Source organism: Carassius gibelio, chromosome B18 (genome assembly GCF_023724105.1).
Source record: "Carassius gibelio isolate Cgi1373 ecotype wild population from Czech Republic chromosome B18, carGib1.2-hapl.c, whole genome shotgun sequence".
In the NCBI taxonomy this organism is placed as follows: domain Eukaryota; kingdom Metazoa; phylum Chordata; class Actinopteri; order Cypriniformes; family Cyprinidae; genus Carassius; species Carassius gibelio.
In genome coordinates, this window is record NC_068413.1 from 11,176,240 (window position 1) to 11,242,363 (window position 66,124).

General features: G+C 39.1%; 1 long non-coding RNA gene across 1 annotated transcript; it reads right to left on the reverse strand.

Moving 5' to 3' along the window:
• Positions 1-13,403: 13,403 nt before the first annotated feature.
• LOC127977772 (uncharacterized) lies at positions 13,404-46,497 on the reverse strand. Its single transcript, XR_008158356.1, has 3 exons — positions 46,184-46,497; positions 14,435-14,570; positions 13,404-14,318 (listed from the first exon to the last, which is right to left on the reverse strand). It is a non-coding gene; the product is annotated as an uncharacterized LOC127977772 (long non-coding RNA).
• Between the last annotated feature and the right edge of the window lie 19,627 nt (positions 46,498-66,124).

Sequence of the window (66,124 nt, forward strand, 5' to 3'; positions counted from 1 at the left end):
CGCTGAGCATAAAGAAACTTCAGGAGCAAGACTAGCAATCCATTTAGTTTTCCCAGTTTAACTAATAGCTCATTTGCTTTTTTGGTGGATAACATGGAGCACCTGATAGCCAAAGCATCTTTTTGCAGAAAACTGGAGGGCGAATGGTATCACAATTATTGTCTTTCATATTAGACTATTAATAGCTAATGCTTATTTAGTGACCTTGAGGGGAGAACAGAAAACACAGCTGTGCCTTTAGTTTGACTAAAAATGTTATCTGAACTAACAAACTTTGGACCCATGGCTTTCTTAAGAGAAACAGGGTAAGGGAGCCAAAAGAACCCCGCACAATTAAATTTTCCCACAAAAATCTGACAGACGGTTTTGTTTTAAAATTGCTGCAAGCTGTGATTCCCATGTGAAAAGTCTCAAGTGAGCTTCCTCCCCCGTCAGTCACTTTTAAGGTTGGAGGGTTTGGTATGTTAAAGTCACGACCTCCTGCTTCAGGGCAAGTGTCTATCTCACTGATATAAGCTACACTGCAAGCAAGGAAATTCAGTAATTAAAGAATAAATAAACACTTCATTCAATTCTTGACAACCTGCAGACCTGTAAATCTAAGAACGTCCATATTTTGCTCAGGCAGCACCACTATTGCTGTGTTAATACTGAAAGTTTCACAGAAATGGAAGAGTCGAGCAGCTATAGGGCTGAAGCAGTGCCCTCACTTTAAAGCAGAAGTGCATGTGGAATGACCTAATGGTCTCTCACCCATGTCCTGACTCCTGAGAGTTGCCCCGGACCCTGAGGTGTCAAATCTATTTGCCCTCTGATACATGCATGTTAACACTCAAATCTAAAAAAAAAAACAATGTGCAGAAAAGTACATGTAAATGTATTAAGGCAATAAATCAGCATGATGGTTCAGCTCAGTTTGCATTTCCACTGCAGCTTAGTCTCGCTTTAGAGTGGCCGGGATTATTCACATCAGTGTTTATTTCGTTAACGAAGATGACAAATATTCGTTAACGAACATTTTTCTTTCTGTGACTAAGACGAGATGTTGATGAGCTAAAACTAATATCTGTTGATATTACGCTGATAGAAGTGCTCTCTCTCGTGCTGTCACACCTGGACTCATTTAGTGTGTTTTCGCCCGTGACCCAGTTTCTGTCTTCCGTGTTTAGTTTGATTAGTTCCCAGGTGTGTCTATTATCTTCCTCATGTGTTCCATGTCCCTGTTAATTTAGTTATTCCATCCACCTGTGTTTCCCCATTATCCTTTGTACTTAAGCCTTGTCCTTTCAGTTCTGTGTTGTCGGGTCTTCACTTGCTACTTACGTGTGTCTACCTCTGTGCTCCATGTGGGATATCCCCTGTGTTGGATATATTAAAAGCCTTATCCCGTTTATCCTCAACTCCGTATTCCTTCAGGCAGCGTAAAACCGTGACAGAAGACCCGACCTAAAAAATGAAAGTATAAAACTGCGTGTTTTTCCCTCCGTTTGCTTTCGTTTTTTCAGTCTTTTCTTTTTTTAGTTTCTATGGATCCCCTCTATCGTCCCGAATTCCTCATCCTCCTGTTGAAGCAGGAAGGACGTTCTCTCGAGGACCATACCAGACAGTTTCTTCTATTAGCTAATGCCACCAGCTACCCGGACGACGCGCTCTGCACCTTCTACAACACCAGCCTGAACTCTAAGTGCAGAGCGTTGTCGTCCGAAGATGGTCCTCGGGAGGATTTCGCCGCATTCGTGGAGTGGACTCTGGCGAGAAATGGCTCACCTTTCACCGTCTGCCCGATAGAGGATCTCGCCAGTCCCACTCCCGACCCAGAGACCAGCCAGCCACCATCCCGCCACACGGAGCCAGAGCCCACCGCAGCCGCAGAGCCCGAGCCATTCACCGACAGGGAGCCGGAACTCGAGAGCGCGACTGACCAGGTGTGTGAGCCGGCAACACCGTGCATCGTGGGAGTACTCGTGGAGATCGAGGGCGTGGAGGAAAGCCCTGCCCACACTCCTGCGACTGAGGGTGAGCTATATGCAGTCTCTGAAAGTCATATGGAGCAAGTTCTGGATCTGATGGACTGGTCTATGGAGGTAATCCCCAATTTTCCTGTTTCTCCGCTGGTTCCGTCCAGCCCTGACTCCCCTGTATACCCTCTCAGTCTCCCACTCCTACCTCCTCCAGTCATTTCCTCTGCTCCATTTCCGCTGGTTCCATCCAGCCATGAATTTTCTGTTTCTCCGCTGGTTCCGCCCAGCCCTGAGTTTTCTGTTTCTCCGCTGGTTCCGCCCAGCCCTGAGTTTTCTGTTTCTCCGCTGGTTCCGCCCAGCCCTGAGTTTTCTGTTTCTCCGCTGGTTCCGCCCAGCCCTGAATCTTCTGTGTCACCGCTGGTCCCGCCCAGCCCTGAATCTTCTGTCTCTCCGCTGGTTCCGCCCAGCCCTGAATCTTCTGTGTCTCCGCTGGTTCCGCCCAGCTCTGAATTTTCTGTGTCTCCGCTGGTTCCGCCCAGCCATGATTTTTCTGTTTCACCACTGGTTCCGTCCAGCCCTGAATCATCTGTGTCTCCGCTGGTTCCACCCAGCCCTGAATCTTCTGTGTCTCCTGTATTTTCTCCCAGCCTCCCTCTCCCGCCTCCTCCCAAACCTGCTGGTCCCTCTACTCCTCTTTCGCTGGTTCCGTCCAGTCCTGATCCTCCTGTCCTTCCTCCCATCCTTCTCCTCTCTCCTCCTCCTAGACCAGCCAGTTCCTCGCCATCCCTGCTGGTGCCAGTCAGTCCCGCAGCTCACCCTCAGTCCGCGCCATCGGGGCGCGGTGGTTCGCCGCTGGACTGCCAGTCTCCAGCTCCGCCTTGGCGTGTTAAGGCCCTGTCTCCGCCTCCAGCCTCCGAGCCCTGGACTCCTCCTCGGTCCTTCGACCCAGCGGCTCCGCCTTGGCTCTTAGCTCCCTCGTCTCCACCGTGGCCTGTCATCCCACCTGCTCCACCGGGCTCCCTCATCCCTCCGGCTCCACCTTGGTCAGTCGTCGACCATCCGGCGCCTCGGGACTCCTCTCCTCTGGTTCCACCTCGTAACTCCATCCCTCCGGCTCTGTCAGGCTCCTCCTTCCCTCCAGTTCCACCTCCATCCTCGGTCACTCCGGCTCCACAGCGGTCTGCCAGGACCCCGCCTCCGCCTTGGTCGCCTGAGCCTTCAGCTCCACCTAGGCCCTCCGGATCCTCGACGTCACCCTGGCTCTGCGGCTGTGCTGCTCCATCTTGGGCTCCTCACCCATCGGTGCAGTCTCCGCCTGTCGGCCCCCTGGTGTCGTCGACCCCTCCTTCACCATGGCTCCTCCCGCCATCGACTCCACCTTGGATCTCCGTCCTGGCTGGTCTCTGGTGGACCATCTGGCTCCTCCTGCTCCTGTCTCCTCCCTGGCTCCTCCCTCCGTCGTCTCCTCCCTGGCTCCTCCTTCTGTGGTCCCTGTCTGCTGGCCCCCTCCTGGAAGTCCGTCCTCCACCGGAACCTCCTCCCAAGTTCCCACCCACGCCTCCCTCTGTTGTTTCTACGGTGCGAGGACGCACCTACCGGGAGGGGGGAGTACTGTCACACCTGGACTCATTTAGTGTGTTTTCGCCCGTGACCCAGTTTCTGTCTTCCGTGTTTAGTTTGATTAGTTCCCAGGTGTGTCTATTATCTTCCTCATGTGTTCCATGTCCCTGTTAATTTAGTTATTCCATCCACCTGTGTTTCCCCATTATCCTTTGTACTTAAGCCTTGTCCTTTCAGTTCTGTGTTGTCGGTTCTTCACTTGCTACTTACGTGTGTCTACCTCTGTGCTCCATGTGGGATATCCCCTGTGTTGGATATATTAAAAGCCTTATCCCGTTTATCCTCGACTCCGTATTCCTTCAGGCAGCGTAAAACCTTGACACGTGCATGCTCCACTTCTTTAGTTCTCATATACAGTGCGTGATCAGTTCTCACACAGCAGTCCAAATCATTGAATGATTACATTACACAGAGTATCACACGTAAATACAGTTGGTTATGGATTAAGTGAACACAAACAGGTGGGTGAAAACAATGTGTGTCAGTATTACATGCAAGCCTTCCATATTAAAGGGACAGCATTCCTAATTAAGTACCAATCCATGTCATTAATGTTAACCAACAAAAGATGTAAGTAAACCTACTGAAAAATGTTTTCATTTGAATCTCTTTCGTATTGGTCTTATTCTGCTAAAATGGAAACTGTCATAATTTACACGTTTTCCAAATTCAATCCTTGATTTAAATTTCTCATAAGCTTTTATGATTTGGTCTAAAGATAGAAGAATTAATAACTATTTTTGTTTGAAGACTACATATAAAATTACATAGGCAAATTAGTGATCAGCAGAGTTTACACATCACATTTTGGTAACAATATGGTTCACTTGGTACCTCAACCAAGGTGGTCCTAAAAAAAAGTACCAGGTATTGTACCCAGTGGAAAACCCCCCATAAGTGAACTGTACCGTGCCGTACAATGCAGTGGAAAAGCGCCAATAGTGAGAAGTGCGGTAGTAATTGTGTAGTAAATGAAACCGTGGATCTGCACCATTCAATCATCGTAAAAGCAACATATTCATCATTTTAAATGCTTCCACAGCTTTGTAGTATTACTACAGATTTTCTTACCCAGCCCTAGTTAAATGAAACCTAATTTTAAATTCGTAACATAACATTTTCAGATGTACTTGAAACCAAAAAAAATTATATATATCTTGCGATACATCTTAAACATACTTAAGAACACTTTCTAAATAAAATAATACACAAAGTTTCTAACTTTAGATCTTACAGCTAGCAAGGTGCTTTGAGACAGACCGACAAGAACTCTCTTAGGTTTCTGTGAATACGTATGTAGTAGCTTTCATAATGCAGATCTATTTCATCCACGACGGAATGCAACACAAGGTCAATATTAGCTCTGGGTGACCTTAATGCCAACAGAGGTCAAAGCTTCTAACAGCTTGCACACAGGCAGATGGCATCTCTGAAAGATTTAGTAACACAAGTCTAGTGAGGTTCCCTTTGGGGAGCACCTTAGCCCATTTATAGCCTGTTCTTTTAGCACATTCTTCTCAGCTGTGTACTGAATACAGCTCACACTGCAGCAGTAAAACTTATTAAGCCATTGACAGCATCAGTGTAAATCCATAAAAATGTGTGTCGTAAATCATAATTGTCCACCGGGAGCTTGTCATTGTGTCATTTTTAATTTGTGAGCGGTGTCGAATCTACATTAGTCTTAGTGAATTTGTGTTTGTTTGGCTGAGAGAAATATGAAAGATGAAATGGTGCGTTTTTACAAGCTCACGGTGACCCCTAAACTGTCTTTTTAGATTTTACACCATTTAGTCACTTGGAAACAAACACCCTGTAATGTTACATCCATCACACCATCCTACAGTAGACTTCTGCTTCTGTTTTAAAACCCTGAGGTTATATTTGAAGTTTCTAGATGAGTAGAGGTGTTACTCTAAAACCAACTTTCAATTTGCATCCATTCTTGATGAGATAAGCCCGGCAACAGTCTCAGAGGTGTGAACGGAGGCGCTGTGAAAGTAAATCAACATTTAGCTCTCATCGCATCGATTGCTGGCTGTGAATCTGCTTTGTTTATGACATTGAAGCCCATTGATTGCAAACAACCGACTCTACGCATGCAGACCAAAACCCTCCAGTACAGCGTAGGCAAGAACTGTTGAGCCAGAGGGGAGCACTTATTGATGGGCCGGCAAATGCTAAAGTCATTTTAATTGATCAGCCTCGGAGCACAGCAGCCCATCCTTCGATGGGAGATGTGTTGGTCCGGGGGGGTGGAACTTGAGAGCCATTAGGGTCTAAGCGAGTGTGAACAGATTACTGTGGCTGGTTAAGCTTTAAAAGAACACTGATCGCTGTGATTAGCTCTTCACTGGGAACACTGTGAGATCACTGACACTTGCCAAACTCGTGGAAGGGTGAAACGCCATACTGCTGGTTCCTCGGAGCACAACAGATCAATGTGCCACTGTCTGTTTCCTGTAACGCTGCATGTTGTTCTGACAATGGGTCACAAGACAAATTTTGTTAATAGCCATTTACTGTGGTATACTGACTCTATAGCAAGAAGCTTTATAATACCATCTAGTGTCACTATATTATTGATGGAGCAATCACTGGCAACATTTACAATAAATTTATTTATTTTAACAAATTGTAACTTTGTAAGACACACTTTCCTAAAAAATATAAACATGTAGCAGGCAATCCTAATTTCTGACTTAGAAAGATTCTGTATTTTTTTTTTTTCCTATCATTTACCGAATTAAAAAACTAAAAAGGAGCAGATCGAATATTGTCAGTTTGGACTGAAGTCAATATCCTTATGGTGATGGCCTTGGGTAATACACGTAACCATAGCGACAAATAATTGTCAAAATATAAAGTCTTTAAGGTGTTAATTTTTATTCATAACCATTTCAGAAATCTCATACTGCTTTAAAGTCAGCATGAAAATTGTTCTTAATGCATGTTATTAATTTTATCGTAAACGATTCATCCAAATGTTTCATTTTATATAATTATTTTTGACCTCATCATTTTAACCAAAATGACATAACTCGATCTTCTGGTGAAATGACAGCCTTCTCAAATTATTTCATCAGCATAAACTGGTCCTTTCTACTTCTACCAATAATTTACCCACAATGAAAATTCTGCCATCATTTATTCATTCTCATGTCTTTCGGAACCTCTATGACTTTTTCTTCACATTCGTCAAAGTAAGATTTTTACGCCATAATGACTTTCGCATTTTAGTATGCTATAGCATGGCTTAAGACCACTTATGGAAGACTTATTTGGTGTAGAATTTGATTATATTGAAGATGTCTGATAATCATCAAGTTAAGCAAGTGATGGGGAGTAAATAAAAACAAGATTTTAATTGAAAGGTGAATTACTGCTATATCACATGCAACAAACGCTCTCAACTGTATTCTGTAAGTCAGTCAGAAAAGTCTATTTTAAGTCCGAATAAGACAAAATATCAGGAAACTTTTCAAGGGAAACAAAAGGAACTATTTGACTAAGTCTGATAATTCTGATGTTATTTATGGAAAACAGAGCCATTAGGGAATCTGTCATGCTCTACCTATCTTTATTTTTATTTCAATGCATTTCATTCTTTATAATACTTCATGAATGACAGAATGCTACAAGATGTCCAAGCTGCTAAGGACTTTTCAAGTTGAGTGAAAAATTCGGAGTGGGAACAAGACAGTGACTGAAATGCCAAGCAGTTACCTTCAGTAACAAAGGCCTCAATCATAATGTGCGTGACTCACTTTCAAGTAGCTGTTGAAAGAGCAAATGGATATGAGGAGAGAGTAAAAAGAATGTTTCCTCTAATTTCCTGTCCTTTACCTCCATAACTGTAGCTTTCTGCTCTCTCACTTTTTATAATAATGAGCTCACCTTGATACCCTGCCATTGGATCACAATAGTTATATGGAAGAAAAAAAGAGCCAGACTAAGTTTGTATGAGACAAAGAGAAAAATATCATGTCTACACTTCTCTGAGCCGATTCTGAGCTGTCTAAGAGTTGTCAGGATACAATTGATTCATGTGCAAATGTTCTCCATTCCCCAGTTCACAGTCAGAGTATATAAAACTCACTTTTCCCTCGACGAGAATGACAGCGTGCAGCCAGCGAAGGCAACAAAGCTGTCAAGTACAGCTGTCTGCACAGTGAAGGATCATATTTATTTACTGACGATAAGTTAACAGACTAAACACTGGGGTATCCAGTCAGTTTGGAGAGAGGATGCTAATGAAGTTATGCGAGATACTCAGCAGGAGTAATCATTTATTGCTTGTGAGCACTTACTCAATTAAAACTGTCACATAACTCCTAAAGGGAAATGGAGAATTTAGTTTTAAATTAGCAAAAAGCTTGCTCCAAACAGTAGAGAAAAAAAAAATTCACATTTATTTGTAAAAACTGATTTGATTTTAATTCTAGAATGAATAAATAGAGTAAAAACTGACTTGATGGGGTAGGATTTGGGGATATATATCATGGGTGACAATGATATTTACATGTACCATTTCTTTGTGTTCAGATTTCATGTATGTGATTATTTATTTATTCATTATTTAATTAATTACTATGCAAATGTCAAAACTACCTATATAAATTATTATTGTGCTCTTTTTTCAAACACAAAGTTTTATATATTATAACAAAAACAAGTTCTATTATATATATTCTACTAAATTCTATTATATTATTATCATTAAGATCATTTCTGTTAGCTATATTAACAAACCATGTATTTACGAAAAAAAGGTTTTGTGATGATTTCAATTAAAATGAATTATTTCAATTATTTTCTATCGCATATTAGCCCTCTTACAAAGTGTAAACAATTGAATTGATGTTTTTAATAATCCACGAGTTGGCATCCCAAACTTTAGATTATTGTTTTCACTACCTCAAAAGAATGTGGTGTAAATTCTGCATAAAAGTCTCAAATATATATATATACAGTGATTCCTTTATAAAAGAAGCACAACACTAAACCATAGACATCAAATCAGGCCATAACCTGTATAAGTCACTTGCCATCAAAAGAAGCAGAAGCAACAGCTTGGATGATCTTCTAACACAGAGTGCACAACCCCTAGAGTGACAACTATCCTCCCAGATAGAAAACTAGTGCCCTGTGGTTAATGTAATAATCTCTCTGGATCAGGCCCTCTTAAATGGTGGGAGTAATAACACTTGTAACTGTATTTGAGCACTGAAGAGCAGGAACAGCATGATGCTTGGCATTTGAGAGGCACAAGAGTTTAATCTTACTCTGAAAGAGAAAAAAAAAAACATCCTCCTATCTTCTTCATATCATACTGAATTAGTGTACTTCCCCACTGGCATCCATTAGAGAAGGTGACCACAGTGTTTGTTCCAGGCTATTAGATCTTATCCATTTAGCGGACCCTACCGGGAGGAGTCCGTTTGGAGATGAGGATACACACAGAGAGGTGGCCGCTCCCCTGCTCTGATCGAGGCAGAGAGGACAAGAGACCACCAGCTGACATGGGTAACAGCTTTCACAGAACAGCTTACACTGTGTATAGACTCAGATATAATGAGAATGGTGAGGGGTCAGATAATCTTAGAGGAAGCAGATTAAATAGTGATTATTTGCTGAAAAGTCTTCTGTTAGAACCAAACCAGAGCACGAGGAAGATTCATGCTGTGCAGATGATAAGAGCCATCATACTGCAGTTCATTTTATGTGCAATTAAGAAATGTTAATTCTTGTTTATTCATTATGTGTACGGCACAGAGTTATCCGTCTAATTAGGTTCTTTGTATCGAGGCAAAGTAAGAATCTTACAACTGGATCCATTGGTGATACAATAAATATGCATTGATAGTTGAATTAAAGCTAATATTTTACAGTTAACCTTACACAATAGTTCAGTGTCTTAAAATAAAATGAGCCATGAATATGACCTCCTTCAGCAAACTCAAATAAAATAAGGAATTAATAAAGAAAATAAAGAATGTGAACATCTTTGTGTCCACGTTCTCCGATGCCAGGGGATTCTGAACTTCCTTGTGATATGATTTAGCTAGATCACTGAAATCCAAGACCTCATATTGTGATCTTTGAAATGAAGGGCTTTTTCCCCCAATTGTATCTGATCCACTCATTCTAGCCCCCAAAGATCAGAGGCTGCGTTTCAGAGATTGTGCACACATCAAAGGCCTTTTGGACAAGATAATCCACCTAACTAGGTAATAATGCTATTTTCTCCTCGCAAAACATGTTTTCAATGAAATTATCACCACTGGATTTCAACCAAAGGGCTTTGGAGCTTCCGTTTCTGATAGCAGTTAGTGTTCAGGAAGAGTGCAAAGCTCTCTTTCAAGTAATTTAAGACAAAAAATATCTCAGTACCTTGTTGAGCCATCCAAATGTATTAGAAGAGGAAGCATAAAGCAATTATCCCCTTTCTTTACTCCATTTCAGATTTAGATGCAAAAATAATGATTACAATTGTTCAACGGGGTAGTGTTTCACAAAGATTACCAGGAAAAAAAAAAGGCAAATGGATGTTTGTGCCAATTTACTCCTATTTCCTGGAACAAAAAAAAAAAAGTATCATTTTGAGTCTTACAGTAAATAAGCACCTCAAGGAGACTCTCCTTCGGCCAGCTGAAACATATAAGTGATGAATAACTATTGTCAGTTAAGAGCTATAGCGGCAAGGCCAAAAAATAGGACAGTTTTGTGTTGTGTGCGGGTGAAGATATGCAATATGACCCCAGCAGGACCTTCTATTCTCTCATTTCACTCCCATATTTGCCATCACTTCCTCCACAATGCTGTGCAAATAATACCCAAAATTAGGTGACACATGTTCATACCCCTTCCTAGCATATTAGAAACTAGTCAAACACTGTGAGTGATGAGATGGCCTTTCATTTCCTTATTCAAATCAGGGAAATTGATTGCCTGGGACACCGACAACATGACTGTTGGAAAGGAAGCCGTTTAGATTCACAGTCCATGTTCTCATATTTATAGAAACGTGTTAATTGAAATGGGGAATGGCATTTTGGCATTTACCATTTCTCACAATATTGTAAATATAAAAGTTTATTTGAAGGAACACTCTACTGTGCAAATGTTTCTCGCGTGCTGAACCTCAGGTTATGTAAGGAGTAGGGGACCGCGTCTAGAAAAGTTCACAGACCGTTCTCTATATTTCATGTCAAGATCTAAACAACACTCCCACGCCAATCAAGCTCTTATTTTTAGACATGATCCTGTCCATCATTTCCTGTTACAGTCATCATTAGCACCTCTCTATTCCAGCATGATGACTGCCAACTGTTCTCTTCCGCAAGCCTCCAAACAGAAGCTCTGACCCACAACTACACATGTCAGCCACAAACACACACACGCACAAAATGTGTGTGGCCCAGACTACATACTGTACATGCCACCTCAGACATGTTTAGTACATGCTAGACAAAAATGGTTTTGCTCAACATAAAAAAAAAGTTCACATAAAGGGTGAAGAAACCAATTTGCATAACATTAAGGGGAAGAAACTGATATCTGCAGAGCTTGTAAGCAAAAAAACATGTCTTTGCCACCCCACTGAGCATGTACTGTAACAAATAAACACTGAACATATCTAATATTTCATATGCATCACATTCATTAAAGGGGGGGTGAAATGCTCGTTTTCACTCAATATCCTGTTAATCTTGAGTATCTATAGAGTAGTACTGCATCCTTCATAACTCCAAAAAGTCTTTAGTTTTATTATATTTATAAGAGAAAGATAGTCTGTACCGTTTTTTTCCTGGAAAAACACGAGTGGCTGGAGGCGTGATGTGTGGGCGGAGCTAAAGAATCACGAGCGCAAGTAAGCTTTTGTGTTGAAACTGTGACATTACCGTGAGGAAAAAAACATCATCCAAAACAAACCATGGCTAACAGTCAGATTCAGCCGTATATTTATGATCCAGAATCAGATCCCGAGCAACAGCAGCAACGACTACAGCAGGACGTCTCTATGTAGTATGTATTGAAACTGTATATATTTGCTTAGCGGTTTTGGAAAATGACTAAATGATAAAGTTCCACTTTATGTCGTCTTTTTTTTCTTTTTTTTTTTTAAGGTGTACATGTGGGAAGTGCAGTTTGATGCAAACATCGCATGTTGTTTACTTGATGTGCTTATGCGCCAATAGCTAAGTTAACAACAGAGATATTTGAAGCAGTTTTACTCACCGCCTGTGGTTCCAACACACGATCGTGACCCTTTTTCGTTGGGACTGCATTATCCTTCAGAAATAAACGATGTGCAAATCCGGCGTCAAACTGGGACTTGTTTGTAAAACAAGCATCTTCGAAATGCAGGGAACAAATAAAAACACTTGCACAACTCCGTTGATGCTCTGTAAAAATAAACTCCATCCACTGGTCCCTTAATGCTGTTTTTTTTTTTTTTTGGTAATCTGTGCAGGGTTGTCTTGCCCTGGCAACCAAAAACACACTTCTTTTGTGACATTTTGGTCTCTCGCTCTGATCAGTGAATGTCTCTGCTCTGCTCTGCTCTGCTCTACGGGCGCGCACACGCTCTTCCGGCAGAAGTGCCCTTAGGACCCATATAAGGAAATTCCGCTCCATCTAACGTCACACAGACCCATACTCGAAAAAAAACTTTCCGAAACTTGTGACAAACTGGAACAACTTCAAACGTACAACTTAATTTTTGAAACTTTGTCCATGTTTAGCATGGGAATCCAACTCTTTAACAGTGTAAAAAACTCAGTATGCATGAAATAGCATTTCACCCCCCCCCCCCCCCCCCCTTAATAGCATACATAGCCAGTCAAGAATCCAAAGAAATGACAGAGCATCCACAAAAAAATAACACAAGATATCCTCCATTTAAATCCAACCAAACTCTCTGATTGGTGGATGATAATAAAACACACAAATGCCTGTTTAGAGTGTCTAGTTAAATTAAACAACAGTGATTTAGCAACACTTGTTAGCGGTAAAGCTACACTATTATAAAATCACCATTATTCTACTTATTTTATCAGCTTTTAGATAGTATCATCTGAACAAGAATATTAGACACTCCAGAGTAAAGCAAAACCTTTCGGCTGTTATGAAACAGCCTCTCATGCAAACAACTCTCAATTAGAGACCTCGACCACATTTCAAAGTACAACTCTGAAAAGTTCATGATAGTGACACTCAGGAAGCCGGCCCGGCTTTCAATCACTGCACTCGAGTGCCTATTTTCCTGCTTCCATATAGATCGGTAAACAAATCATTCTAAAATTATGCCGGGATGGCTCATTTTCTTATTGACTCCTGTGTGCAGCTATTTTAATCATTACCTAATTGTCTAGCTGCTCTATCGACAGTGTGGCGGCCCTGCCCTAGTGATTTGTGCTGACACTGCCAGGGGCCCATTGGATCTGGGTTAACCTTTTGATGTCCATCGACGCTCTGTGCACTGATGATGATTGATCGAGGTGGCCCTTGCCGTTAGATAATACCTAATCAGCGTTCGGAGTAATTTGTGTAAATGAGACCTCATTATTGATGATGGCAACTTCAGAAGCCTTCATGCACACTAATGCCGGGTCACCAATGGATCTGCAAGAAAACTTTGTTCCAGAACGTCAAAAGAATGTAGAGGCGAAACGTTCAAGTCGTCCATGTTCAGACTGCAATGAACCAGGCTGATTAGTCTCTGCTTGAAAGTTACAAAGGTACAAATTCTCTCAAATCATAATGATGCACGCAAATCACGCATACAGAAATCTAATGAGCTCTTTATGGGCAAATACTTTTTTTACAGCAACCACACAAAGAAAGACTCAACTCAACATTATTCATTTTATAAAACCACTTAATCACCACACGCATTTTGCTGGCCATCATCTCCATATTCCTCTCAATATGCCTTAAAATTCACTCCATTATGTGACTCCCTTATCTTTTTGAAGTTATCGGCTGGTGAACTGTGGCATAAATGACTTTCTCTTTCCTAAGACTACTTATTTAAGAAATCATTTTGTCAGCAGCCAGATTGAAATAAGTGTGGTGAAGTATTAAAATGATAATAGGTAGTACATGTTCTATTGCTGTATAGTCATTCGCTAAAACCTGGATTAAAAAAAGCTACTATTTAATATATCCTTTCTCGAAACCAAGTCAATCTCCATGTAACAATGACGAGAGAGAGCTTTTAGAGATAATGAATTAATCTTATTTTTTCTTAAAGGGAAAGTTCCACCAAATATGTAAACTTCGGTCATCATTTACTCACCCTCATGTTGTTTCAAAACTATTACTTTTTTTTTTTCTTTGCGTAATACAGAAGAAATTATGACGAATGCTGGTAACTAAAAAGTTTTAGTGACCCTTGATCTTCATTGTATGAAAAAAAAGAAACACTGAGCAAATGAAGACTTTTTTAAGACTGATCCATGCACTTATTGAGGGCAAGAATGCACTGATGACAATAACCGAAGATAACAAACTTGCCTTAGTGAGATGACAAAGGTGGAAGTCTGCCATATATGATATGATCTCTGTGTGCTGGGCAGCATCTGAGGTTCGACTGTAATCTCATAAAGGATGTTCACATGTGTTCGTATGCTGGAGGGCTCTTGTATCCGCTCCAGTCTGGCTCCTGAAGATGGAGCTCTGCTCCAGCAATTTGGGTGCAGGGCTCGGCCACCACCCCAATGCTCTCAGGACCTGATGATGATTGATCATGTTGTTTTCTTCATTACTTTAAACCCAATCAGTGCTTGCTGTAATTTGAGTAATGATAGCTCATTATTGCCAGTTGCACATTTAAGGGCTTAATTTACCCTTCTCTGTTGCACCTTTGGGACATCTGCATACGGCCGACACCTTCGGGATAAGGGATCGATAATTCTCCACCTTCCTCTTTTTAACTAGAATTCTCCCCCATTTAAGAATCCTTTTTGAAACTTGCAGCTTGGACTGTGTAAAGACAAAAAGAAAAGGCATATTTTCATTTTGAGTTCTGTTCAAATTTGAAGTAGTAAAGTATAGTTTGTGGAAAGGCTGAAATGTCCATTTGAGGACATTTCATTGAGGACAAACTCTCAATCACAATAAATATACATTAGCCTACCTTTCAGATGTTTGGGCTAAGATTTTTTTTTTTTTTTTTTACATAAATCAATACTTTTATTTAGCAAGGATGCATGCATGTTGATCAAAAATGACAGTTAAAACATTTATACTGTAACAATAGATTTATACTGTAACATTAGATTTCAGTGAAATAATGTATGTCAAATAAATCCAGTTCTTTAGAAATTTCTATTCATCCAAAAATCTGTTTTCGAAAAATATTAAGCAGCACAACTGTTTTCAACACTGATAATAATGAGAGAAAAAAAAGTCACATTTATTTATTTGGGCACATAAATAATAAATACACAACATTTTATAGCATTTTGTAAATCGGAAATGGTCAAAGGCAATTTCAGTTCGGATATTTTAATGAGCAATGTGTTATACACAACCTGTTAAACAATTACACTGATCAAGCATGCAGATGTTCGGTGTTGTTAATTAATGGTGAAAAGTAATTGGATTATGGAGCCTTTGTGCAAACTCCATAATGTATGTTAAATATCACAGCACATGACCTCCACCTTACATTCAATGGCAGACAAACTAAGGGGACAGCACATACTGTAAATCCACAAGCATTAACATTTTCATCAGTTTCCTGGCAAGGTATCAACTTGTTCACACATTCATATATTTCAAGAGATATTGAAAAAGTATTCATGCAGGTATCTACATTTTAGCTCCTTCAATTCAAAGACTAACACAGTAAATCATTTAGCAAAAGCTTGGAATCGCGTTTCCTGCAAGCTGAGGCTCGGATGCAGTAGAAAAGAGAGTGTCAGCGAGGTGGGAAAAGAGGGGTCATGCATTACACACCAGGATCAGAATCAACAGAAGATTTGGTATCAGAGGAACCCTTCATCCTCCAGGAAGCTTTGTGAGATTGGGGTGACTCATCATGCTAAAGCATTATTGCTGCCCTGATTTTGCTTTGAGATCCTAGTGTTTTGGCACACAAGCACACTTTCAGGCATAATAATCACAAAGAATAGGGGAAAAAAGGTGAAAACACAATAGGGAAGGAAAATTATCTCCCTATCTATTTACATATAACTGCTGTTTAAGCTATGTAAAGAATTTCATGTTGAATATGCCTGTGGTGGAATAATAGTCTGTGGCAAAACAAACCATCCTGAAAAAGAAATAGCATAGTTCTTTAAAGAAATAGTTCACTCAAACATTTAACATAATTTACACCCGTCATTCCAAACCAATATACTAAACAAAACATGAATTAACGTGCTGGACACTTAATGCACTATGATGAAGGTGAATAAGGGCTGGGGCTGATACAGTATGCTACAAAATGAAAGAAAATTAAAAATAAAACGTGGTCCATACAACTTGTGTGCTACTTGATTTACGAATCGGACTGATTTGGCTTTTCCATCCAGAAATGAAAATTGATATTTTACTTCATTGATTCATCAACTGGGATCATATATTGCACCTTCAGGTTTGTTTGCTTGCACGGTTTCTGAAGACTCAACTTCTAGGTAACTATCCACTTTCATTTTATGGACTCACAGAGATGGGTTCTTTTTAATAAATAATTCTAATTCGACAAATTCTCTGTTTGTGTTCCTCAAAAAAAGAACAACTGTTCATACAACCGGGATGGCATGAGGGTTTTTAAATGAGGAGGAAAACATTTTGGTCTGTGTCAGATGTTGGCTTCAGAAGACTAAGGAACATACAGCAAAAATTCTATGGATCATTTTAATGATTGAAGCAGGGTTTGGCCATGAAGGTTAGTAAATAACATCAGAATTTTCATTTTTGGGCAAACTCCTTTAATGATTTGTACTGTTGATGCTGCACCATGATATAAACACCACTCACCAAATTCTTTATGTCCAAAAGAAAGGGCTTCAAAGTGCATAAAACGGGTACAGGTGTCTTAAACAAACAATGGTCTCTTTCAAAGTACTCAAAACAACTGTGATCCTGTGGGGCGCTGATGTCCTAAATTGCAGCAGAAGAATGGAGCTTTCTATCCGTGCTCGGGTAACTATGAGACCGTTCTCTGCACACAGTCATTGCTGCCCTTTTCATCTTCCTGCCTTCAGAGAATTCCTCTAGAAAATGTTGCCTCCTTTCTTCTGCTGAAAATTTCAGTTCATCAAAAGAGAGGTGCATCTAAGTCCTGATATTGTGGCCATGGCCATGTACAGTATCATTAAAGGGTAAAATGCGGAGGGCCTACAGATAGGGCATGTCCAAGGACATGCACAAACACACTCAACACATACACAGAGGGGCATTTGATGTTATCATTTGTCAATGTTTGAAGCCAGATCCTTGTTATCAGAGTGCTGTTCTGGGCTCTATTTCTTAGCTTTTTGAGAGCAGGTCAGGGGCTTTCATGTGAGAGGCATCTCTGCAGACATCAGCCGAGAATGACCACAGCTTCAGTGCTGCCTATCTTCCCCAAACGCCCATGTTCACAGATAATATAAATATATAACCACGAGGCAACCGTAGCAAGTGCACAAGAACACCACTGTATTTGTACTTGACAAGACGTTTTGACACATTCTGAAGATTAAAATTGGAAGATTAAATGTGTCAGTTTAATGAAACCAACTGAACTATGCAGACAGCTAAATACCTTTCTATTGAAGATAATTATTTCAGATATATCACATTCTTCACATTGTAGAAGCCAGACTGCATTTATTTGACCAAAATACAGTAAAAAAAAAAAGAAAAAAGATAAAATATCAAAATGTGCATTTACAAAACAAAATATCTTATTTTCTTTTACAAATGTACTTTATTTCAGGTAAAGCTTAATTTTCAATTCCAATATGTGGATTACATTTCTTATTATTATCAGTAACAAAAACATTGTCATTCCACCTACTATTTATCTTAATATCTTGCTTAAAAGCTGAAACAAGAAATATTAAACAAACAAAAAAACAATGTTTTCTCTTTAACACTTTTCCTTAATGTTTGCATAATACTGGAATGCTTAATACTGAATTATTTAATCCTAAACTTTTTTATGCTTTAGAACTTTTAGAATTTAGAAGAATCAGAGATGCATAGATTACAATTTTCTTGGCCGATTCCGATTTATTTGTTAGTGTGATCTGCCAATTCCGATTTTTTTCCCCCCTAAGAGATATAACTGACAGCATATACAAACAAAAATCTACTTTTCTTTAATGCAAACTTTCATCAAAAAAAAAAAAAAAAAAAAAAAGTAATGTTCAGTGATGGAGCATTGCATTAGCAGTACAAAAGGTCATGGGTTCTTTTCCCAGGAAACACAATACTGGTAAAAAAAAATAATAATTATGTAATGCACTGTAAGTCGCTTTGGATAAAAGCGTCTGCTAAATACATAAATGTAAAAAATAAGCAAAAAGAGTTGCCAAGAACTTTATATGAACAACTTTAAATGCAATTTTCTCAATAATAAGATTTTTTTCACACCCTCAGATTCCAGATATTCAAATAGTTGTATCCGGGCCAAATATTGTCCTATCCTAACAAACCATATATTAATAGAAAGCTTATTAATTCAGTAAATGTATAAATCCTATTGGAAAAATTTACCCCACGACTGGTTTTGTGATCCAGAGTCAGTTATGGCTGCTACTTTGCAGAAATCATAGATATTTTATATTTATAATATATCCTTTTGTGGTCAACAAAAGCAAGTCAATCATATGGGTTTGGTGAGTAAATCTTGACAGAATTTTCATTTTGGGAACTATACCCTTAAATCTACCATTTTAAATCTAACAAAACTTCATCCAAACACAATTTAAACTGTGATACAGGGGTAAAAGTTATTGAAAAGCATAAAAGATCAGTGCATGATCAGTATGACCTCACACATGCTTTAGTCAGTCATACCGTATTTTTCGGACTTTAAGTCGCATCATATAAGTCGCACTGGACTATAAGTCGCATTTATTTAGTACCAAGAGAAAACATTACCATCTATAGCCCTCTTGCGGCTGTAGACTGTAATGTTTTCTCTTGGTTCATGTCAAATTAATTTTGATAAATAAGTCGCACCTGACTATTAGTCGCAGGACCAGTCAACCTATGAAAAAAAGTGCAACATACAGTTAGCATTATGCTCTTATTTAAACCTCCCCGCTCAACTTTCACAGGCCTCAGAAATCAACCAATTACAGGCTATGAAAGTAGTCATGTGACCCCCGTCCATACTGATGTGGTTATTTCTTGTTTTAGATTAGCCTTGCAAAGCTAGAAGAGCCATGGCTAGGGAGGGCCTGCAATGACACAGCACTATAAAAGCACAGGGCTGGAATAAAGGGGAACTGAAATAACTCAGACATAAAAGTCTGCAATAAAATATATTTTTTATTTCCCTTTTTACGCACAAGAAAACTTAAGCAAGGCTAATCTATGGTAAGAAGTTACAAGCTTGAAAATCTTTCCCCTGTGTTTGTACCATAAAATAATTGGTGTTTAGGCCTATTTCACACTAGGAATTTGAACCATATGTGCCTTCAACGAGTCCCCTGAGAAAGGCAAGAGAGGGAGAAAAGGGGGAGGAAAAGAAAGAGAGGGAGGAAGGAAAAAAAGAGAAAGTTTATGGGTTGGATTTTCTATTTGACTGTAATCACTTCTCTGGAGGCCCATTGGAGTCCCCAGGCCAAAGAAAACAGTTATGATTGGAAAGTGATACAGCATGCTCACATGCTGATATGATGGCTAGAATGTTCTTTTCCTAAGCTTTACTCTTCTTTTACATCTCCCGTAACTTTGTGCTCCAACTTCTCTGCCATGAGGGAGTAGATGCAGAGGAAAAGGAAAAGAAAGAGGGGGGTCGAGTTAAAAAGTCTGGTCTCTTAAACCCTTGAGCTGCCCCGGGCTGTTTTCTCTCTTGTTAATGACCACCTATCACCCCCTCACTCCTTTCACAAAGATTTACAAGATAAGTGAAGGTCAAATTACCATGAAATGATTTGGGTTCCTCCAGAATGTCAGGTGGTATTAGTGTGAGGAACGTGCATCTATAATCTTTCAACTATTTTCTGACTACAAAACAGAAACACAGAGTCGACTCCAGGGGGAACTGGTATAGGTAAGGAAGCATCCGCGTTTTCCATCCAAATACTAGGCAGAGTATAACAAGTAAATCTCCTACATGTGTGAGTCAAGACAGAGAGAGCAAGACAGAGCAGTCCAAACACAATATGCATTTTTGCTTATAAAAAACTATTCTGACTTGAAATGTGAAACCAGATTTTCAGAAGTTCACCTCTTTCTTCCAGCCACATGAGGAACAGACTCTTTCGTTCAACCCTGAAATGATTCCATGTGCTTCTCTCATTGGCCCAACACAGCCATCTGCCAACCATACCAGTCCTAACTGTGCAACTTCCAGGACCCCACTGAAAATTATTATTTATTTATTTTATTTTTTTTAACCTTGGTTATTTCACAGTGTTACAGGTTGATGTTAGCTACTTCACATTTGCACTACTGTTCAAAACACTTTTTAAAAGAAATGAATAGCTTTATTTAGCAAAGTTAAATTCATTTGATCAAAAATGACTGTAAAAACTTTTAAATTGTTACAAAACATTATGTTTTTTTGACGTTAGATTCATCAAAGCATCCTGCAAAATAGCCTATATCCTATATCCTATCCTATATCCACAGTGTTTCTCTTGTTTGGCTTTAAACTAGTTTAAATCACTGCGTCATTTGTTTTCATTACTGAATTTAAGCACTTGATCTCACAGCACTGTTTAGTGCTCGCTTGACCAAGTAAATTATTATTTTCTAGTGAGCTCACGCCGCGCGGCAGTTTGAACTTTGATCCAAGCAAATAAACAGTCCGTGTGACTCACTTCAAATGAGTCGCGCTGTTTCGTTCCACTTTTGGTGCAAAAACTTTATATCGAACATTTATCAAACTCTTCATATAGATTTATCAAGGAATTTTGATAATTATTGTTACCGAGTTATAGCCCAGCCCTACGTAAATATATCAAAACTTAATTTTTGATTAGTAATGTTTTTAAAGAAATTAAAACCTTTATTTAGCAAAGTTAAATTAAATTGATCAAAAGTGACAGTAAAAACTTTTATAGTAAATTTTTTTTTAAGTTCTATTCATCAAAGTATCCTGCAAAATAGCTTTATTTCCACAATAGTTAAAAAAAAATAAGATTAATATAAATAAGCAGAAGTGTGCATATTTAATTTATGTCTGTGATAAAAATATATTAAGGTATAAAACTATTGTTTTAGTTTGTAATAATATTTCAAAATTTGTATTCAATTTTTCATCTTTTATTCAATTTTTTCATCTTCATTATTTTACCTATATTTTTGAGCCTTGGGGAGCATAAGAGGCTTCTTTCATAAACGCCAAACTTTTAAACAATTTTGGCAGATGCATTTGGCAGATGCTTTTATTTCAGGCGACTTAGCGTTCAAAGTACATATTTTATCAGCTGCATTAGAGTTACAGCTCATTAGAGTACACAATTCAAATAAATTGAGAACTCCAATTGAATTGAATTTGAATACATGGAAGTAGAATTAAAAGTTACATTCAAATAAATTAATACAAAATAAAAATCCAAGAATACATTTTATAGTGTCTAACTAGAAAACTAAACCCTGTCATCCAGGCCCTGGGAATCGAACCCATGACTCTATTGATAGAACATGAGAAACACTCAACATTGAATGCTTTCACAACCTGTGCATATATTTCTTCAATGCTAATTATATTTCATTTTCTCTAAATTATTTCTCCTCACAGACCACAAACAGCAAATTGTGCTTAAAAGATCTCAAACACATGAATTATTTACTCTCGCAGCAGTTCGGTTCAGCACGGATCCAGACTACGAAAGCAGGTCACCACAAGGTAATTGGAGTTAACAGATGCTTCAATTCCCACACGCTGAAATCATTAATACACAATTGCAACCAGAAGGACATGCATTCTCTAAGTATAGATTCATTACGGTGAGAACGAGGGATGAAATTATATTCACACGCTCTTCCCCTCCCAAAACCCTCCAAAAGAGGTCTACGCTATAAATACATGGATGCACAAGCAAATGCAGTGTAACAAAGTGTAATGGCGATAATCAAAGGGGCCTTCTGAACGTCACATCGCCTGCAGTACAGTACCTCACAAAGTCCTGTACTGCAGGATCCTAGTTCTTCTAGGTGTATGAAAGCACACTTGACAGACTTGAACTGACAGAACCTACCTAACAGCTTGTATAAAGGCCAACCGTGTGTTGGCAGTCTGCCGCTAAGTGAGTACCGTCTAACGTGCTCGATGCCTCATATCTCTCGCTGCCTGCTCTGTGCCATCACTGTGAGTAAACATACAGTAATGGTGATATAGCCTGCGTGCCCGCTGATGTACAGTAGTTCAGGCACAGACGGATAGCAACAATTACAGGCCCACATGCTACGTTTAAGCGGAACTTAAAACGTTAGGATGGGAGAGCAGAGAGAAAAAGGACCGGTATGGGCTTTTTCATACATGTAAGGCATAAATTATGTCCAATGGTGCGAGCGCAATGCCACTGTTGAACAGCCAGTCAATGGAGAGGGCAGGGAGAGGCAATGGAGCGCGGTAATGTGTAATCTTACTACTCAATGGGCTGTGCCCAGCAACGGGGCTCCGAATGCTGGAAGTGTCAGAGAGATAAATAGCAGAGTGTCCCCCTCGAAAAACATGATTAATACCCTAGCTAGTGACGCTGCAGAAGATGAAGTGGGAGCAGCTGGCTCAAGCAGCGCAGGCACGCAGGGAGAAGTGGGGGAGAGAGACGGGAGCGAGCGCAGCGGAGCAGAGAGGGCAAAGAGGAGGACACACCGGCAGCCAGGGGGAGGGAGGCGAGGCAAGGGCACCCCAGGCCGCGGAGTGAGGAGAGACCCCTTCGTAGCCCCGGCAGAGGCACCAGAACCGTCTCATCCGCCGCCAATCTCCATTCATTATACACCTATAGAGCTGCAGATATAAAGGAATATTTCGGCCACAAACACCAATTCTGTCATCATTTACTCACACACAGTCGCTTCCAAACCTGTATGACTGACTTTCTTAAGTTGAGAACTGAAGAAGATGCTTTGAACAATGTTTCAGTTGTTGCTGTCCACACATTGAAAGTCAATGCAGAGCAAAACAACCTCAATGACATTCATTGTATGTATTCAAACGGGTTTGAATGAACATGCGGGAGAAAATATGGGTGAACTATCCCTTTAATTCAAGAGCATTTATAAACACTTTGAAACTTCTATGCCACTGCAGCTGCAGGGGTCATTCAGACAAAAATGTGAAAATGAAGGCAGTGGAATGAAAAGATATGCAAGGTCTAGCAGATTTTTTTTTTTTTTAAGCTGAACTTTTAACTTTTCCATTTTGAATGAAGTGTCGTGCCAGATTCAGCTAAAGACGCAAGATGCGAATGCAACAGTAAAACACGTTCCTCTAACACATTTTTAATAGACGAAAATGAAAAAGCAGAAAAGTGAATTCAAAAAGGCAAGGTCTTACCTCCTTTTTTTTTTTAAGTTTAACTTTTAACTTGAAACCACATTTTTGGAAAGGTGTGTCATGTGCAGATATATATATATATATATATATATATATATATATAAACACTGAAAACAACAGTATAACCCATCCGTCTAGAATATGGTTACACAGAAACGCAGCGCAGTGAAAAAAAAAAAAAAAAAAAAACATTTGTCTGTCTAGTGCATTTTTCAATAAGTGATTAAAACCTGAGTAGTGAAATGTTACAAACATATTGTTTTTTAAAAGTAGAATATCTTTTAACTTAAATTACATGTTTTTAGAAAGGTGTGTCAGGGAAGGGAAGCAAGGGGGAAAAATAGTTTTTAGTGCATGATTATATCAGAGAACATGAAAAACAGCACAGTGGACTGCAAAAAAGCAATCTCTAGAAAGGCTTTGCTTTTTATTAAGTTTAACAACTTTTAACTCGAGTGCCACATTTTTAGAAAGACACGCATGATGAAAAAAAAAAAAAAGCGCAGGAGTCAAAAGTTTGACTAGTGCATTTACATAATTTTTTTTTTTAAAAGCAACGTTCACAAAAACGTTCTGTATGACCAGCTAATATTGCAGTAGAGTAAATTACAGAACACAAGAAGATGCTTTTACATGCAGACCATTATGTTACCTCAACATTTGAGTGACATAAAAACACACAGAGTGATTAAATGTGCCGTACCCCTGAGCCTGATGTGGACTCTCTCACAGATAAACAAGTTGAGTTCCCAGTTCTGTCCTGTTGTAAGTAAACATGTCGAGGGGCGGGACACTTTTTCATGGTTCAGGGACCCCCACCCTCCCCGCAGACAATTAACTTTTGCGGTGTAATGAGATGATTGATAAGCTGGAAGTTTGCGCTTTAAGAAGATATTAATCATTCCCTCTGGTAATTTTAATCATGCGTTCCATCAACCCCAGATGCTGAGGATCACCTTCCTGGCAAACAAAGGGCGGCCGCAGTGCTCGTGCAGTCATTTTGTTCTAGTTTAACTTTATTTTGCGCTGGTTTGTTCCTCCCATCTGTTCGCGCCAGCCTCGGCAGCCCACGTTGCACGTCGATAAACCGAGGAAGCAGCATGTGGGAGTGCGCTTGTGAGTGTGTGTGTGTAAACTTTAGAAAAAAAACAGGCGTCTTTGAAATGGTAAACCGAATCCTCTAGGTTCGTGACTATCTGTTGTGCTGACACCAGCCCACCGTATAAGCGCAAACATGCATACACACAAACAGTGATGTTACCACATGGTGTGGGCAATATGTCTCAGAAAAGCACAGTTTGGCATTTGAACTGCTCTTTAGAATAGGGAGCATGTAGTTCCACTGCAGGGTAGAGTTGGACGGGGGAAGCCTGCATCCTTGACATCCCTTTTAAAGCCTGAGAGAGAAAAACAGTCTCTGATTTGTTCATGTTCGCTGCCTTCATTAAGTGTCAGTGTTAGATCAACTGACCTGAGGGAACACTACATTTTGGAGTGGATTCCAAAAGCAGAATAACTGCGAACTGCTTAAATAGCATAATATGGACAGAAATAGCCATAAGGATATTTACTTTAGCCTTGAATCGTACAGTCCAACTGCATACAAATTACATTTACGCTAAAAACTCTATTCAGTTCAAATGAAAAGATCTCAAGTAAAGCACTCAGAACGAAGCAAATAATTCAGTAATACAGTATAATGTCTAAGGGGGAAAAAACAACACTGAGTAAATTGCTGTAATGTAGCGCCGTCATGTTAAAGAGCCGTCAATCTAGATTCTAGAAGACTAGTTTAATTGAACAGCCAGACACAGAGAGCGATCACTCGAAATCAAATTAACATGAACAACATCAGCTGCAGAGAAATCATATCGGAGACTTTAAATGTCCTACAGCTAATTATTTTAAAAAACCTTGATTTTAGGCCCTAATCACATATACCCCACTAAGTGCTTTGTACACTTACCCCCTAAAGTTGTGTTTTGACAAGTGTCAAGCAGACCTGCTTAATCAGGTGCAAAATTAAAAGCAACAAAATGACGGACATTTCCTCATCTTGTTTAAAGTTTTTCTTCCAAAGTTACCGAAAAGGTCTCTGGGAACAAGAACAGATCCAAATTACTAGTCTGGACGCAGGAGCCTTCATTTGATAGGGCCATCCCTGGAGGGGATGATAGGAGACATACCTAAAAAGCAGTGGGATTGCACTGCCTTTTACCACCATTAATTGCAACCAGTATAAAAAAAAAAAAGCAATTTAATTTTACACGAGGCCCGGCCTCATCTGTTATCAGTCCTGCACTTGCGCAGAGTACAGAGAGGTAATAGAGGTTTTCAGGGGCTATTCCCTGCATATAATGATGAATGAACAGCCCTGGAAGTGACAGCTGTTTGGATGCTTTGTTTGCAGTGGAGCATCTATTCGTAACTTTCCTCAGAAAACATCCATTTGACTTTGAGAACAAGGTGCTAAACTACAGTGGATTCACTTGGACAGGCTGTTAAAAGGGTCAATGATATGTACTGTCATGAGAATCTATGATGAAAGAACAACTGGTTGGTAAAATAAAAAATACAAATAAAAAAGTTTACAGAATAATACAGAATAAGTAACATGCTAAATTTCACATGTGACATAATAACGACAAGGGCCTGAAAACAGCATAAACGTAACTCATGAGTCCATCTACACGAATTCCTCATTTATGTTTGTTTGAACAGTCCAGGTGCACACTGTTATGTGGAGCATAAGAGCCGTGACTGTAAAACCCCTATAATCCCTCCTGAGCAATCCTGGACAAAAGACGATGAAATATTTCACTCTGTCGCTCATGAATCTCTGTCAAGATTCGACTTCATGGGCGATCAAAGCCTGGCGCATAAGGGATCAGGCTGTTAAGATAATCAAGGATGATGACGTGTAGGAGGTCAAGAAGAACGTATTGAACTGCAGAGGTCACGTTATCTCATGGCTGCCACGACTGTGCCAGGTGTTCGGATGGGGGGTGGGCGGCAGGAAAGCCATTTCAAAATTATAGTTATGGCATCACCTTAAACTACCAGTGATCCCTTAAGTTATGCATGTATGCTTACACATTTGAGAATGACTGTGCTTCTACAGCCCACAGTCATATTCACAGGCTTGTTTTTCTTTGGCACTGACTGCAAAGTCGAAGGAGTGCAATTTCAGCGGCATTGACAGGGCTTTTAAAACATGCCTCTGTTGAAGTGTGGTTTAAGAGAAAACAATAAGCCCCCACAACGGCCCTCATTATCTGTGACTGCCTCTGCTATGGCCAACATGCTCTGACACACTACTAAAAGACAATTAATCCTAATAATCACGGCACCACAGCATCATTCCTCATTCTGGCAGGCCTCTTTCCTCCGAAGGGTTGACTGGGGAGGTGTTGAACCTTGGATCGGTGGCACACAGATGAACCCACCGCAGATGCTGGGAGAACAAGCTGGCTGGATGAAAAATCTCAAACGAAATGTGTGTCATCATGGATGCCTTTGTTCTGCTGAATCATTCATGGCTGTGAACAGACTCAACAGTGCATCAGTACTCGAAGCTGTAATGATGACACGTGTTTGTAAAGTGCAATCAATCTGGCTTATTCAATGTAAAAGGGCTATTTCATTATTTTGACTTTAAGGTGAAAGGCCGAAGTCACTTAGTGCTGGTGATGTGCCCAAATGGGTTAAAGCAGGTAAAGCTACCCTGTGCATATTTAAAAACTCACAGTTTCTCATTCCGTGTCATGATGGTGTACAAAACGTTCAAACGTATTTTCAAAATATAGTTAAATATTAATAAAATGTTACTTGTTTTGTATTGTGCATGCATTCACACATACAGGGTGTGTTTATATATTAGGACATGCACCAACTAACCGACAAGTCAAATTTAATGCTCTGCCACGACGATTTAAGCTTGACATCAACTAGTTGCTGGTACTATAGAGGGCGCAACAGGATAAGAATGAATGACTTCCACATTTACGCTCTGTTTCCAAACAGTTAAAATGACAAATAAATGCATACCCTAAAAGCACTCCACAATACCTGTGATTATATTACTGGATGCTCGAAATTGAGCTGGAGAATGCATGTTTTAAACAGCATATTGTACAGATAACTTAATCGCCATTCTAATCTAATGCGCTGCTAACAAGACAGTAGCTAGCACATCACTCGCAGATCGCGGCATTGCACGCACAGAATCATTCAGCATGGAAATTTATTGTCAACACAGTTCTGTGATTTCTGAATAAAATAGCTTAGAAAAGTTCTTGCATATATTTCTTAACTAATCCCATAGCTTCACTACTAGTAGAGAGACTCTGCTAGGTACAATTAGTGGTTGCACTTTATTTTACAGTACGTGTACTAACATGTACTTATAGTACTTATAGTGTACTTACAGTGTATTTATCTAAGAAAGTTCTGGTAATAAAAGGTAACTACATTGGGTAGAGTTAGGTTTAGGGGTAGGTTCAGGGTTAGTACCTAGTTATTACATTGTTATTGTATTTACTATAATAAATACATGGTATGTACATGAGTAACAGGACTGTAAAATAAAGTGCTACCCAATTAGTTTACACACGCAATTGCTCTCACTAATGCATTCTTATAAATGTAATCTTTACTGTGCTACTTTATCTATATCAGATTTAGAACGAGCAGAAATCTGTGAGAAATATAACGACCCACAGACAAAAGAACTGATACAAATTATCTGTTATAGGAGCAACAGCCACGTGGGCAGCGCTGTTTCACATGCCATAGCTGTAAACAAGGGGTTTGAGTCTCACCTCCAGGTGCAGGCTTATTAGTCCATTAATGACATTATTAGCGACTAGTCGACACACACACACACACACACACACACACACATAAATATATATATATATATATATATATACACACAGACCAAAAGTTTGGACACACCTTCTCATTCAAAAAGTTTTCTTTATTTTCATGACTATGAAAATTGTAGAGTCACACTGAAGGGATCAAGGGCTATTTGACCAAGAAGGAGAGTGATGGGGTGCTGCGCCAGATGACCTGGCCTCCACAGTCACCGGACCTGAACCCAATCGAGATGGTTTAGGGGTAAGCTGGACCACAGACAGAAGGCAAAAGGGCCAACAAGTGCTAAGCATCTCTCGGGGAACTCCTTCAAGACTGTTGGAAGACCGTTTCAGGTGACTACCTCTTGACTACCTCTCTTCATCAAGAGAATGCCAAGAGTTTGCAAAGCAGTAATCAAAGCAAAAGGTGGCTACCTTGAAGAACCTAGAATATTACATATTTTCAGTTGTTTCACACTTTTTTGTTATGTATATAATTCCATATATAATTCCACATGTGTTAATTCATAGTTTTGATGCCTTCAGCGTGAATCTACAATTTTCATAAAATAAAGAAAACTCTTTGAATGCGAAGGTGTGTCCAAACTTTTGGTCTGTACTATATAGAACTATCAATGTTGGCAACAGTTGTGCTGCCAAATATATTTTTGGGAACTGCAATACTTTCGTTCAGGATTCTTTGATGAATAAAAAGTAAAACAACAACAACAACAACAACTTTTATTAAAAATATAAATATTTTCTAAAAATATAAATCTTTGCTATCACTTCTTAACAATTTAACACATTCTTGCTGAATACAAATATATAATATAAAAAAAAAAATTACTGACCCCAAACTTTTGAACTGTAGTGTATGTTGTTAGAAAACATTTCTATTTGAAATAAATGCTATTCTTTTTAACTTTTAGAGCAGCACAACAGTTCAAGTACTGATAATAAATCAGCATATTAGAATGTTTTCTGAAGGATTGTGAGACACTGAAGAATGACGCTGAAAATTCAGCTTTGCATCACACATGCATTAAAATAGAAAAACATTATTTTACGTCATAATAATATTTCACAATATTATTTTTTCCCCTGTATTTTTGGATCAAATAAATAAAGCTTATCGAATAAATAAGAAACTCCTATAACAACAACAAAAAAAACATTCAAAATCATTCTATCTGATATTTAAACTGTGTGTGTGTGATTGATGAGAGTGAATGATGATTAAAAAAAAATAAAAATCAAGATTTTTGGTTGAAATATTCCCTTAATTTTTTTGTCTTTACTAGTTTATTTTAAGTTGTCCCGTGGTGTGACAAATATTTTTTTATTAATAAATAAAATAATAATAATATGCATACATAATAATTTAATTCTGTCTATCCACACCTCTGTCTGTCTATCTTTCCATCTATCTATCCATCTACCCATCTATCCATCGAATCATCTATAAACCAAATTATTAGCAAAAAAAAAAAATTATTAGGTACCACATTATAGGAGTTGTCAGCTTCCCCAAAAGTAACTCATGTTAACTATCCAATTGCTTGCAGGATTTACTACAGCTAAATCAAGTTTATTTCTTATGGGACTAGTGGCCAACATTCATTTGCATCACTCAGAGTTTCTCAAATACCCAAAACAAAAGATTTTATATATATATATATATATATATATATATATATATATATATATATATATATATATATATATATATATATATATATATATTAATTTGTATAGGTAATCAGCATGTTTTTGTCCAGTTTTAAGAACTGCGCTACAGCATCGCAGATAATTAAAAACTTATTTTAAAACAAGTTTATTTTAATACATCACTGCAGGGATTATTGCATCTGAGTTATTGTCTACGGGATGGCACAACAGCTTGTGGCTGAGTACAGCTCTCACTGTTTAAGGAGCATTGTGTGTTAGCAGGGGACTGGCATTGTGAGTTGTAACAATCAAGCAGATGCTGGGGGCTTCGAAAACTAAAAAAAAAAAAAATCATCATCATAGTGTAGCAATTATGTGTGAGCAGCTCTGAAACATAGTCTCAGTCTCTGTCTCTCTCAGCAACCCACACAACAAGCTCATTAAGGCCTGCTTACATAGTCAGTCTTATTTAGGCTTGAAAAATTAATGTACTCGCACCTGGAATCACACAGCCATTCATTCTGCCTCAGCAGCCCGCATGCCCCATCTAGGCACTCTCGGCTTTAAAATAGAGGGCGATATATAGTCACCTCTGTTTAGTTTTTAAGCAACACGCATCTCGGTCTGCCTCTCCCTCTCCCTCACTCTTTTTTTCCTGAAGAGTTACAGCAGGAGCTAGCATATTAATCACACTCACAGTCGCTAATGCTAACAATCAGTCAATGTGCTTGGCCAGGCTCTCCATCTCCTGTGACAGCGAGTTTTGTCCTGAGGCCTACTGATTCGTCCTGCCATAGTTGCCTGTAGGACAAAATACACAAGCGCAGTCTCAACGTCAGTACTCTATGGATCTAAGCCCAGACTGACATTTTATTCGAATATCGTTGCCTTAGCTTAACGACTAAACTCTCAATGGGTCTGTGCTGGGAATTTTACTGATAATAGCACGCAGAGAAAAACGTGTTATCGTTTGTTCCTTTAAATGTGCATTTTGGATAATCTTCGCTCATGTCTTGTGCCTTTCTTACGAAATGTGTTTTGCTCCGAGGAAGCCTTTTCAATCCGTCTTTATAGTTTAGGCACAGCTCAACACATCAAATATTCAACTATTGTCTTTGAACAATATATTTCCAGACCCCAACAGCTGTCTGGTTACAGAGGAAGAAAAGCACATGCTGAGATATTCCTAGCCTGCCATCCAAGTGTCTCGTATGAGGCAGGACTGGCATGTTTGCATTCGCACAGGAAGAACGCGGCTCTTTTCTGACAGCTTCAAGCTGACAACTGTAACAGTGACACAAATCATATGAAATCAGTGCCTGGCTCTTTCCTCTCGCAGAGAGAAAGAGAGAGAGACTAACAGAGGGAGGGAGCTGTGGATGGGGTACAGCCATGGACGACAGCCTGTGGTGAGCACTGTAATGGATGGAAGCATGTATGTGTGCATATTTGGCACTGATTTTTTTCTCTCTCTCTCCCTCCTTCCCTCGCTTAAATCTGGGTGCTAATTATTGGGCTTCACATAGCGTAAAATGTACAGCTGTGGTGACTGTCAGTGCTCCATGGGCTGTTAAGTTTGTGTGCATTTTGACAGTGGGTGGGTTTACCCCCCACCCACAACCTCCACCGCCACTGCCTCCCTTTCCCTCTCCATCAGAAACACTACAGAATTTCACCGGCATGCCAGCCTCAATCAGCCAGAATTTTCCCCTCCTTTCTCTCTTCTGTGAATATATCACAGTTGCATATAAACCAGAGGACAGCTCAGGCAGGAGCAATATGGAAAGCGAGAGAACTTGCCTGAAGGGAAAAGAGAGGAGCTCAGAGATAACAGCGATCAATTACAACTTTTTTACAACATATCTGGCTGTGCAGAACAGCTCCAGTAGGGAAAAAAAGAAAGACATCCAGAGTTATGATAACCCAGCAAGGAAACTGTCACAGCGCACCGTCAATCTGAATTCGTAGAACTTTTGAGCCAAGCACTAGATTCACCGAAGACAGATGCATGCTGAAATAAATGATCATATAGCATAGAAAACTGCTATAGGATTTGAGCCAGATTGCTCACTCTGGGGAATAAACTTCATAGAGCAGCTTGACGTTGATTTTGATTACTTTATTTCTGAGGTGTTCCAGATGTTCTGATTTGTGATTGGGTAATCTTGCTAGGGGAAAACTGGGGGTAGGTTCCAAAAGAGGCCTGAATGTTTGCATTTGGAACCAATTATGAAGCCACCTAAGCCTAAATATCAGCTTTCAGTATTCACATAACATCATTACACACTTAACACCTTTATATCATTATTTAGAGGGGCCTGGAATACCAATGGGTTACAAATGACTAATGCTTTCTGTAGATGGCAAATAAAAGTGTCATGATATAATTTCCTGCCCAGGAAAGGTGGAATATTGCTGCATTTTCTCTCTACGGTCTTTTTTTATGAAAAAACATTTATGTTCAAGCCATATATATATATATATATATATATATATATATTCCTAATTGTACTTGCAAATCCTTATTCCGTAATCATTGCATGATTGCATTTCAAATAAATAGAGCTGTATAATTATAAAACATTAAAAACATTTTTGGAGTTCCACACCATAGGCCATACCATTTACAACATCCATACTTCAAGTCAGCTCAACAAATCTGTTGCACAGAATAAAAAAAAAAAAAAAAAAAAAAAAAGGTGTATGAAAATAGATATCACAGCTTATTAAATTGTAGCCACCTTCTATCCATTTATCAACTCCTTTTAGTTCAACTCTAGACCAATGTTCTAATTTGTTTCCTTGTTTTATTTTTTTCAAAATTAGTCTATATTGGATTTTATTGATATCTAGTTAGGTTTTAAGGTTAAGCACTTCAACGTAAACCAAATTTCACTTTATTTTAAAAATGGTTTTGAAATATTTTATGGTTTTTAATTAATAAGTGATATGCCTGCATTCCAAAAAAATCCTTTTTTTTCCCCACACAATTGAATACATAGTAAAATTCCAGTAATTGTATACTCAATCAATTATACCAGTGGTTCCCAATCCTGATCCTAGAGAACCCTCAACAATGCACATTTTAGATGTCTCCCTACTCAAACACACGATTCAACTCATCAGCTCATAAGTGAAGACATTTGTATTTATTTATTTATTTATTTTTTGAATGAGTGAGAAATTGTACTCAGCAGACCTAAACAAAAAAGTTAAAATCGCCTTTTCCAGAGACTTTGACACAAGATGCATCCATCTTCTCATTTTGTGGAGTATCACAGTTGTCTTAACTTCAACTAACATTTTTTGACCAGGGTAAGGAGGCATGTTAGCAGTTACTACAATTGCGGTTGGCACAATGACAAACATCACACAGGCCACGGAAAATGGTTTGAGGGCAGCATGCGGTTGCATGCCGCCTGTTGAACTATGCTGCTCTGAAAGATCATGTTTGAGAGCTGTGAATAACATCCTAGATCCTAGACTAGACTGAAGCAAATGTATATACACTGTGTACATTCCCCCTCTGTGTGCACGAGCACAAAGTGTGCAGTTCATACTAGAGTGACGCTATTGATCATGCAGAGTCAGAGTGCAAAAAACTGAGAATGTAGCTTTAGCATGCACATGCTTTAAAGACACTTGGGTGATTTCATAGCCCCAGGGAACCCGAGAAACACTAGCACTGAAATGCTCTTTGACCATGAAATGGCCTGAGCTGGTAATAGTGGTTAATGGGTACGTGGAGCAGCGGTGCAGCGGAACAGCAGAGCTCAGCAATGGGCAGGAGGTAGACTGACTCAGGGGATTCTGGCTGTTAGCAGGGTTCCTGTACAATGCAGGGGACTGTGAGGTTAGCCCAGTGATGATAGCATTCTCCTTGATGTTCTAAATGGCAGCCCACTGCAATGTAGGGGCATCGGTGGGTTAAGACAGAGGTTTTGACTTGGTCAGAGTAATTATACCTGCATAAAAGGGATGGGACTGGAACACCCACTGTTATCCCTCAAGTAGATAAAAATCATTATAATGGCATCTGGTTATGTGTGTGTGGCAGAGGCGTATGAATGAATGGGCCTCTTTTAGAAGGCCAATGGATTTATGTAAAACATAATGCAAAGTAACACTGCAACACTCCAGCATCATTATACATGTATACTATATATATTTAGTATTATGTTTTACATTTGCATTCATGCATACATATATATACACATATATATACACTGCATATACAGTGCCAATGTAGAAATATGAACAGGAAATGTGTGAGTCCTAATAGATTGGAATTTCTCTTTAGCTCAAGATCACAAATGTACAAAATGTGTGGTACAACATGCAGACTTTTTGTTGCTGATGATAGATCTGTGCTGGTCTTTCACACAGGCCACCTGCCTAGATAAAAAATGAGGGGGTGTCATTTAAAATGGCCAAATCACAGTGGGCCGCTCAATCATATGTATTGATTACCTGACCTTTGAGGTCACCAATAGGGTAAACATGCTTTTGATCAGGTGACTTAAATTGGCCACCACTGGGCCAGAGAGATGACCAAAAGAACCGCTCCCTGTGTGGTTTCATTAGTAAACGCCTTTCATGAACCATAAATCATCCTCATTTAAAAAGATTGTGAATGCTACATTTCTTAAATGTAAACAGTTAGCTAATAAAATAAAACAATCAGCTCGGTCGAATACTAGTGATATAGAACTGTAAAGAAAAAAAAGGTAAAAGCAAAATAAAAAATTTTTTTTTTTCATTTGAATGCATTTGGTATTGAAAAAGGTTAATCAAAATGGTCTTTACGGAATCTTTTCTAACCAGCCACTGCTAATTAAATATTTTTCCCCAAATGATTTCTCATTCTATCTACAGCTGATGTTACACTAATTACAGTTTTAAAATAAATCCACACATTCGAAATGCCTCTGAGTGACACATTGGCCTCATCTTTTGAAGGTCTCATCATCCTGTCCTCCAGCTAAATTCTGCAAAGGGCAAAAATGAAACCATTTGTCCCTTCACATGACAAGGGGCCGTGTCAGAGGCCAAGGGTGGCCAAAAGAGGCCGTTTTTGATAACCATCTCACCATATTGCCAGTGACATTGCAGAGGTATCACAAGTCCTCCATTTACTGATGTCTCCATCTAAAGGTCATTACAGTGATGGGGAATGAAACATGACTAGACAATGGGGTGACTTTTCACCTCTGACCTAAGTCTGGGTCTGTCAGGATAATGTCTGTGTTTTGGCCACACTAAGAATTTTGTGTTAAGCTACACTTTTAATATCAGTCTACATTATACAAACTTTTAAAATGTGTAACTATTTCTTATTTTTGTGTAGGTTCAAACTTAACTTAAGTTAAATTAACTTAACCATACATCCTCACAAAAGTTTCTTTAGCGTGTCAAGTTAAATCTCTAATGATTTATGGACAGTGACCACAGAAACTATGACTTAGAAGACTTTTTTTTTAGACATTTCCTGAAAGAGTAATGTGTTGACAACAAATAACCATTGTCTAAAATACAGGTGATGCTCACCTGACTGGCACGTTGCTGTGATGCCTGCTAGTAACTAGGGCTGCATGATAAATTGCATGCTACATTTAATGCACATCTTGTCAGTAAAGCCCGTTATGTAATCAGCGGTAAATCTCCATCACCCGCGCGCTTTCACATGGAGCAGAATTATCAACTCAGAGTCGTTGTTTACTGACAAGTTGCGCAAAACCATGATCATATTTTGCGGATGTTTTGCACAGCTTCTCAGTGAACAACGGCTCTGTGTAGTTAATTCTGCTCCATGTGAAAGTGTCCAGGTGATGGAAATTTAGCGCTGATTACAGAACTGGATTTATTGACAAGATGTGCATTAAATATCACATGCGATTTATTGTGCAGCCCTACTAGTAACTCTTAAAATCATTGTCAGATGCTGGTAGGGCTGTCACTTTTGTGAAAAAATCATTTTCGATTTTTAAGACATAAGTGTTAATTGAATCGATCGTAAAATCTATTTTCCATGTCTAAAAAAAAGTTTCCTTTTTCAACGTCAAATAACAGACGAATGCAAAGAGAGCGCTGGAAACGCACAAGTCAGCAATAATTCTTATTTATTGGCATTAAGTTTCGTGTAGAACAGCAACAGGAGTGCAACATTCTCGAAAAAAATGTATATGCAGAGTGGACGGCTGCCATAACAAAAGAAAAACATCACTGCAGGCTTCAACCCAGCTGCATTTATGATTTAGGCAATTCAAAAATCTCCAAGTTTATTTTAAATAATGATTCAATCCATTTCAAACAACTGTTAAAAAAAATTAAACTTAAAATGGACTTGAGAACAGGCCATGTGTGTTTTTTTTATTGAACGTAACCGACACTTAGGCTAGCCGGCACTAGGCAGCACTAGGCAGCACTAGGAAATGCACCAAAAAGCTAGGACCATTAATTTATTGGACTGGAAAACAAGTCGATCAACATTTTGGGGGCCAGAGCAAAGCGTTTTTTATTCACTGTATGTCCAGCTGTTGAGAAGACGTGCTCCGACCGCACTTATGTCCCAGGGACAGGTCTGTCAGCTTGCAATGGTCCTTTTCATAACTCAGAATCTCCTGTAACTAGATGCGCGAATGAGGCAAATTCGCGTTTACGCGCCGCGAGACCTCCAGATGTGCGGAAATGCATCTTTACATTGACTTAACATTGAAATTTTCGAACTAAAGGTAATTTTCGATTTTCGAACTAAAGGTAACAGCCCTAGATGCTGGTGAGAATGGTGTCACTTTAATGTATGTGCCCCTGCGTTTAAAACCGAAAGAGAAATACCACATAAAGGCACACCAGGTTTCCCCAAGCGCTTCATAAAAGTGAATTCCCATGACTGAAAATACAAGAGCTGACGCTACATCTTTTCATTCAGCGCGGGAAATGAGTCAAAATCCTGCCCGAGTCAAACACTCTCCATTGTGTGCTCTGTTATGTATACGGCTACTGCGGTAGTTGTAGGTATCCTCTTTCCCGGACCGGCTGATTCCCCTGAAGAACTGTTGTCAAATGTCTCAGACACACCCTATTAACTCTGTTTGTCCCAAAACAGCAGAGAGGATGGAAGTGGATGGACCAGGATGTTCACATCCTCAAAGCCTGAAGTGCTACTTTACACACTCGGCTGCGGTATAGCAGTTCAAGTCTGATCTGAGCCTTTGATCCATGTGAGTCGATGGTATAATGCGTCCTTCATGCATGACAGTTACCTCCTTGCCCTCTCCTGACCTCAGGTCTCCAATCCTGAAGACAATTCAGTGTCAGTTTACACACAATGGAGGCTAGCTATATCAGTTTACCGCCATCCCCTGCTGGGACACGGGCTACGGGGGCAGGGAGATCACCACAGTGCTGGATGTAATCTAAATCGAATAGTTTATACAAGCGACATATCATTATGATCTCACTACGAGGTAATGCCAATAAACTCTCTAAACCCAAAAGAATCTGATGACTACAAGCATAATACGATCAGCTTTAGGTTACAAAAGCCATTACGATGAATAATAACAAATTAGCAACAATAACACCAACTCGCAAGTCCTCGCAAGTGAACGGCCGAGCACAAAGCTGTGACGCGGCTCTCACCATACCTCCCGCCAGTCTAAAGTTTGCACATATTCAGATGGATTATGTTTTCTGGCAGTTAATTTCTTTCTTTGAAGCGCTTAAACAGGAGGTCAGCTTTGGATCTCCATATCAAAGACGTACGAATTAAGCCAGTTTCCCCCTACTCTTATTTTAAGGGAATACAGAGAAAAGTAGCCTGCAGTGATATGCTATTGTCAGCTTCTACAGAGGCTCTCTTTAAAGCAAGGGTTACATCGGGACGGAGAGAATCAGCAGCATTCTAGTGAAGCGGAGAATGAGATCACTGAGCTTTTTCAGCAGGGTCAATGGGAAGGCGAGGCACTGTCACATTTAAAATTCAGCCCTTTACCTCACACACTGGGCCCGACACAAAACCTGCATGCCTTTATGTAAAGAGAGGCCGTCTTTAAGCCAATATGTTAGCTTTAATGAATGCACTGATCTCGGGTGAGAGAGAGAGTATGTTTGTGTATGTGTGTGTTTTTGGGAGCTTGTGCGCATGGGCTTGTGTCTTTTGCGCCAGTCAAGCAGGGACAGGGTCAAAATCACAGAGGGAGTAATCCTATGTGTCAACATGAGGACTGTTAGCTCCCACCATCACAACCTGCAGCTAAATTTACAGTGAAGAGAAGCCTGGCATAGCGGCTGGCTTTGATGGGCTTAATCTATGCACAAATGAAGTATGAGACTGCACACTAATGCCTGCGCTCAGCAGTGAAACTCGTGTGAGCCAACAATGTCCTACACTGTCTTACTGCATCTATACATGGTGTGCCTGTCCCTGCAGGTGAATAAGACTGAACATGGGGTACGACTGAATGCTAATAGCACTCGACATTATATTTATTGAAATAAAGACGGTTGTGTGGCATAGTGGGTAAAGCTCTAGGCTCTAGGCTCAAAGAGTGTCCTCAAACTTGAGTGTCGCACTAGCAAAGTCAAGGTCATGGGTTTAATTCCTAGGAAACACACATACTGAAGAAAAAAAAACTATAAATTAGTCTGCATTGCCAGTCACTTAAAGTAAATGGTTAAGCAACAGAAAGGAATGGAAAAGTATAACGTGAAAAAAGAAAAAGAAAAATACAATTCCATTGTCAAATGACAACATCATTTGAAAAAAATAAATAAATAAAAATGTATTTAAAACTGCAATTACACCAGTGGTTCTCGACCAGGAGGGTAAAATAGAATTTAACTATTTGACTTTTAATTGTTATCATTTTGGTTAATTTAATGACAAATTTTGTAAAAAACAAAAAAACAAATAAAAGGCAGGGGATGTAATTTACAGACCAAAAAATATATAATAATTTTGTTATTCATGAATTTTTTTTTAAATCACAAATTCATCTGACTGGTACAAACATTTTGTGACTTTTGCAACCCCACATTTCTTTTTATTTTTTTTTTTTAAATGGAACTGGTAAATAAGAACGATTCTCGTAACCCATTCGTAGACGTGCTTCAATTCAATGTTTCTGTTAACTGCATTTAAATCTTTAACTATGTCAGTCTTGTTGAACACTCAGCATTTCTACATGGTCCTTTGTTTCCTTTCCCTCTTTGTTTGCCCTTCAACATAGGCCTGACTTGATCCCAAAGTTCAGAAGTAAAAGCACTAGGACAGCCCTACTATGACATGTCACAGTCTGTAGGTCTGGCCGCGGGCCCGCAGTCCCGCTGGCTGTGTCCTCTGCCTTTCCCGTTTGCTCTGGGTGACCGCAGGGACACGAGGCCTGACATAGCAATACTGCAGCTCAGACTGGTGCCCTCTTTCATTCCTACTATCACACAGCCCAGTCCCATAGAGACATGGCCACACAGAGACACAACCCTGCCGGCTTTGACTGGGCCAAGATCCGATCAAGCCTGAAGGGAAGGGTCATCCTCCTCCCTGACTTCAACTTGCTATGATCTTTGAGCCGAGTCTAAAAAGGGCCCCTGACTTGATTTGAGCAGACAGTGCCTTTGAAAGCTTCTTTGGATTGGGCCACTGTAGCCTGGAAAAGGAAAGAGAGGGGTCAGGCTGCACACAGGCAGGAAAAAGCAAGGATGGGGGAATGCAGCCGAAAACCACGCTTGGAGTGCAGATGGCAAGATGTTTTATGTGTGGCCTCAATGGATCATGTCAGCCTGGCCACTACACAAACAGCGGCACAAAAAAAAAAAAAAAAAACATGTAAACACGGGTGCTTATAAGAGTGTCCAACAAATATCTTTAGTTTAACAAGATATGAAACGTAAAATATATGAGCAAAAACACACGTTTTTAAGATACAAGCTACATTTCCAATATTTTCAGTAACACTATAGTATAGGGACTAATTCTCACTATTAACTAGTATATAGATTGCTTATTAGCATGCCTGTTATTACACATATTGGCTTCTTATTAGTACTTATTAAGCACATATTCTGCATAACCATATTTTACATCCCTTATCCTTATACCTAAATAACTGCCTTACTAACTATTAATAAGCAGCAAATTAGGGGTTTAAGGAGACAAAAGTCGTAATGGTTTGTTAATTGTGATAATTGGACCTTAAAATAAAGTGTGACCATATTTTACGTTAAACAAACATATACACATACATTTACAAATAAATACACAAACACATACAGTAAATATACACATGCACACGACTTAAACTCAGAATTTGCTGCTTATTAAAAGTCAGTAAGGTAGTTGTTGAGATAGGATTAAGGGGTCTAAAATATGGTCATGCAGAATAAAGCATTAATCTGCTTTATAAGTTCTTTATTACAGTCAATATTCTAGTAATATGCATGCTAATAAGCAACTAGTTCATAAAGAGAATTGGTCCCTAAAGCGCTGCCAAAAATATTGGAAATGTATATCTTAAAAACATTTTATGCTTCATATCTATCTATCTATCTATATAGTGTGTGTGTGTGTGTGTGTGTGTGTGTACAGTATCTCACAAAAGTGAGTACATCCCTCACATTTCAGCAATCATCATATTAGTATATTTTCTCAAGGGACAATACTATAGAAATGAAACTTGGATTTATTTTAGAGTAGTGAGTGTGTTGTTTGTATAGCAGTATAGATTTACTATCCTCTGAAAATAACTTAACATAAAACCATTATTGTCAATATAGCTGGCTAGTGCTAGTGTCAAAACTGTGTCCAAAGTGTCAACATTTTGTTTGAGCACCTTTGTTATCTAGCACTGCCTTATCCTCCTCGGCTTGGAATTCACCAGAGCTGCACAGGTTTTTTTTCTTGCTGGAATCCTCTTCAACTTCTCCATAATGAAATTACGGAGCTGATGGATGTTAGACACATGGACATAGTTCCAGTAATTCTAGCTCTTGGACAGGTTGTCTTCAGCAAACTGTTTGCCGGCTTTCTTGTGAGCCAGCTTCAAAAGAGGCTTCCTTCTGGGATGACAGCCATGCAAACTGACTTGTTGCTGTGTGTGGAATATGGTCAAGAGCACTGACAAGCTGACCTTCCACTTCTGCAACCTCTAAAGTCATGCTGGCAGCACTCATGCATGTTTTTTGAAGCCAGCTTCTACACCTGATGCACAGCACAAGTACTTGACTTCATTGATCGACGAGATCTTTCACGGAGCTCCAGACACCAGAGCCGCACTAACAGTTGTCTCCTTCTCACCAAGCTTCTTGCTGATGGTCTTGTAGCTAATTCAAGCCTTGTGCAGAGCTACAATCTTGTCGCTGACATCCTTTGACAGCTCTTTGGTCTTGCCCATGTGTGTAGGAGAGGTTGGAATGGAAGATACAGATTGTGTGGACAGGTGTCTTTTATAAATTTAAGCTAACATAAGGAGTAACTTCTTAAAGTGGCAGGACTAATCTGTGTTCCACATGGGCACATTTTTTTTGTTTTTTGTTTTGTTGATTTTATTTATTTATTTATTTGATATTCTGCCTCTATCTGTTAAAATAAACCTACCATAAAATTATAGACCCTTAATTTCTTTGTAAGTGGGCAAACTTACAAAATCAGCAGGGGATCAAATAAATATTTTCCCCATTTTGTTTGTGTGTATACATATATACACACACACACACAGTTGTCAACACTGAAGTGGTTCAAAAAAGTTTGTCCTAAGACAAGACCGCATTTCGGTTTTGGGACAAATTTGATAAAAGGTTTTGATCCACTTCAAATGTTGACAGACATATACATATATCCACTGATCTATGGTTTGTTATGATAGGACAATATTTGTCCGAGATACAACTATTTTAAAATCTGGAATCTGAGGGTGCAAAAAAAATCGAAATACTGAGAAAATTACCTTTAAAGTTCAAATAAAGTTCTTAGCAATGCATATTGCTTATCATCATGATTTATTTACAGTGGGAAATTTACAAAATGGAACATGATCTTTACTCAATATCCTAATGATTGTTGGCATTAAAGAAAAATGTTTTTTGGCTATTGCTAAAAACATATCCAGCGACTTAAGATTGGTTTTGTGGTCCAGGGACACATATATACTTATATACATACATTATATATTTTAGCATGTGGTAACATTTTTTTTTTTTAATTCTGCAATTTGTGATCTGATCAATGCAGACACTGCCTTGGAGGACTGGGAACCAGCGCAACCCCTGAAAACCAGCCATGGTCATAGGTCAGCAGAGAGGAAGTAAAGATCCAAGTCCCATCCCGTAGTGTGACACGCTGCCTTCACCCGCTCGCCCCAGAGGCTTAGTATTCGCGTTAACACTTCAAACACTTGATATCTTCACTAGACACAAAGGACACTTCTGCCTGCCATCATCACCATTTCTTCCAGGGAAAAGAGATATGGATCCATCCCAAAGGTAGCAGGCAGTTGAAGTCGCCTTGATTAAGTCCAAGGTTTTGTTGTCTGACTTTTCCCCTGCTGAAAGCAGGACTTTTCCATGCAAATGGCATCTCCTGTCTTTAACAGAAGCCAATTGGAAACCAGCCTTTACAATAGGTCGGTAGATATTGTAAAGCACTGACAGGCATTTTCATGAAATTTAAATGAGTAGCTCTGAAATATGGCAGCTTTTTTTCCCAACATGTCTTCTTCTCTTCTATTCTTATCAAGGCTCGTGACTTGACAAACAAAGGTAAACCAAATTTATACAAACTTCAATCTTTGCTGAAGTGCTTTGTTTGTTATTGCTAAAAGAGACAAGCTTTGGAGGATTAACAAACACTGTCATTTGTTTTGTTGTACATCCATCAATTTCAACCCAGAGAACCTTATAATAACCTCTGATGTATTACAGATAATACAGTGATGTTTGTGCACAGCAGTCTTCCGCAGCTCGATATCACAGAACAATGATGTGATCTGAATTTAAGTTCACAGGCGGTGCTGAAACAAAGAGGCTACACAACTTTACATTCAAAACAGGATGTCAGAGTTGTGGCCAAGTGGTTAGCCTGCAACATACTGAGCTGTGGTGCTCTTGTGAGTAATCCGAGTTCAAATCAGGATAATGGCATTTCCTGATATCTATCTTGCTTGTCTATAAATCAAATGTGATAAATGTTCAGTGATAATAACAAAAAAAGGCAGCAGTACAATCACGTTTGTCTGCAGCTACACAACTGCTACGGTTTATTCACTTCTAAAACAGCCCTGCGAGATTGTTAAACCTCGTCTGAGATGTGCACCTGAGTCGAGGGAGGTGAGAAAACACCTTATTTTGCGGTTCACTTGATTCCGCCTGCACTAGCTGTATGCATTTTCTCTAATCTCTTAACAGCCCAAAACCACAAGGCCGCCCACATTCTTACTGCAGCTTAGAAGCTCTTCCATTTTAGCCCACTTCAGCTACCAAAATCAGGTAAACAATAGAAGTGGAGAAGGGGGGAAAAAATCATCAAAGGAATTGATAATAAATATATAATTGTGTGGTCAAAGAGTGTGTTTTCTCTCTGTGTGAGACCTCCCGAATGCTGCACAGAGTAGAACGCGCTGCAGGCAATCTTTTGATGGAAGGTCTCATTTTCAGCCTCCCGCCGTGCAATATTCAAGCCAGTCTAAAATAATACAGGACTCATTTCGGGACTTAGGACCTCTCGAATATGCTGACAATAACCAACGGCTGGAGCATCAAATGAAAAACAGCTTTTCACAGGGAGGGCTTGAGTGGCACCCGAAACCCGGGGAGCAAAGATCCTGGATCCATGCTTGGAGATGTCACATAACGCCACATCTGCGTTATTACCAGGCTGTCGCGATGCAGAGATTCACAAACGGAGCAGTCTAGCTTGTGCTAGATGCTGCGAGTAGTCGGTGTTCATTAGGCGTAGCGAGTTTACAATGGCCTAATCATGAAGCACAAATTTGGCAACGGTTCTGTTGAGTGACAAAAAGCATTTAAAACAAATCTATCATAACATCATCAGCATACTTGCCAAATGGATCAATCGCACACTTAAATGAATTCCATTTTGCCTTTGATACGAATTAATGCTGAACAAACCAGATGTTGCATGTCCAACATTAGCCAGTTGGCAAACCGCTGCCTGATGATGCTGGAATATTTTTGGTTATAGCGTTGAATGTTGGCAGACGACTAATAACAGTACGCATGTAATAATATTGAAATTTCAATATGCAAAATGCAATTATTATTGACAAACATGATTTTAAGGTGAAAACAAGACAATTCGAAACCATGCAGGCACAAAATGAGAGTGAGAAAACTAGAAAGGAGGAGTGCTACATCTTATGTTACGCTAGACAACTTCAGTGTGAGATTTTTAGAACTTAACAATCCTTTTCTCTCATCTTGGATAATCAAGCTTGGCCACATACTCTCCTTTTGGGCGAGGAAAGAAAGCAATTCGCCTGTTCTTCCTTCACACATCCTGAAGACTGCCAATCTCCGGCCCTCCTCTGTTGCACTTAGAGCTTCAAACACGTTGCTGAGCCTTTTTAAACAGACTGTTATCCCTTTAAAGGCAAATCTTTTCAGAGCCATGTTAGATAAAGGACACTGATCTAATACAAAGCAAGCCCAGAGAAACCAGACCACAGGCACTCTGATGCCCAAGAATGTCTGAAATGTTATTTAGTGGCAACTATGAAGAGGAGACGCCACCAAATTCTAAAATGTAATTTTAAATATCAATCAATCAAAAAAAAATATTTGGCCTAAGTCTAAATAATCAAGCATTAATAACCAAAACTATGTGCATACTTGCAAACATTTGCTAAAATTACCAAATCAAAAGCTAAAATTTCATTCAAGGCTTTTGTTTTACTGAGCAGGTACACACACCATGCTATTCAACATATGGCTTTAAGAAACCATTAAATCTGTGCGGTCTCATCCTGTATGGTGAGGTGTCAGAGAGAGGTGATGTCAGGCGGACGTGTTGCGACAGGCTGCTTCAAAGAGCAGGAGGCCACTCTCTCTTTTCTCTTGCTTTCTCTCCATTTCTCCTAAAGCACCCGGCCACCCAGCTGCACACAATTACAACCCCAGCAAGCATTCAAGCAAACCCCCACCCTAACACAGGCCCAGTAATCAGTTAGATCTCAGCATGCATGTTCAATGATCTGTTATTAATTAATCAATCAAAGCTAATCAAGGTAAACCTCACTTTTCATGCAGGTCAGAACAGGCACTGTTCTACTCCAGAAGACTTTTCCTCTTGCACCTTCTTAAAAACAATCCGATTTACGGTATATAAATAAATATCCAAGTTTTAGGGGATTTCAAAACATGTGTGTAACATTTTTTATGTTATACTCAGTCAGTAGTTTAGCATTGAGTGGCCAAATTGGCAATTCACAAGAGAGTTTTAAGCATCCTACACCAGTAGCCTCAATTTACGAACGATTTTACTGCCAAAATGAGCAGTAAAAATATAAACGCAGCACTTCATAAGGTATCGCGTTTATCTACCTCAACCGTGTAAAATAAATCCTACACAATTGAGCAGAAACAATAAAATGCATGCCTTTCCATCTCATTAGTGTCAGATTTGTGAAAGTTGCCATATGTGCATAAATATGTCTCTAAAACTACAGCTTTTTTCTTAAATGTACAGTAAAAACATGCACCTATGATTGCCAGAATATTACTGTAAAAAAAAAAAAAAAAAACAATGATCATTTTACAAGCATTACAAGATGGCGTTTTGGAGACATTTTATGTTTTACATACATACATTTGTTTTACAACTTCGGATTTTTAAACTCTAAATAAGTATTCCGATTATACTGATAATAAAACTGATGGCACAATCACCCCCCCCCCCCCCCCAAAAAAAAAAAAAAACATAAACAAAACAAATAAATCAAAATAGTCAACAAAACACAACACTAGAATAATACAGTAAACATCTAACAAACCTGTTGTAGCATGTATCATAAAACACTCCAATATAGATAAAATAGTAATAACATAAGAAAAAATAACTTTAAATAAAATCCAAATAAATGTAATGGCTTACAAAGGAAATTATGTTAATACCCATTTTAGCCACAAATTATATAGCAAAATATCACACCATATAATAGGCTTTTACATTTTTTTCTCTTTACAATTTTTAGCATCTGCAAATAGTAGCTAAGTTATTAACATTTTAACTAACATGCCAGGCCCAAAAATTGCCAAGCTGTCTGGACACTCACACACTCACAGTTTGTAAACATCCGAAGTTCCGTAGCATCAAAACGACTTTTGTTGTGATATAATTTTCGGACAGGATAGAAACAGGTGTTACAAGTGTTTGAACTCACCTGATTTTTCAACTATATTACTTGAATCTCGTCAGTAAGCACCGCGTGGTCCGCGTATGGCGTAAACATAACGCGTAATGACATTTATCAGGGCCATTATAGTTGCTAGACGGAATGACTATTACAAATGCAGACATTTAAACAACAAAATAAACGGCCAAAGGACAGGACGTTTATGTTTGTCCTCCAAGGTCCTCATAAACTATATAACCGAGTAAAGAGGAATCAGATATATCCACTGAGCGGCGCTATAGCCCATGAAAATGATGTGTGTTAGAGCGCGCGCGCGGGAAAGGTGACAGGAGAGCGAGGCACTTCACTGCTGCCACGGATAGAGAACTGCATCTGTCACCCCATGAAATTCAGGTAGGAATACTGTGAACATTTGGAGTTAAAATATAAGCTGTCATTTCACACCATTGACTTTTTTCATTGGCATGTACTTTTAATAGAGTGTTTGCTTTACCCCCTTTTCAATTAAATACATAATATATAATTAAATACATTAAAATAGCGAATGCAATTTTATATATATATATATATATATATATATATATATATATATATATATATATATATATATATATATATATATATATATATATATATATATACTGTATTCTGTAATTAGAAATATATAATGCCATAGGATTGGGAGCTTTAGACTTCTGGTGAACACCACATAAAGTCTTTTGGCATCTTTTGGTTTAGTACAGTAGAATGTTTTAGCCTTCACCAAAGCTTGTCTCTATAATATTCATATAATGTTCAGATTAATTGTGGCTTAGATAAGTGATACTCTAATGGTTTTGTTTAAGGACCCAAAACTATTATTTAAAAAAAAGAAAAAAAAAAGAAAAAGAATTTCAGTAGTTTCATGCAATAACGCACACACAAAATACATAATAGTTGTATTTTCTGTAGTCTGGATCACATTTCCTTTCACCTTGCATGGTTATTAATGGTCTTTGAGGATGAGGGCATCTGTCTGTCTGGATTCTACCAAGTGACAGATGAATTTGTATTGAAATACTGTAGATTTTTATTTGCCGTCAAAAACAAAAAGGCATTGTAAGGTTTTCCTCCTTCCTTTTGAAAGTTGGTAAGCTTATTAACTGTGCTATATTCAGTTTATTTGCATTTGATTATTTGCTTGTTTTTCCCTGTTTTCAATCTCACATTTAGACCTGTGGCCTATTTTTGGGTCAACCACCACTCTGGAACCACAGGTTTAGATAGTGACTCAGTGATTATTTGATATTGTAGGCAGTTTTTTTTTTCTTTCTTTGCAATGTAAAAGACGAGCACAGGTTAGCAGAAATTAGAGCGAGAGGGATACAGGTTTAAACCCATAAGAGTGAATTCAAGATGGGCATACAAGCAGATGGGATGTACAGTCTGAGAAGGGCATAGGGTCGACTCTCGTCTTAGTGGCAAAGCTGTGGGCATTGCTTGTAGCTGTGTTTTTGAAAGTCTACTTAAGAAAGCAGATTGTTTGGTCAAATCAAACCCTTAAGACCATATTGCTGCAGTTTTTGCTTCGTCTTTGTCCAGAGTGCTACAGGCAGTGGGAGCAGACACCAAATGGTCTAAAAATTGTTATCATTATGTGTGTCTGGGGATGGGAAGGGTGAGTTACTTAGGTTCCTGAAAGAACAGATTGTCCTCTTTTGTCCTGCTAGCGCTTTCCTTTCTAGTTGAACAGCTCTCACATTGGGGAGGTATAGAGAGGGTCAAATCTGCCCAGACACATGTAGGTCTTCAGTATATGATGAGGCAGTACTGCTCTTGGAATTCATTTTATTACTCTGAAATTTATTTTTGCGTTATATATTGCTATTTTAAAAAGGGGACAGCCAGATACGTATGCAATCCCAAAGGTGTAAGCAAATGGTGCATTTTTTTTCAGCCCTCTAGTTAAATAAAGAAAAAGGAAAATAAAGGAAACAAATGGCTCCTCTTGTCTCCATCCAGTTGTACTTACTGGGAACTGCTATGAAAACACTTGCTGTGGTTTGGTGGATTAACAGAGAGCCCCCTAATGGAGTAATTACAGAGAACCAAACATCTATTTTTCACCCATGCACCACCATTACTCTCAGTTTCTCCAGCCACTCCATTGGAAGTCACTTACACTCCTTACAATGAGTTATCATTGACTGCCATTTAGGCGTTATAGAGCAATTTGTCTTACTGGGGCCATGGGCTGGCCTCATTGCAGTGAACAATCATTCTCTCTCCAATATATCAAACATTCATGGGGAAAAAGGGAAGAAAATAGCCCACAAACAGATAGCAGTGAGCAGCTAATAGATACTTCCAAGGAGGGAGACAAGAAAAATTATTGTTAAAGATTAATGAGGCAGGGACATGGCTGCTCTCTGCGGCTGGGATGAAGAGGAAACACTGCCATCCAGATAGCCCCCCTCTCAGGAAGTCACGACCTGTCTGTCCTGTTGGCCACGCTGGGGTGACCATAGTTACAGGCGGTAGTTTTCAGCTCTTTTAAATATCATACTGGGAAATCTTATAGCTGATTCATATCCTTATTGTCAGATAATGGATCTGAATTCAACTAAGGACTTGAGTTCTAAGTAAACCCTAAGCTCCAAATCAGACTTCCTTTGTACGATAGCATCCTTTACAGTGAGAACTTATTAAAACATTTTTTTTTTTTTTTTATATATAAAAATTTATTTTTAGATTTAAATGCATAAACAGAATCCGTCTTGCGTAAAGGAAATGTCTGATTGCAGTTACTGAATGCTGTATATATTTTGACAAACAGGCTACATTGGTAAACCCTGCTGATTTGTGAAATAAGTGCATAATTTATAATGGAAATGTGCAATGTATTTCTAAAACATGAAATGAATAGATACATTTGGACATGTTCATATTTTTTTCATGTCCTTGGTTCCAAAATAGGCTTTTTATATGCTATATACTTCAAGTAAACAAGATGAGATTATCTAGTGATTTCATTACATAAGTCCTAATTTTGAATGGGTGCTAACCTTGGTAATTTTTTGGAGACTGAGATGACCGTTTGTCCTTTTTTCAAGCCACACTACTGGCAACAATAGAAAAGAAACAGAGCCGTACACAAAGCAATCTAGGCATCCTCTTCCCCCACTAAATGTGTTCCCGATGAAGGGTTAATAGTGTACTTAACTTTGTGTTTTGTTAGATTACTCTTTCTTTCAGCCTAACACAATGACAAATAACCATTATTCTTTTTCCTTCACTGATAATCGGGACAACTTCAAAAAAATTTTTACCAGCCCAAGTTAGACCATTAATCCTGGACGATTTTGCCGATAAGTGTTGACTGCCAAGTAATGGCCATGTCACTGAGGAAAAGAAAAAATATGTGAACAATTAAAAATAGACAGCTATTATCTAGAGCATCCTCACTTCCCATTCACATATCATTGATGTTATTCGGAATGATCTTCACACTAACTACAAGTACAATTATGGAATCAATGACTCTGTCATTTAAAACAATGGGATTATTTTGGGATGTATTGGGGTATGATATTACACAATCTGATCACAGTTTTGCAACCTAATGATATTACACAATCTGAGTAAACAGTTTTGTAACCTAAATTAATTAATTTTTATAACTTTACTCTGCCTGATTTATTTTGTCCATTATATACACTTACACACTTAGAGAGAGGTTATGTAACAAAATAAAATAAATCAAAATGTCTAAGTGCTTTTGAAAAATGTAAATGGCCAAATTAATATTAACATGTGTAATCACATTCACTTTCAAGCTTGGGTTTATTCTAACAGAAGCATAACCTTAACTGTTCTTTGTGCAAAATTGTAATCATTTTTTGTTGAAAAGGTGACTTTTGATTTAAACAATTACAGTGATCAAAATTTGTGTTCTTATAAAAAACAAATACTGTATTTTTTCTGTAATCAGATGTTGTTGGTGCAGCACTTTTTAATGTCCTTCACTGAGTGATCTTTCTGTCAATTACGAGTTAATACTATTCTTTTTGTTCACTTAGTTGCTCGATGACAATCAAAGGCTGGATAAAAATAAAAAAGGAAATAAATGAGTTTGCTCTGATTGTGAATTTCAGATAATTCAATTAAAATCAAATAAAATTACTAATTTAATCCAGCATTTTAAAATAATATTATTAATAACAATAGACTGTTTACTTATAATACGAGGAGCACTTCACTGTTATATATTATATCCTGGATAGAAGTGCACCATTAAAGACAGAATACTTCTTCTTAATGTAAGTTAATAATAAATAATGAAGTATATGAGCTCTTTTAAGATGCACACTTAAGAGCCAGTGCATTATGCAAGCATATTCTCTTCTCTTCTCTTCTCTTCTCTTCTCTTCTCTTCTCTTCTCTTCTCTTCTCTTCTCTTCTCTTCTCTTCAATGCTATTAAAATGCCCCCCAACCCAAATGTACCGCCGAAATAAGCTCATTATGTAAACACTATTGAGCATTCCATGGCTTCAACATACCAAACACAGCAAATGCGGGCCGAGTCGCAGTTCTTAGCATTTGATATTCTGCATCATTGTGGCCTGAAACTCTATTTAGATCAAAGAGATTGAGAAGCCCAAGTTTCAAATCCTTCCCAAAGCCCATTCTGGCTACTCTTTATTTAGCTCATTGGCATTCTGACCCCATGCCTCAGAGACTTTGAACCCTCAAAGTCTGGAAAGCTGAATTGCTCCTTTAAACACATTATCAGTGGGCCAGATTAAAGAATATCACTAAGCATCTTAAGGTTTTAGTGCAGTGTGGCGGCATGGACCGGGCCTCCGGAGCCACTTACTGCCATATACTGTATTAGGAATGGCTGAAAAAACACACCAGAGGGGTTGGTGGGAAAAAAAAGCCTCACGCTCATGGTAAATTAAGTTTGGGTTAAATGAAATAGAATAGGAGGAATGATCTAGAAAAAAAGGAGTAAAGGTTAAAGGGAGACTGATTGCTGTGTTTATTGTTATTGCGGATTTCGCCGAATTCTACCATCCCGGTCATTACGGAGCACATGTGGATTTACAATATGGCATTTATTTCTGGGATTGAGCCGTAAACGCAATATTATGTGTCCTAGAATGCCTAGAGTCTGTAGTCGCCGTACATTCATGTCCAGATTTTCAGGGTACTATCAGTTTCAGACAAAGCGCCATCTGCGAGGTGCATTGAGTCTAGAGCACTGTGGCGATTGTCGTGATGCGAGAGATACATTTTTCCCTCACTCTTATTTGTTTTCATTGGTATACCCGAACAACGGCAAATGCACAAAGGGGATTTTGAGTCGTAAATCCTTCTTTTTTGGGGTGGGGTGGGGTAGGGGGTTTGATAAGGTGCAAAGATGCACTGCATTGAATGTATGTGTTTGTTCTCCTGAGCAGCTCTCACACCCTCTCTCCCTCCCTCCCCTCTTTTCTTTCTCCTCTTCAGTCTCATCAGCCACCGTGATTAAGATTTGGCACCTTGGACCACATTGTCTTCATTTGGAAATATTTCAGCTGCATTTGTGCCACTCGGAGGGGAGAAAGAGATAAAGGAGGAGAAGGGGAAAAACACACCCTGTTGTGTGAATCCTAGAAAGGCCTTGAACCCTGCCATTCATCCTATTCACTTCATCAGCTGAGTCTAATTGCTAGAGAGGACAGGAGACCCAAGGCCTGATTGTTCCTTATCCTCTTTGGAGTCTTCTGAGGCATGAAAAGCGAAAGGCCTGCTTTTGATCTTTTTTCCCTCTTCTCTATCCTCTCCTCTTCTGGATTTCTTTCTCTTCTCTGTCATCCCCTGCTATCCTTTCCCTCCAAATGACATTCTCCTTTCACACCCTTGCCCTCTTCTCCATCCACGCAAAATAATTATCAAGCTCTGCTTCATCAAATAATGCTGGGGATAGGAGGTCAAGGCAGGGAGGGCCAGAGGTCTGGAGGGGCGGCCCTGAACTGTGGAGAAGCTCCTAGCTCATCTTAGCGGCATGCTCCTTAGCTCAGGGCACCTTTATCTACCTTGACCCCGGTTTTCGTTTGCCTCTCTTAATGAGACCCTCTTACACAGCCAACATGGTCCTGGCCCTGCCCTGTTAGGGGGCTCCGTGGTTGGGAGGCCAAAGTACAATAAGACACAGAGGCCACACTAAGACAAGGGCGCATCTGTGCTGTCTTATTAAGTCCTGAAGAAGAGCTCATGCTTCTCAAAGTCCCACAGGCTCTGAGACTAGATCTATTGACACCTACTTGTCCTCGTTGGTCAACGCCTTTCAGTGGAGGGCCAGCCAACGCACACATGTTCTTATTAGAAGTAATTTCAGGCAGCTTATTTAGAGAGGCAAGTGCTTAACTTGCTATAGGTGACCATACAGGCCACAGTGGAAGTGGGTGAATTTAGCGCAAAAAAAAATCTTTAGACTCAAAAGATGACAAAGGATGTCAAAGGCCAACCCTGTCAGGGGACGAAAATAGTTCTTCAGATGAAGAATTGTGAACAGCAAGTATGCGGACACTTATTCTCAAGCTTCAGCCACTCTCGCAAAGCACTTATTATGACAGTTGTTTAGAAGTGGAGTGGGTCGAATTTTGTTGGACGACATCTCGTTTCTGTGTACAAGAGGCCTGTTGAGTTTCCTTATTATTTTGAAAGTAGTTTGGGTAGATATTATTATTTATCATGCAAAAATTGTGACACCTTGTATGAGGGGGTCATTTACTTTTCTTTTATGATTTACAACTACTACATATTGTATATAGTAAATTCTATTCCAAGTATTTGATGAAACAGAACTGCTTAATTCTATAGTTAAAAATTACGGTAAATTGCAGTCAATTGTGTGTTCTAAAGTAACAGATTACATGAAAATACCATTGACCATTTTCTTTGCTCCGCCCCTCTTTGTTACTGTTGCTAACTCAGATTAGCTTTGTAGAACATCACATGGTAATTAACTAGATTTTTTTGGGAAATGTACTCCTAAAGTGCTAAAACTGATAGCATATTTGTCTTAAAAGCAAGAATTATTTGTGACATAAATTGAGTACCTTTATCTGCCGAAATGTTTAATTTACGCAGTAACATGATTAAAAAAAGAGGCTGCTAACAGAGCTGTGGAGACTGCTAATAGAGCCAAATGCTTCTCACAGTCAACTGAAAAAAGAAGTCTAATTTGAAAGTAATCACATTAATGCACATGAAGAGAACTGTTCATACCACATATTCACTATGGAACTGTGAACTTTCTAAACCCCATTACCTAATTCAATACACAATTTGAAAGATTTATTGAAAATCTGAAAATAACTAGCAAAAGCTGAGAAAATGGCAAATGGCAACAGTTGCTAAGGTTCAATTGGTCCATAACATTTTAAGGCAAGGTTTAGCAAAGGGTCAATCGTGTATCACTATGACCAATACTGTTTGACATGTAGCACTGTGCTCAGATTTCCACTGGTTTACTATCCGAGAATACAAGCACTCCTCATTGTTCTGTAGAGCCGTATATCTGAAGTCTTTTATTATAAAGAGGAAACCTGACAATAAAAACAATAACTAGTTGTAAACTCTGCTGTGCTAGCAAAGTGCATAATGAAAAATAAGAAAAAAAGTATGTAGCAAACAAACAAGACGGCAAACAAAAACCTTTAAGCAATCATGTAAAGCACGTCGAACATCTGAGCACTGTGTGAGAACAAAGCAGAGCCCTGTCAGCCCATCGATCTGCTCCTGAAGGCACTCGTACGCACACACATATCTACATGCACAAGGCTCTGACTGCACCCCGTCTCTCAGAGAATGCCTGTATTGATCTGGCCCACTTCTGTAGAGTTAACTCACTGATAAAACCTGACCACAGGGCTTCCAAGGGCCCAAGAGCGCTCGGGATGCTGTTGAAAAAAACAACGGGGAAAGAAAAAAAGATGAAACACAAAGCGAGTGGAAAAAGATCGCTGTCTGTACGTCCCCTCAGTCTGGAGAGACGAAGCGCTTTGACAGTTGTGTCTTTTTGGCTGGCATTATTTATATATTTCTTCAACAGTGTGTGCTTAAAATGCTGTCGACTTTACCACGTGGACTGACAAGTGTTCAGAGATGCTGCGCATATTGTCATCTCCTCGAGTGCACCCACTGGAATTTCTCTTAGAAATTCAGAGGGATGTAAGGAAAAGCAGATTTTTTTTTTAAATCCCGTATTAATACGAAGGGTTGGTCAGTGTGTCTGTGTGCGTCTGCATCTCACAACGTGTTGCTTGTGTGGACTCTTGCGTGTGTGTGTGTGCTCGAGTGCATCCAACAGTATATGCCAGTGTGGATGTGTGTTTGTGTATGCATGTGAATGTGTATACGTGTTGCCATGTTAGAATGTGCAGCGTTGTCATGTTTGTTACATTCCATGTGGGAGGGTCTGCTGAGAGGCAGGCCATCTGTAGTGTTCTGAAGATCGACATGTTGTAAAATGCAATTGGAGAGTGTGGAGACTCAACTTGTCAAATCTTGGCACATAATGAGGCAGAAGGGAGTGAAGGCAGGAAAAAGATTCAGAGATAAACAATTAGATTAATCCCAGCGGTAAAGGGCAGAGACAATGGGAGGACTCAAAGAAAAAACAAAATCAATATGGCAACTGCTGAGGACACAATGGAGTACAGTGAGGAAGAGACTAACACTTATTTCTCAGATGAAAAGACATACAGACGTGTGGCGGAGGAGTCACGACTTGTTCGAATCAATACCGGTGTCAGCATCGGATGCGCTACCGCCTATTCCTCACACGTGTTCCATAAAAGAAGCCGCCAGACGTTACGGAATATATGGTAACGTTGCATACCACAAAAGCACATCCCAAAAATCCCAAACAAAGACATGGGGATAATGAAGTAAATTAGGGGCTGCAATCGCCTCCAGCTACAGCCAACTGATGATCTTTTAGGAGGAGAGACGTTGGGGACCGTAATGCTTTCACACCCCCTGAGTCCAAACATAATGGAGCATGATCTGCAGCCACAGCCTGGGCCATCCCAACGCGCCGCCGCCCCTCTCAGGCCCTGCCCAGACTCGCAGGTCTGAACTGACATCTCAGGCGCCGTATCCTGGCAAATCTCACAGGGCTGCCCGTGCCAGGGCGCCGGGGCCCGACTGAAGCCGGGATGTCCTATGTGCTAGCAGGAAAGGGGGGTGGATAGGCTGAGTGAGTGAGTGGTGCTGGCCCCGGCTTACTCCACAGGGACGCAGAAAGGCGTTGACCAGAAAGGTGTGAGTCGGCGACGCAGCACCGCGCCCATTGTCATGTCTCCAAGGAGGCTGGTACACCGTCGAGTCATCGGCAGGGTTCCAGTGAAAATACACGAGGAAGCCAGGAGTGCCAGGGACCTGTATGACTATCGGCCCAGTCCCAGGGAGAGAAGGGCCGCTGCTCCAATGACCTCCAGCAACCTGTCAGTCTGTCATCTCCGCCTGGGGAATTAAGAGGGGAGGGATGAAATGGGGGTAAAAAAAAGAACATGTATTCTTGCTTGTTTTTTTTAGGGCTGATGCACACTATCTTTACCTGCGGGAATGAGATGACTAGAAGAAAATCTGCCAAAGGAAGAACTTGTTAACATATGTTGAGTTGTAAATTAACATAAATGTTTAATGTGGGAATGCTTTTTGCTTTTCTTAATTATTGGTATTTTTTTAAATGCAACATGCATAATATAACATGTTGCTTATTACAGGTATTATTTCACTTGTCTGGTTCCCTTTTTTTAAGAACCAAAAACTAAAACTAAAAAGTAAGGGAATGTAAGGGAAGAATTTGAATCTTCAGCAAATGTTTTTTTTTTTTTTTTTTGGAATAAAATTCCAAAATAATTTGTAAATCTGACAAGAAATTATTACTTACTCAACATAATCTCTTCTGTAAACAAAACATTGTAATAAAAATTGCAGGATGCTAAATATTAATTATATAAATACAAATTATATGTTGAATCTTTACCGCTTAAGTATATAATAAAAAATAAGCTTAATTGAATCTGTGTATTTTGCACAAGCTGCTGCAGTATTGATTGAAAATTCTCTATTGTCAAAGACAAAGAACATTTGGTGTGAGTTCCACTGCATTTGGTTGCTTTCCCAAGGGACACTAACGATTCTGTTTCCCTTCTTTTTTTTCTCTATTTCTCTTTCAAACCTCCTTTCCCTCTCTCTTTCTTTCAGCCAAAGAGAAAGAAGAGATATAAATGGTGTGGTTGTTGCTTCTTTATGTTGAGAGCAGTGAACGTGACGCCTCCCAGACGGGGAGACATGGCGAACCCTAATAATACCAACCCATACAATGGCTCTGACAGCCCAGCTATAAAGCAATCAGGGTCCCAGGCATTCCAAATCTCTTTAACGCCCACCCTACAACAGTCTGGAAGATGGGTGGCTGACCTGAGAGCTGTCAATCATGCTGCCGTACCTGCTGGAGCTTGGGCGAAGTAGAGCCGGGGGCATGCGGTCCATCAGATCTGTTTTCACACTCCCCACACTAGCACTGCAAGCGTAACCAAAAAGACAAAAAAATAACCCACTGCCCTACTCTTAATTAGGGAGTGTGGGTAAGACTGAGGTTTGTTTGGTTTTAAATGGAGAATGGGAGGGCAAAACATACAGGGGAGCGCTGAATCCCGTGGAGACAGAGAATAACCTTTTCCCTTGATTTTGGAATAAGGCATTGATTTGTCATGCTGTTTTGTACAGGCGAGAGCTCTCCCAGTGGTGCGCTACAAGCTTGGAAGGAGGCAAAGAGACCGCTATGCAGAGAAAAGGAGAAATGTTAAGGCTAGTTCATTATCCGCTTGTAGCTCATCCATGCAAATAGATCACAGTGATACTGTGGTTATTAATGGCTTTCTCCTGTTTCCTCTAGGGTCTTCCCATCTGAATCTCACCGGCTGAAAAGCTTCTCAGCTACTTTTCTTTTTTTCACCCATCTACCTTTCGACCAAAGCAGTAAATCCTTCTTCCTGTACTCTTTCACCTGGTTATGTCCGAGATCAGCGCAGCCTCAAGGACTTCGATCAGAGAGATCTTCGCTCTTAATGGGCCACATCTCACATCCGCCTACAGATTGGACTATTTAGTCTTCTTTAATTCCCCACTGTTTAGGTTGAAAACATATGTATTTGCAAGGAAAACCACAGTGTTTTGTAAACTACAATTCCCAGTACACCAGAGAAAGGGAAAATTGTTTTACACTCAGTCAATGTATTGCAATGTAAAATCTGTGGTTTATAAACAATATCTGAATAATGATCTATTGTGCATTTTAGTTACGCTGATATAATTGCCATATTAACATGAATTAACATTTACTCGACCTTTTTCCAATAACCTTCAATGTGACCTGACAGTGCTCGTTTAAACAATGGACACCTGGAGTTGCATACACTTAGAATGAAATTATGCCATGTAGCTTCTATATTTATGCATGTGTTTGTATTTGGTAAATATATTGGCTCGGTGTCTTATTTATTAAACCTTAGCATGAAATGACTAGATGTACAGTAATATTATACATTTTCTGAGTAGTATTTATTTAATACATGTTGGATTGTTAATTGACATGTATTAACAAAACGAGGACTTAATCGTTTGCTTGTAGCTATGGGTTTTCATTCAAAGGGTTTTAAAGTGTAAAAAAAAACAATTGATTTCTTGTTAGTTGACCTCACAAAATATATATATTAACAATGTGCCCAGGGTGTTTTCAATGTTCCATAATATGAAAGGCAAGAAACTACATTTACTGTCCATCATCTATTTTTCCTTCTAAAATATGTGTTATGACTTCTGATACTCTTAAGGTTTGGAGATAAAACATTAACGAGATTTGGCAGCCAGTGGGAGATGAGTTCTGCAGAAGTGTTGTTTATACAATCCCATGGAGACACTCCCCAGACTCTGCCCTTGTGTTTGGCTGACCAGACGTCACCTGGGGCCGGCTTAGGAGGCCTGCCTGTCGGGTCATGGATTGGGTTGTTGTCATGCAGGGTCCCTAGCGGTGTCTCTCACATGTTGTACGTCTGATCCTGTGCAGCTGGATGGAAGGTTCCACATGTACTTGGCTTCACCCTGAGGAACTGCAGGTCGGGGTGTCAAGGTGCAGCAGACCATCCAATGCTTCATGACTCGTTCTGACCTGTTTGGAAGCCCGAGCTGCGCTGATCTAAGAGTTTCATCCAAATTATGTATTTCCCATGTGTGTACTATAGCACATAAGCTCAATGTTTTTAGGGCTCTGGGCGCAATGTGTATTCCAGACTTTTGTTCACTGTGCATAGATAAAGTATATGGTTTTTGGTATGAATTAAATTGACTACCAAACTATTTAATTAAAAAAGTTTGTAACCAAAACAATATACACTACTGTTCAAAAGTATGGAGTTGGTAAGAATGTTTTTTTTTTTTTTTAAATAAGTCAAGTTTAATATTGTGAAACTGCATTATGAATTACAATAACTTTATATTTGAATATATTTTATATATATATTTTATTCCGTTAATTGCAAATGATGCTTAATGTTTTTGTGGGAAACCTTGATATATATTGTTTCAGGATATTTTAAGGAATAGAACATTTAAAAAAGCAGCTTTTTATTTTTTATTTTTATAGAAATGTTATGTTACATTGTAAATGTCTTTACTGATACCTTTGTTTAATTTAATGCATCCTAGCTGAATAAAAGTATTCATTTCATTTTAAAAAAAATCTTTAATCTAGTATTGCTTTTTGTTTTTCAGTTTTGAAAAAAAAAGAAAGAAAAAAAAAGATTCATCTAGAATCATTAATGTTTAAGGACATTAAGTGCTTAAGATGCAAATGTAAAATATTTTATATAATAAAGAGTTAAAGACTGGGAATTAAAGACGTTGCTAAAAATAACATTATTTTGTGTATTTGGTGTAATGCAATGTGTTTATGTGGTTTAAGGCAGTGGTTCCCAAAGTAGGGGTCGCGACCCCACGGTGGGTCGCGGGACCCCGGCGCAGGGGTCGCGAGATGATTTCGATATAGGCTTTATATATTTTTGTTTCGATTAATTTAACTCTTTCGCATCGCACGTACGATCACACCGTTGTGATCAGTCTAGGCCATAGACAGTAAAAGGCTTTGGGGGGGGCGGGTCGCGGGGCAGCAGCGCATTTATCATGGGGTCGCGGGCTAAAAAGTTTGGGAACCCCTGGTTTAAGGTTCAAAAAACACATTATTTTCACACATTATATACAACACATTATTGTTGCTCCTCTATGCCCAATTTTCTGAATAGTGTCGATTTAAACTAAGATCATCATTCTGAAAACCGAGGTGTACACTGATTGGCCAGCTATCTAGTGTGTCTTGATTGGCCGAGTACTTCAAGCTTGTGAAGGAAATGTGACATTCCTTAACATACTGTGATGCCGGGTCTTGGTGCTACGAGACAAAACTAATAAGTGGGAACATAATTACTGAATATATTGACTTATACTGTCGTTTTATGCGTTGTGTTGTGTATCGCACCGAGTGAACATAAAATCATGTCTGCATTTGTGATCGAAGAAATGATAAACTCACATTTGAATCATCAGTGGCAAATTCTTAAAATATGAAAACATAGAGGTTATGAGTCTGTTTCCTGAACCTACAATGCCAGCTGTTCAGTCCACGAATATTTGGTTTGAACTGTTCTGGAACAGTGTTAAAAATACAATTTAAACCACTGATTTCTTGTTGTGAACTCATTTGGAAGGCCAAACAAAGAAGTTTCACTTTCACATCGAAACTAAATTCAACAGTATTTATACTGTAGCAATACTAAAGCAACAATACTACAGCAAGAATCAAGGTTACTCCTTTCTTTGCGTGAACATTTGGGCGGAGTTATTCTAATCTTCCCATATCGTGACGTATATGTGGGGGCGTGTTTAAACAACACGTTTTAGAAGGGCGTGGACAACTCTTAACTTTTATAAAAAATATCTCTTTAGGTTTTAAACTTTAGTCTTTGCAACTTTAGGGATCTTATCTATTCACGAACAGCTTGAAATCGCATCAAATGACCTTTAACTATAATACCACATTGGTCATAATTTTGTTTACCCATACCTAAACTAATTCACACACACACACAAAAAAGTAAGGAAAATAAAACTGTTTGACTTAACTTGCTACTGGTACATTGTCAGGAAGACTTAGGCGGAAAATAAACCCAGTGCGGAGTTGTTGTCAGACCAGTGTGACCAATGACACATCATTCTTCACTCTGTCATGTTTAACTAAAACCAATACCCATTCAAAGCAGCATCCATCAGTGTTAGTTCTCAACAATGACAGATTGCCTTTGCCTCTGTACCCGTAGCATCTGGATCCTCTATCTGCCCCCCCTTTTTCTGTTCTTTATGGTAAACAGCCAGAACAACAGCTGGGCGATGGGAATTTACAAGTTAATCAATTGTTAGTTAGGAGCTACTGCTGTGCCCTATACCCAACCATCTGCAAGTTAATATTCATTTACCATGCTAATTTTCCCAAAGGTAACAGTCTATCCATTTCTACTTGGGGGATTTCTTCATTCTAGAACAGGCTAAATGACAGGCAACACAAAGCTGGACAACGCCACATCGAGTATATAATTAGTGGGTTGTCAAAAACTGCACTATAAAAGAAATTACAAAATAAAATGTTCTTATATCAGGAGGTTAACAAGGGGTCTAATCAAGGCATATTCAGGAGGGTAGTTGAGGAAGACTTGATTTTGTTTGCCTCTCCTGCTGTCTTTTTCTATCTTTCTCTGTCTCCTTGGATCAGTTGGGCCTTGGTGAATGTGATACCGCGCTTTATCTGGTTCTGTCCATGAACTACTGTACAAACACGCAATGACCCAAAATCATTCACCTCCCACAACTTATTTGCCTGTAGCCAAACAAATGAGCTTTGGACAACCTCTTCTGTGACTTTGCATTCCAACTGGGTTTCTCATAGAATGTAAAAACTACTCCCCTGAGCCCGAGAACTAAACTAAAACAAGGCCCTTTTTTTCTTTGGATTACATTCCTTGTAAAACGCAACTATTGAAAAAACGAAACCTTTATTGCATATAGCACCTTTAACATTTATTATGTCTCAAATATCACTCTCGAAATGATTTTGGAGCACTTAGGGTTAGGAAGCCTACAGGACACGTTTTCGATACAGGTCTCTACTGGGTTTTTCTACCCAGCACCGTATAGAGTAACATCCATCTCACATATGTTGCCTCGGTGCCTTGAGCCAAGGGTTTGGAGCAAGTGCGGGTGGGCTTTTACAACTCTGCTTCTAGCGCTGGCATTCACCTTTCTGGGTCTCCTCATTGCCATGGCAAAGAGATCAAGCTCGGCTTTATTTATAATCTGGCTAACCTCACGGCATGACCCCTGCACACACATCACACGGTAGGGTCACATCCCTCCTCTGCTGTTCTAACATTCCAACATGGCTCTAGGACAGCAGCCCCAGCAAAACTTCTACACTCTTCGCCTCACAAAGAAGCCCAGATCAGAGCAAAGCTGGCCCCGCTTTGGCCCATCGCCAGGGCTGAGGCAGCTGGGGGCGTGCTCTAATAAGGAGACAATGAGAACACACTGACTTCCTGAGCCTTGCATTGTGGGTCATGAAAGTTCTACTTTTGAACTGCTTAACTAATGAATGTGCTTTTGAAATGAGACATAACACCCACAATGCTATACAGCCTATATGCGAAGTTTGACTTTGATTTTACAGTACATTTTCGTCACACTTCTTAATTCCTGAATGTCTGGAGAATATTGTTTTACAACATTTGCAGATTTACAGATGCAATGAAAGTTCGTATTTCAATTTGTTCTTGTGAATCATATTTAAAATTTTTGCGCTCGACATATTTTAGTCTGGCATTATAGTTTGGGAAAATTTCAGCAAGTGATTGTGTACAAATTTATGTAGTAGGCTAACACTAATATGAGATCATCTGCTGCATTAAGCCACGTCGGCATCATAATACAAGGCTTATTCGTCACAGCGCGTCTTCTTCAAAAACAAAAAGTAGCCGGGATGAACTTGAATCTTTCTTTGCACACGGAGGTGATGTGGACATTTACCTGTTCGCGCATCTCAAGCCTGGTTTCGCGTAGATGATTATATTATTGCTAGCGCGCAATGTGCGCAGACACATTATAAGTGAGCTCAGACGGGAAAGACTGTAGGCTACCACGTGTTGGTTTCATGAGGATTATTTTCATTCATTTAATAATTAGACACTTCAAGCTTTCTTTGGATATAGCCTACTGTATTATATACTGTAAACTATACTGTATATAGTTTTTTTTTTGTTTGTTTTTTGTTTTTTGTAGAATTTGAGAGTGTAGGCTATGAAAATAATAGGATACTTATGTATTTTTTCAGTCATTATTAAATTAATGAAAGAACTATTAGTTTCTCTTTGTAGTGTTTTTTCTAGGTTTGATCACTTGAAAGAAAAGTAAACTTGAAAGTAACTTGAAAGTAAAGTAATTAGTAATCTGATTATCTCTAATCTGAACCAATGATATTGCATGGACTATTTTAATGTCTTTATTACCTTTCTGGGAAAATGGTAGGACTATTGCTGTTTATGCATGGTCAGAAAGCTCTCGGATTTTATTAAAATATCTTAACTTGTGTTTCAAAGATGATCAAAGTCCTTACAGGTTTGAAACGACATGAGGGTGAGTAATTAATGACAGAATTTTAATTTTTGGGTGAACAATTCCTTTTAATTGATATTCATTCTTATGATAACATGGCTCTATAGAATACTCTGTTCTGATTGGTCATTACACAATCTGATATTTGGTAATACTTAGTATCAACCTTTTCAACACTGTATATATGTCCACTTGTGTAGCTGAAACCAACACAACTTTCATGTCTCATTTCAAAAGCCAAACTTGCAATCTTGTTTCATATACAACCGCAACTAGCGCCATCTTGCTCCTTAATTAATGATTGTTGTGCAAATGACCTCAGAGGACTTCTCTTTTAATATATAACAGTATTCGTCTTGTTTTTTAAGCTAGTTGTTTTGTACTTTATATTGTAGTAAGATATTTTCTTCTTAGCAGAAACATTAAGGTATAATGTACAATAACAATTATGCAATTATTTAATATCAAATCAATATGTGATGTCCATGTGTTTATTTAACTTGAGTGTTATTACTCTGTGTTGGGTCCTAATAATCCTGTCAGGGTTTATTTTGTGCTAATGACTGGTGACTGGCTGAATGTACAATATACCTGATTGGTATTGCTTCTATGTATTATTTTTAAATAGTTTTTATTGTATTATCATAAAGTAACAGTTTTTATACACTAATTTTTAATCTGGAGATGATGAAGTTTCCATTACATGACTATTTCTCCCTAGTTGCAACACAAAGAAAAAGCAGAAAAAAAATCAAATTGTATTTTTTCGTTCCTCCATTGAGTGAGAAAAATGAAATGAATAAAAAAGAAAAGCTGATATTCCCCTTCAACTTTGCCAGACAAGATATAGCACAGTGATTTAAGATGGCCAGGTTAAATAAGTTATAATTAACAGATCACAGCAAGGTAGAGGGAGGTTGCGCTTTCAATGGCTCCTGGTGGCCTCATGAGTCAGAGATGATAAATCTCACCCCGACTTCCCCCTGTACAAAACCTAAAGCTCATTCAACTTCACATCCATCAGTGTTGGCCTGAAAGCCATGACAAAGCACTTTCAATTACACCAGTAACTGACTCTGGAAGCAGTTCATAGCTGGTGCTTGGCTGAACGAAGTCATAGGGTGGGAGCAGATGGGAGAGGGGGTTAGAGAAGCTGGTTTGGTGGCATCTGTATGATCCCCCCTGCGAAAAATATAGCACGGTGGGGTGGAGCGTGTGTTCCGGAGACATGGATGGACGGCGGCCTGGGATCCCAAGAACAATTCACCTATTTTGTGTGCTGTCACCCCAGCCTTCTGATTTATGAGTGGGACACCCTTCCTGCGACCCATGTGGTCCATCAGCTGGGCACAGGGGACACGGTGGTGATTAGAGAGAGGAGTATGAGAGGCTCCTCATTCAGGACCCTCATCTACTTGCAGAGGGCCTATCAGAAGGCCTATCAGCTCTCCAATGGCGAGGCAGCCAGAGTTAGAGAGGCATTCTTAACCTAAAACCATCACAGGATAAGCCCATACACTGCTAATGTCTGCATCTAATTTCGGGCTTTTATAAAGTAGATTCCTAATTATATTATGTGGAGTTGAAAGCTGAGTGTGAGCACTCCAAAAGTTAACACGCTAATGTTTTATTGGAGTGATTTTATACATAATTACACGACCCTCTCTGGCACTTTGGGCTTTCACTTTGTTGAGATAAGTAATCTAACGCCACTATGTAAATGGTTAATTAATTCACATAGTATCTGGAAAAGTGCAATGTTTAACTTTTAAAATGTAATTAATTCAAGGGAAATATTAACTTCTTTGCAGGAATAATGAAAGCAGCAGCAAACAACAACAACACCATGATAGTTTTTGGAAATCAATTTGTGCAAGAGAATGAAAGGGCAGATGCGCCAGAGAAAAAAAAATAGTGGAGAGTTTACTCGCTCATGCATCTCTCTCAAAGTGCTTTATTATATACAAAACATGGTGCAAAATTCTCAACGGACAATGATCCTTTAAAAGAAGTTCTGACTCCATTGCCCTGATGAAAGACACCCTCCTCTATCAGGATTCATGGGCCTTTGCTCCCTCACTTCAGGCAATTATGACACACAGGAGATCTTTGACTGTTCCAGGCACCCGGCACATGAAAAAAGACCAGCCTTTCCTTTCAGGCTGAGTGGTAAAAATAAGCTTGCTCTCCTCCATTGTGGTACACTCATGACCCCTGCAATAGTGGTAAGCATCTATCTGAACAAGCCACGGGGCAAAACAAATCACTTGCGATTTGTAGAATTATAAAGATTTTAATAGCCGTTATGTTTCTCTCTCAGATTGGTCTTTATTTCCAAGTGTCAAAGTTTGCTGGACGCCCCGGGCTTTTAGAAACCAGTAATTGGTCTACTGAGAGAAAACGCTTTTCCCTCAGTGATTGAGTGCATTTGTTGCTGTGAACTTGAGGGTATCCCTCAAAAGATTGTGGGTCTGGGTCGCGAGAGCTTGTAACATATCGAGCAGAAGCCAATTCGCATCCACACAACTCGTCGTTCTCTTTCATATGCGGTTTTTGTTTAGGGAGATAACCTCTTGGAGCAGCTTGAGATTTTGATTGCTAATTAGTTTTGTTGCTAGATAACACAGCGTACACTAGGAGGTCTTTGCTTGTTGAACTTGGGGAAGAACCTGCATTAATTCAGAATAATTGTCAGGGAGTAACTGGAACACTGGAGTGTCTACTGCATCTAAAAATCCAAGCAGAATGTCTTTGTTTTCCTCATTTTTTTTTTTTTTTTTAATGCTCTTGGTGAGAAATACACACTGTTGCTTGCAGTTTCAGGATAACAAACAATGAAATATAGTTTTTTCCAATTCTCACTTATATAGGGAATTTATTTTATTGTATAATTAATGTCCTATATATTAATAAAATGCATCACTTATACATAACAGACTGCATAGTAAATGCATAGGTATTAGATAATCTCTTAAAATACATTTTCCACGCTCTCACTAATTATTTAATGAATTTTTACATATTTTTTCCTGGTATGAAATAATTACAAAGATTCACAGAAATAAATAGAACTATGCATTTTATTTTACACTATAGATACTGACTGGCATTGTGAATTTTAATTATAATTGAAATTATATTTAGAAACATTTATATTTTATATAATAATATGTATTTAAATCATGTATATTTGTATGGTGGATTTCAGTTTAATATTT